Source organism: Bubalus bubalis, chromosome 10, assembly GCF_019923935.1.
Source record: "Bubalus bubalis isolate 160015118507 breed Murrah chromosome 10, NDDB_SH_1, whole genome shotgun sequence".
Classification (NCBI taxonomy): Eukaryota; Metazoa; Chordata; class Mammalia; order Artiodactyla; family Bovidae; genus Bubalus; species Bubalus bubalis.
The window spans coordinates 83,053,730-83,125,818 of NC_059166.1; the positions used below are offsets into that span (position 1 = coordinate 83,053,730).

The 72,089-nt window shown below is 37.9% G+C and overlaps 1 long non-coding RNA gene across 1 annotated transcript; it reads right to left on the reverse strand.

Annotated features, from left to right (window-relative positions):
• Positions 1–38,817: 38,817 nt before the first annotated feature.
• Positions 38,818–54,734, reverse strand: LOC123327783. The gene is made up of 4 exons (XR_006542480.1): positions 54,673–54,734; positions 44,490–44,636; positions 41,609–41,763; positions 38,818–40,210 (listed from the first exon to the last, which is right to left on the reverse strand). It is a non-coding gene; the product is annotated as an uncharacterized LOC123327783 (long non-coding RNA).
• Positions 54,735–72,089: the final 17,355 nt, after the last annotated feature.

Here is a 72,089-nt window from a genome sequence, read left to right on the forward strand (position 1 = left end):
AAATTAAAAAAATAAGATACCTCTGATTATATTTTTCATAGAGAAGAGAATTAAAAAATTAGCACCTGCCATCATATGATGGATTTCTATGATCACTCCCTCTTTGCATTACTTATTTCTATGGTCTTTATACCTACTGTTCTAAAGGTGGTCATCAGATGAGGGGTAGTGTCTTGGTTATAAATGTATTATTATATTCTATTATAATATTATATTATAATATTATAAATGTATTAAAATAAGAATGAATGAATAAAGATATTTTTCCCAAATGTAGTTACACAAAACTTTAGAGAAAATGCCCCTTCTTTCCTCTTTTTTTCTTATAAAATATATGACTTTTTACTTAAAAAAAAAAACATTAATTGATTGCATTTCTTCCCTCCTTTAAGTAGAACACAGGCAAAGAGAGATTATTAAAAGCAAGAATAAAACCTAAGTACAATGGTTCCCTACTTGCATCTTAAACTTCAAATGATACCAATTTTTGTTAATTAATCTTTAACACTCACCTGTGTTGTTTCCAGGAGCTGCTATAATGTACTTGACCGTTGAGAACCTGGAAAGGTTGTCTACCATTCACAACCAAGCTTGCTGGGCACAATGGAGTCACTATTTCAGAGGTAAGAGAATGATTTCATCCCTACCATAGCCTCACTGGATGCCTAGACTGTGGTTCCTTGATGACACACTTTTATAATTTTCTAACTGTATTTGAAGCAGTTTCAGTGGTGACATATAATCACAACTTATTAATTCTTTGGGGCATGATGGGCAAGTCCTTCATTACATCCTAAAATGTAGATTAGAAAACCTAGAGCATTGTTTCTGGACAAAGAAGGAATTCAGGAACCTGGTGTACATTGCATGACTCCACTTTTGTTGCAACCTGTATTTTATTTTCCATGCAGGGATATGCCTTACTTAAGAATAAAGGTCATAGATGAATAATCCTGCTTGTTCACTATGATAAGAAAGGAATGTCCCATGTCAAAGTTCAGTAGTCTCTGCTCTGATGAAGGCCCTTTGAAGATTTCCCATACCAGCAAGAACATCCTTGCCTTGGGGAGCTAATGCTCACTAACTTTGACGTCCCTGGGTAAGACTTCACCAACATGTGCACTGACACTTCGTTTCATTGCCTAGTGCTTCCCATTAAGAAGAATTTATCTTGCTGTCCTTGGCCTTATTAGTCTGTCATCTGTTGAGAAAAATTAGTATTCCAGTTAGGTTCAGGACAAAAAGCAGGTCTTGGAAGTTAGCCGGATTCACATTCTAGTACTGTTACCTACTAGACACATGTCTGGGCCAGTCACTAAACACCTCTAAGCCTTCATTTCCTAATCTTTAAAACAAGGATAGTGCTGGTCTGTAGTACCATGAGAGTGAATTAAGACCCAGAGTTTCTCAAGTGTGTGTTTGCATAAGAATCACTTGATAGATTTTTAACAAGTTCAAGGTTGACCCCTAAAATTGCTGGTTCAGGGATCAGACTCTGAGCAGTAAAAGATTGTAAGTGATGACTGAATATACAAATAGATGATGGCCAACCATATATAAAAAATAGAACTGAGACTTGCAACCTCCCCAAGAAACCTATCTTTTATCTTTAATAAGCAACCCAGGAAGCCAGCCAACAATAAGTCAGACCTGTAGGAAGTCAGGCTGCTATCTCTAGTAATAATCCAGGAAGCCAAGCAATATCTTCTGTAGCAATCAGACTAAAATCAGGACTTGATTGGTAACTGACAACTTCCTTAATTTTTGTCTAGACTTCCAATTTGGGACCTACTAGACAAAGCCAAATATGCATTCCTAACCAGTCACACAGGATGCTCCATTTCTAGTGAGCCTGCCTCCAGCATCCCTGGGCCAAGAACCTCCAATCAGGATATGCCCAAAGCCTTCCCTGATTTCCACTATAAAGCTTTCCCACCCCTCTGCTTGTTTTTTAAAAATTTTTATTTATTTTCTTGGCTGTGTCAGATCTTAGTTGCAGCACGCAGGATCTTCATTTTGTCATATGAGATCTTTCCTCCCAGCGTGTTGGACTCTCTAGTTGCAGCATGCTGGCTTAGTTGCTCCGTGGCATGTGGGATCTTAGCTCCCTGATCAGGAGTCAAACCTACATCTCCTATACTTCAAAGTGGATTCTTAACAACTGGACCACCAGGGAAGTCCCTCTTCTGCCTGCTTTTGAGTCTCTGCCAAAATACAAGCAATGGTGACTTACTCCTTGCTATAGCAACCTGTACCTAGAAAACCCATGCTTCTTCCACTTTGGTTGGCTTTTCTTCATTGCTACATACGTGGCTTACGAAAAGTGTTGATTATTTTGCAGTTTTAGAACTCTAGAAGACAGTAGAGCTAGAAGTTTCTCTCCTCACCTTGGAAAAGGTCTCCATCATTCAGCTTTCCACTTCCAGTCCCCTAGAAAAGTGGTTTAGTGGCTTCATTTAAGTACAGTACAGTCTCTCAGTAATGTCTGGACTCTTTGTGACCCCACGGACTGGAGCACACCAGGCCTCCCTGTCCATTGCCAACTCTCAGAGTTTCCTCAAACTCATGTCCATTGAGTCGGTGATGCCGTCCAACTATCTCACCCTCTTGTGGACCCTTGTTCTCCTGCCCTCAATCTTTACCATCATCAGGGTCTTTCAAATGATTCAGTTCTTCACATCTGGTGGCCAAAATATTGGAGTTTCAGCTTCAGCATCAGTCCTTCCAATGAATATTCAGGATGATTTCCTTTAGGATGGACTGGTTTGATCTCCTTGCAGTCCAAGGGACTCTCAAGAGTCTTCTCCAACACCACAGTTCAAAAGCATCAATTCCTCAGTGCTCAGCTTTCTTTATAGTCCAACTCTCACATCCATACATGATTACTGGAAAAACCATACCTTTTATGAGATGGACCTTTGTTGGCAAAGTAATGTCTCTGCTTTTTAATATGCTGTCTAGGTTGGTCATAACTTTTCTTCCAAGGAGTAAGCGTCTTTTAATTTCATGGCTGTAGTCACCATCTGCAGTGATTTTGGAGCCCCCAAAATAAAGTCTGTCACTGTTTCCACTGTTTCCCCACCTATTTGCCATGAAGTGATGGGACCAGATGTCATGATCTGAATGTTGAGATTTAAGCCAACTTTTTCACTCTTCTCTGAATCACTTTCATCAAGAGGCTCTTTAGTTCTTCTTCACTTTCTGCTATAAGGGTGATATCATCTGCATATCTGAGGTTATTGATCTTTCTCCTGGCAATCTTGATTCCAGCTTGTGCTTCATCCAGTCCAGCATTTCTCATGATGTACTCTGCATAGAAGTTAAATAAGCAGGATGACAATACACAGCCTTGAAGTACTCCTTTCTTGATTTGGAGCCAGTCTGTTGTTTCATGTACACTTCTAACTGCTGCTTCCTAACCTGCATGCAGATTTCTCAGGAGGCAGGGCAGGTGGTCTGGTATTCCCATCTCTTTCAAAATTTTCCAGAATTTGTTGTGGTGCACACGGTAAAAGGCTTTGGCATAGTCAATAAAGCAGAAATAGATGTTTTTCTGGAACTCTTGCTTTTTCAATGATCCAATGGATGTTCACAATTTGATCTCTGGTTCCTCTGCCTATTCTAAATCCAGCTTGAACATCTGGAAGTTCACAGTTTATGTACTGTTGAAGCCTGGCTTGGAGAATTTTGAGCATTACTTTACTAGCATGTGAGATGAGTGCAATTGTGTGGTAGTTTGAGAATTCTTTGGCATTGCCTTTCTTTGGGATTAAAATGAAAACTGACCTTTTCCAGTCCTGTGGCCACTGCTGAGTTTTCCAAATTTGCTGGCAGATTGAGTGCTTCACTTTCACAGCATCATTTTTTAGAATTTGAAATAGCTCAACTGGAATTCCATCCCCTCCACTAGCTTTGTTTGTAGTGATGCTTCCTAAGGCCCCCTTAACTTTGCATTCCAGGATGTCTGGCTCTAGGTTGGTGATCACATCATTGTGATTATCTGGGTCATGAAGATCTTTTTTGTACAGTTCTTCTGTGTATTCTTGCCACCTCTTCTTAATATTTTCTTCTTCTGTTAGGTCCATAATATTTCTGTCCTTTATTGAGCCCATCTTTGCATAAAATGTTTCCTTAGTATCTCTAATTTTGTTGAAGAGATCTCTAGACTTTCCTGTTCTATTGTTTTCCTCTATTTCTTTGCACTGATTGCTGAGGAAAGCTTTCTTATCTCTCCTTTCTATTCTTTGGAACTCTCATTCAAATGGGTATATCTTTCCTTTTCTCCTTTGCCTTTTGCTTCTCTTCTTTTCTCAGGTATTTGTAAGGCATCCTTAGATGAGATGGTCTTGATCCCTGTCTCCTCTACAATGTCATGAACCTCCATCCATAGTTCATCCAGCACTCTGTCTATCAGATCTAATCCCTTGTATCTATTTGTCACTTCAGGTCATACCTGAATGGTCTAGTGGTTTTCCCTATTTTCTTCAATTTAAGTCTAAATTTGGCAATAAAGAGTTCATGATCTGAGCCACAGTCAGCTCCTGGTCTTGTTTTTGCTGACTCTATAGAGCTTCTCCATCTTTGGCTGCAAAGAATATAATCAGTCTGATTTCCATATTGACCATCTGGTTATGTTTTTGTGTACAGTCTTCTCTTGTGTTGATGGAAGAGGGTGTTTGCTATGACCGTGTGTTCTCTTGGCAAAACTCTATTAGCCTTTGCTCTGCTTCATTCTGTACTCCAAGGCCAAATTTGCCTGTTACTTCAGGTGTTTCTTGACTTCCTACTTTTGCATTCCAGTCCCCTATAATGAAAAGGACATCTTTTTTGGGTGTTAGTTCTAGAAGGTCTTGTAGGTTCACACATATGCTGCCTAGTTTTTCTTTCGTTGGTAATATCCTGTCTGAAATTCAAAGGAATTTGTCTGTTTGTCTTGTTTGTTTGTTTGCTTCATCCCCTTGTTTCACTTAATCATAAAGTCCAGATAATTGCCAGTTAACTTCCTTTCCCTTCCTTCTAATGTCTGTGGTGCTTGGTTGATGATATTGTCCATCCAAGGAAGCCCATCACTCTCATCTCTTTACTCTCCTGCCCTATACGTCCTGGCCTCAAGGTGGTAAAATGGTAATATTTAGGTTTTAACTGAAAGAAAAGCACAGAGAGAAGCCTCCTTAAGCTGACATCATGTACTCTGACCCAGGTTTGAAGGACAGCTATTTTTGAATTTGGATCACTTCTCAAAAAAAAAAAAAAAAAAAAAAGCTCAGGTGGCACTTTATCCTACCACTTTCCCTGTATTTATGTCTTCCTTGGGGAACTCATTTGGAAGAGAGGTGGCTAGGACAAGGATGGATTTGGATATTCTTGGCTTTCCCAGCCTAGAATCCCCCCAATTGTCTTCCAATCTCATATCCTTTTTCCTACAGATCATTTCTTCACATAAACATGATTAGCCTGGAGGTATCTTAACAGAAGGGATAGACAGAGCCTCCAAGGAGGAAGAGAAGGAAAAGAGGACTCAGATTTCTAATAGTCCAAGCCCAAATGCAAATTCCATAACCTGGATTGACACTTGAAAATATATTTGGCACAAGAAAAAGAACAATATACAAATGACTGTGCAAAAGGAATTTGTCAAACATAAATATGGCTGGAAATGGTTGCCAGGCATTGGAATTGTTAGAAGTGTTTATTTTAAACACTTTTACAAGAAAAAGGAGAAAATATATTTTAGAATGTATGTCTTGACCAAGCATTTCCCCCACATCCTTGAATAACTTGAGCTATTCTTACCTCAACAACAGCTTTTTACATGCTTCATTATCTGATATAGTCAAAAATATATGATAACTCAGTGCATTTATTTTGTGAAGGCTTTTCAAATCACCCCACTTTTTCATAGGTTGTCCTCTGAAATAGAAAAGGGTCCAAGACATTCTTCAAGAGTATCATCCCATTTTTTTAATAGTACAACAAAATTAAAAAGGTTCTACTAGAAGCTGCACTTGAGAAGAGGATTGGCATTGCTGTATAACTTTTGCAAAATACTGTTGCTTAGGTTTCTCTGCAGCAGATCCTGGATCAGTAGTTCTGGATTAGGACCTTTGAATCCATATTACACTTTCTGTAAGTGATTCTGTTGCCTGCCCGGCTTGGCTGAGGAGCTGCAATTAGATAGATACCGGTTGGCACGATTAAAGTACTTCTGGATTAGAAAAGCCTGCAGTCCTTTGTAAAGCAGAAACATTTAATTCAATTCCACAATACTTATGGGACCCTACTCTGTGTCAGACCCTTTCACTGTGTGCTGCAGACACCAACATGAACACACATATTTCTTGTCCTCAATTAGCTCAGAGTCTGGAGATAGAAGGATAGGGAGTGAGAGAGAGGAATAGAGAGAGAGAAGGTGAGAGAGAGAAAAAGTGGGAAGGAGACAATGAGAAGGAGCAAAAAAAGGAGAGAAAGAGTAAACCAAATCTCTGTGCAATGTGCCAAGAAAAATGCCAGTACATCACATTGGCTTAACAGAGGAACAGGAGAGAAGAAAAAAATACAGGAGAGAAGATAACCTTGCATCTGCCTTGGGAGGGTCACAAGAAATATGAGAGCATGGTTCCCAACCCCTGTGTTAAGCAATGTGCAGGGACCAGTGTCGCTGTGGTTGCGGGGCTCTGACTGACATTTAGGAAGCATGGAGTGCTCCTATGCAAAGTGTCCACAATGCTCCTGTGAGAAATTCTGTGTGAATTGATGAAATGGAAGAGAAGTTAAGATCTTTAGCAATCCCAGGGACAAGGGAATGTGACACCAGAATGTTGCCTTGGATCCCGATTGTGGTACCTTTTTAACAAGAACAATAATGGAAAATCCAAGTTATATGGAGGGGTTTAGATGACAAATCTTTACTTATCGGATAATTGTATACATATCACTGTTTCAATTGGGGAGTTTGGAATGGGTACTATTGGCAGCGAAAATAGTAAAATTTAATCATACTGTGTTTATTGGGAAGCAGTGTAGAAGGATACCTTGCCTGTATGTCCTCAAAAACTAAACATTGACTGATTTCTGTATTGCTGTAGCATTTACTATTTCATGAACAAGATAGAATTCTCTTGAGCATGTCTTTAAAGTGTATTGATTTTCATTTTTCTCTCAAATCAGCAGCATTTCTGAAATATGCTTTCTCTGCTCAGTTATGTATGATACTGCTGTTTGTCTTTTGATGGTCAACCCTATTTCCAGGATCTTTGAACAAAAGAATTAAGTGGTAGCTTTCCTACTAAACTAGAAATCATTATGGTAGGGCCAGAACCTTTGCAACCATCTAGATGGTGATTATGTATATTCCTTTAGAAATAGACCTCAGAGAGCCTTGAAAAGCACTATCTAAACATTTACTAAGAATAATTCATAGGACATAGAGCAAATCCTTTGAAAATTGCATCTGGCCACCTTCTTGAATGGGCTTGCCCAGTGGCTCATGGTAAAGAATCTACCTGCCAATGCAAAAGACACGAATTTGATCCCTGGGTTGGGATGAATCCCCTGAAAAAGGAAATGGCAACCCACTCCACTGCCTGGGAAATCCCATGGACAGAGGAGTCTGAGGGGCTACACTCCATGGGGTTGCAAAAGAGTCAGATGCAACTTAGTGACTAAACAACAACTTTCTGAAAATCACTCCTTATGTTTCTCTTGAAAAGATTACTTTCATTTCTGTTTCTCTATATTCAAGAAATCTTGTCATTTATAGTTGTCTTGGTATATTTACCTGAATGAAACTCTGAAAGTTTTATTTTTCTTTAAAGTTTTAAGTACACAGTCCCAAATAGAACTAAATCAGTGATATTAAATATTTTTCAGCCAGTGACATTTTCCTGTATGACATTAGTATTATGCCTACTGCATTAGAAAAATTTCCTTGTGGTACTATACAAACAGCAAGCCTATTTTCTGATAAAGAAACTATAAGGACACCTTCAAGACTTTTTAGCTAAAGTCAAATATCACAGATAGAATTAAGAGCTCCAAGGTCCTGATTCTGAGCTAGTGACCCACACCTCCAGGAAGTGGGCCTCTTCTTCAACATCCCACTAAGATTCTCTACAGGGACATAGCCTAATACCAAATATTTGTGTTTCACCAACAGCCACAACATATTACTTTGAGTCTTGCCTAACTCTGTTAGGATGTCTCTAGCAGTGTTTTTTTTTGTTTTTTTTTTTTTAAATGACTTTATATTTATTTATTTTTAATTGATGATGATTGCTTTACAATATTGGTTTTATTTCTCTCATATATCAGCATGAATTAATCATAAGTGTACATATGTCCACTCCCTCTTAAATCTCCCTCTCACTCTTACCTTTTCCCACTCCTCTAGGTTATCACAGAGCCCTAGTTTGAGTACCCTGAGTCATAGAGCAAATTTCTATTGGCTAAATATTAACATCACTGAAGATGCTGACCACATCCATGAAATTGAAAGATGCTTGCTCCTTGAAGAAAATCCTTGACAAACCTAGACAGTATATTAAAAAGTAGAGACATCACTTTGCTGACAAAGGTCCATATAGTCAAAGCTATGGTTTTTCCAGTAGTCATGTAGGGATGTGAAAGTTAGGCTATAAAGAAAGACGAATGCTGAAGAATTAATGCTTTTGAACTGTGATGTTGGAGAAGATACTTGAGAGTCCCTTAGACTGCAAGGAGATCCAACCAGTCCATCCTAAAGAAAATCAATCCTGAATATTCACTTGAAGGACTGATGCTGAAGCTGAAGCTCCAATACTTTGGCCACCTGATACAAAGAGCCGACACATTGGAAAAGACCTTGATGCTGGGAAGGATTGAAGGCAGGAGGAGAAGGGGACAACAGAGGATGAGATGGTTGGATGGCATCACCAACTCTATGGACATGAGTTTGAGCAATTTCCAAGAGATGGTGAAGGATAGGGAAACTTGGCATGCTGCAGTCCATGGGGTCACAAATAGTCAGACACAACTGAACAACTGAACAATAACAACAAATCTTTTTATATATGTTAGTGCATATGCTTCCATGCTGCGCTTTCCCTTCATCTCGCTCTCTCCCTCCTCTGCCCCACCCTTGTCCATAAGTCTGTTCTCTATTCTGCATCTCCATTCTAGCAGTGTTTTTGATAGTGGGCCTAACCCTTGACCTTTTGTCCTCAGTGGATATAAGGCTGTGTATGCAGATTCACTAAAATGATATTCTGAATAAAATCAGTTTGTTTGAAATTATTCACCATCTAAATCTTGACCCTGGATGATCAAATTTTTAAAACCAAACCTCTCTTCTTTTAGTTATTTCACATCTATGACAAACTTTGGAATATACCAATACCTTACTTTGTCGTGCCAATTGCTTACTGTGTCAAAGTTCTTTTTTCATTCCAAGGGTGAGGCGAAGGACATGCATTGAATCGTGGTCTGGCCAATTAGATCTGTACAAACAAAAACATCAGTGGCTGGGAGGAGACATTAATGACCACTTATCCATCCTTTATATCATAGCTGAGGAAAGAAACATCCAGAGGCCAGCTGGTCTGATTCATCCATTATTGAACCAAGTATTTTGATGGAATCCAGTTTAGAACTCAGAGACTCTGACTTCTCATTCATTGTTCTTTCCTCTAAGTTATAGTTAATACTGTTCCAATGTGGAGGATACTACCTCCAATCTGACTTTTGGGTGGCTAGTGGCTAACAAGAATTAACTTGAGAGTGGGCATGGTCATGGAGAGATCATTTTCATTCATGAGACATAACATGGTATAACACCCAGGACGTGACTTTAAAGGAAGAACAGAAATATGACCGTTCTGCATCAGCATTCTGTCCTTTTTTTGGGCACATTTTGGAATAGAGATCAGATACTAAGATTTAAATTCTGAATTAACATACACACTTAGGGCCAGGATAACTACTGTGTCAAAACCTGTGGCGGATTCATTCTGATATTTGGCAAAACTAATACAATTTTGTAAAGTTTAAAAATAAAATAAAATAAAACAAAAAAAAATAGACATGTGATGTTGGGTAAACCATTAATTTTTTTCTAATTCTCATGTTTTGACTATAAAATAGAGTCAATAATATCATAGCTATGTGAGATTTTCAAGGTACATGAAATAAATATTTCATCTTAAATATTATATTAGTAAATCCACTGCTATTAATAGTGAGCTTTTTCTCCCTGAAGTTTTTCATGGTTATTAGTATTAAGAATGGGAAACAAACTAAGATTCTTAGACATAATTTTAGTTTATGTCTAATAATCTTAGTTTAATATGCAACACTTCTTTTTGATATACACATTAAAGAGATGCATAAATTGTATACATAAGAATTAACTAGTCCTCAAATATAATTTTCTTTTGACCAGCAATTTGTACTCATCATTTAAATATTTTTTTGGAATTATGTTCACATTAGTTAATGATACATTTGATATCAAAGCAATAAATCAATATGTAAATGGGAAGAAAAGCACACTTTACACTGTATTAATTTATAATGTAACTTCATACAGAATTCATGGGATCTTTTCACAGTTTAGTTCAGTTCAGTTGCTCAGTCATGTCCAGCTCTTTGTGACCCCATGGGCTGTAGCACACCAGGCTTTCCTGTCCATCACCAACTCTCAAAACTTACTCAAACTCATGTCCATTGAGTTAGTAATGCCATCCAACCATCTCATGCTCTGTCGGCTCCTTCTCCTCCTGCCTTCAATCTTTACCAGCATCATTTTCAAATGAGTCAGTTCTTTGCATCAAGTGGCCAAAGTATTGGAGTTTCAGCCTCAGTATCAGTCCTTCCAATGAATATTCAGGTCTGATCTCCTTTAGGATGGATTGGTTGGATCTCCTTGCAGTCCAAGGGACTCTCAGGAATCTTCTCCAACACCACAGTTCAAAAGCATCAATTTTTTGGCACTCAGCTTTCTTTATAGTCCAACTCTCACATCCATACATGACCACTGGAAAAACCATAGTTTTGAGTAGACAGATATTTGTTGGCAAAGTAATGTCTCTGCCTTTTAATATGCTGTCTAGGTTGATCATAGCTTTCTTTCCAAGGAGTAAGAGTCTTTTAATTTCATGGCTGCAGTCACCATCTGCAGTGATTTTGGCGCCCAAGAAAATAAAGTCTCTCACTGTTTCCATTGTTTCCCATCTACTGGCCATGAAGTGATGGGACTGGATCTCATGATGCTAGTTTTCTGAATGTTGAGTTTTAAGCCAACTTTTTGACTCTCCTCTTTCACTTTCATAAACAGGCTCTTTAGTTCTTTGTTTTCTGCCATAAGGGCGGTGTCATCTGCATATCTGAGGTTATTGTTATATCTCCCAGCAATCTTGATTCCAGCTTGTGCTTCATCCTGCCTGGCATCTCACATGATGTATTCTGCATATAAGTTAAATAAGCATTATAATCTGCATATAAGTTAAATGGTATGGACCTAATAGAAGCAGAAGATCTTAAGAAGAGGTGGCAAGAATACACAGAAGAACTATACAAAAAAGATCTTCATGACCAAGATAATCCCGATGATGTGATCACCAACCTAGAGCCAGACATGGAATATGAAGTCAAGTGGGCCTTAGGAAACATCACTACGAATAAAGCTAGTGGAGGTGATGGAATTCCAGTGGAGCTATTTCAAATCCTAAAAGATGATGCTACACTCAATATGCCAGCAAATTTGGAAAACTCAGCAGTGGCCACATGACTGGAAAAGGTCGGTTTTCATCCCAATCCCAAAGAAAGACAATGCCAAAGAATGTTCAAACTACCTCACAATTGCACTCATCTCACATGCTAGTAAAGTAATGCTCAAAATTCTCCAACCAGGCTTCAACAGTACATGAACCATGAACTTCCAGATGTTCAAACTGGATTAGAAAAGGCAGAGGAACCAAAGATCTAATTGCCAGCATCCTTTGGATCATCGAAAAAGCAGGAGAATTCCAGAAAACCATCTATTTCTGCTTTATTGACTATGCCAAAGCCTTTGACTGTGTGGATTACAACAAACTGTAGAAAAGTCTGAAAGAGATGGAAATACCACACCACCTGACCTGCCTCCTGAGAAATTTGTATGCAGGTCAAGAAGCAACAGTTAGAATTGTACATGGAACAACAGACTGGTTCCAAATCGGGAAAGGGGTACATCAAGGCTACATATTGTCACCCTGCTTATTTCACTAGTTATCATCAGTCAAAAAAGATTGTCAAAATTCATGTGTGTTATGAATCTTGTAATAATGTAGAGGTACCAAAATCTTTTCCTTAGTTCAAAGAATAAGTAACTGCTAGAAGTTGCTTTCATTTATAAAACAAACTTTTGTGGAGTTACTTTTAATATGACAGTTATTTAACACAGTTATAAAGTTATGACAGTTATAAAGCACAGTTATTTTAAAATAATAATGTGTGGATTATTTAACTATGTAAGAATTGTTAAATGAAATAAGTAGAATTATGTTTTATCCTAATGGTAACTATATATAATTACTTTTTCCATTCACCTTTCAAAACATCATGAGAACCATAATGAAGTATTAGCTCAAAGACTGAACCCATCATACCTGTGCATGTCCCAGGCTAACAGTTGTCTGATTTCTTCCCATACCTCTCTCTCTTTTATGTATGATGTTTTTCATGAATACCTCCAAACGAAAGATTTTTTAATTTGAGCCTCTCAGTTAAACCTTTATCAAAATGAATTGAAAATAAGCCTTTTAAAATAGTGCCAAAGAAGTGACAACCCAAAAAAAGATTCTATCAGAAAGACCATTCCGAGCCATTTTCTCTCTCTTTGAACTGTTGATTTTAGTCTCGGCCACATCTATGCTGTGTGGCATAGACTTAAACACTGGCTGCTAGGTTAGCAGACAGAACGTACTATCCAATGCATGAATCATATGTAATACAATTGGAACAGTTTTCTTTGAAGAGTTGAAACATACTGCCTTGGATGAATTATGCCGGCTTAATTTCCTTTCACTTAAACTGTTGCAACTAAAAAAAAATATATTTATTGAATGCCTATTTTCTGCCAAGTACTGAATTCTTATATATATGTCAAGTTGCTTATGAGACAATTAAATCTAAGAGATGCATATAGAATTTAGTAGGTCCAGAATCAATCTGATTATTTCCTACTACCGTGCTGCTTTTTTCTGCTTCCTATATTAATAAATGGACAGCCATAAACCTAGAGCCCCAAGTCAGGCTCTAGGTATCACTGAAATTCCTCCCTCTCCCTACTTTCCTACCTAGAATCGATCACCAAATCCAGTTGAGTTTGTCTTTGAAATGCTCCTGGACATATCCCAACTTCTCAACACGACTCCTGTTGTGTTGGTTCCAAATCATTTCTTTCTGTCCTGGACAATCCTTTCTTCCTGTCCTAGACTATTTCAATAATCCACCATCCATTCTTCCTTCCTCCTTGTGTCTCCAAATTCCTTTTCTCCCAAAGCACTGACATGGAGCAGCTTTCTAAAGTACAGATCTGAACACATTATAACCATGCTTAATATCATTTGCTGGATCTCCAGTGCCTTTATAACTAGACCCAGGTCCAAATCCCATAGAATTATTGCTCTTGCCTCCAGCTCTCATCCCCTTTCTTTGCTTATGCCTGGTGCTCCAGTCAGCTTTGCCATCCTCCTCTAATCTGCCATGTTCTTTCAGGTCTCTGGGCCTTGGATTCTCCCATCCTGGAATTTCTTTTTTTTCATGTCCAACCAAAAGCAATCTATTTCTCAATACCCAGTTTAAGGATTACTTTCTGAATGAAGCCATTCTTTTTTGTAATGATTAAATTTAATGTATTTATGCATTCATTTATTTAAAAATTTTTTTATTCTATATGAGTATTATTGATTTCTGGAGAAGAAAATGGCAACCCACTCCAGTATTCTTGCCTGGAAAATTTCATGGACAGGGAAGCCAGATGTGCTAGAGCCCATGGGGTGACAAAAGAGTCAGGCACAGCTTAGTGACTCAACATGAACAATAATAGGTAAATTACAAATGTTGTGTAAATTTCAGGTATATAGTGAAATGATTCAATTATGCATATGTCTATATTAACTTTTTTCAGAATCTTTTCACATATATGTTGTTATAGAATATTGAGTAGTTTCCTATAGTATATAGTAGTTGCTTATTATCTATTTTATATATAGTAGTCTGTATATGTCAATCCCAGCCTCCTAATTTATCCCTCACTATCACATTTCCCCTTTGCTAACCATAAGTTTGTTTTCAAGGGAGATTCCCTGGTGGCTCAGATGGTAAAGTAACTGCCTGCAATGCAGGAAGATCCACTGGAGAAGGGAATGGCAGTCCACTCCAGTATTCCAGCCTGGAGAATTCCATAGACAGAGAAGTCTGGTGGGCAGAGTCAGACATGACTGAATGACTATCAAGTTTGTTTCCAAAATCTGTGAATCTGTTTTGTAAATAAGTTTATTTGTATTTATTTATTTATTTATTTTAGATTTGGCTCAGACGTTAAAGCACCTGCCTGCAGTGCGGGAGACCTGGGTTCGATCCCTGGGTCGGGAAGATCCCCTGGAGAAGGAAATGGCAACCCACTCCAGTATTCTTGCCTGGAGAATCCCATGGATGGAGGAGCTTGGTGGGCTACAGTCCACGGGGTCGCAAAGAGTCGGACATGACTGAGTGACTTCACTTCACTTCACTTCACTTCACTTCTACGTATAAATGACCACATCTTTCTTTATCCATTCATCTGCTGATGGACATTTTAGTTGCTTCCATGTTGTGGCTGTTGTAAATAGTGTCAATGAAGCCATTCTTGATGCTTCTATTTAGCTTGATTTTTTTCCTCTTCCCCCAACCCCTTGACATTCTGTGCACTCTATTGTCAGAGCTCTTCCCATAAAGGCAAATACTTATTTAATTTCTCTACTACAGACAGTAGTCGTGTATGGATGTGAGAGTTGGACTATAAAGAAAGCTGAGTGCCGAAGAATTGATGCTTTTGAACTGTGGTGTTGGAGAAGACTCTTGAGAGTCCCTTGGACTTCAAGGAGATCCAACCAGTCCATCCTAAAGGAAATCAGTCCTGGGTGTTCATTGGAGGGACTGATGTTGAAGCTGAACCTCCAATATTTTGGCCACCTGATGTGAAGAGCTGACTCATTTGAAAAGACCGTGATACTGGGAAAGATTGAGGGCAAGAGGAGAAGGGGATGGCAGAGGATGAGATGGTTGGATGGCATCACCGACTCAATGGACATGGGTTTGGGTAAACTCCAGGAGTTGGTGATGGACAGGGAGGCCTGGCATGCTGCAATTCATGGGGTCTCAAAGAGTTGGACATGACTAAGCAGCTGAACTGAACTGAATTGAACCAGACAGTACCTGTGGCAAGAACCACCTCATTGGTATCTCTCTTCAACTGCTCCTCCTTCTAATGTTTCTTTCACATTGTTTCCAGGTTACCTAAAAAGCTTCAATATTCCTTCTTTGCTTGCATTATCAAGTCCAGCTGCTTGGCATGGTATGCAAGGTCCTTCACTCTCCATTCCCAGTTCAGTTTCCTCCCCCATGCTGTGTTTTCTACACCCTTATACACAACAAGCACCTACATGCGCTGTGGTGGTTCATACCGTGAAAGTGCTGCACTCAATATGCCAGCAAATTTGGAAAACTCAGCAGTGGCCACAGCACTGGAAAAGGTCAGTTTTCATTCCAATCCCAAAGAAAGGCAATGCCAAAAAATGCTCAAACTATCACACAATTGCACTCATCTCACATGCTAGTAAAGTAATGCTCAAAATTCTCCAAGACAGGCTTCAGCAATATGTGAACTGTGAACTTCCAGATGTTCAAGCTGGTTTTAGAAAAGGCAGAGGAACCAGAGATCAAATTGCCAACATCCACTGGATCATCGAAAAAGCAAGAGTGTTCCAGAAAAACATCTATTTCTGCTTTATTGACTATGCCAAAGCATTTGACTGTGTGAATCTCAATAAACTGTGGAAAATTCTGAAAGAGATGGGAATACCAGACCACTTGACCTGCCTCTTGAGAAACCTATATACAGGTCAGGAAGCAACAGTTAGAACTGGACATGGAACAACAGACTGGTTCCAAATAGAAAAAGGAGTATGTCAAGGTTGTATATTTTCACCCTGGTTATTTAACTTATATGCAGAGTACATCATGAGAAATGCTGGACTGGAAGAAACACAAGCTGGAATCCAGATTGCCGGGAGAAATATCAATAACCTCAGATATGCAGATGACACCACCATTATGGCAGAAAGTGAAGAACTAAAAAGCCTCTTGATGAAAGTGAAAGAAGAGAGTGAAGAAGTTGGCTTAAAGCTCAACATTCAGAAAACGAAGATCATGGCATACAGTCCCATCACTTCATGGGAGATAGATGGGGAAACAGTGGAAACAGTGTCAGACTTTATTTTGGGGGGGGGCCTCCAAAATCAGTGCAGATGGTGACTGAAGCCATGAAATTAAAAGATGCTTACTCCTTGGAAGGAAAGTTATGACCAACCTAGATAGCATATTGAAAAGCAGAGATATTACTTTGCCAACAAAGTTCTGTCTAGTCAAGGCTATGGTTTTTCCAGTGGTCATGTATGGATGTGAAAGTTGGACTGTAAAGAAAGCTGAGAGCCAAAGAATTGATGCTTTTGAACTGTGGTGTTGGAGAAGACTCTTGAGAGTCCCTTGGACCGCAAGGAGATCCAACCAGTCCATTCTAAAGGAGATCAGTCCTGGGTGTTCTTTGGAAGGACTGATGTTGAAGTTGAAACTCCCATACTTTGGTCTCCTCATGCGAAGAGTTGACTCATTGGAAAAGACTCTGATACTGGGAGGAATTGGGGGCAGGAGGAGAAGGGGACGACAGAGGATGAGATGGCTGGATGGCATCACTGACTCAATGGACATGGGTTTGGGTGAACTCCGGGAGTCGGTGATGGACAGGGAGGCCTGGTGTGCTGCAGTTCATGGGTCACAAAGAATCGGACATGACTGAGCGACTGAACTGAACTGAACTGAACTGTGATTCTTTTCCTTCCCTCATTCCCTGTCCTCCTTTGTTGCTTTTGTCTTCTTCACATCTAATATCTTCTATTTCATTTCATATTTTTCCTGCTTAAAATAAGTTCCACAGAGCAAGAATCTTATTTTTTTTTCCTACCTAGATTTTTGAGATTTCCTAGAGTTTAGACCAGTTTTGGACATGGAATTCTCCAGACCAGAATACTGGAGTGGGTAACCTATCCCTTCTCCAGTGGATCTTACCTACCCAGGAATCGAATTGGGATCTCCTTTATTGCACGCAAGTTCTTTACCAGCTGAGCTACCAGGGAAGCCCTTTTTGGGAATATAACAGGACTCAATTATATACATTGAATAAACACACAAATTCACATTATAAATTACTTGAATGGAGAGATCATGTTTGACTCAAGTTCATGATTCCATCTGGGACTGATTCCTGACATATAATCATTAAACCCATTTAAAAGTTTTAAATGAACAAATGAATATATTTGCCAACCCTTAGATATAATGTAGAAGAAGCTACTTAAACATGCAGCAGCTTATTTTTTGGATTTCTTCCATCTAAAAAAGTTCTTTATTTTTTTTTTAATTTTATTTTTAAACTTTACATAACTGTATTAGTTTTGCCAAATATAAATGGCTTCTCAATCTAAGGGGAAAAAATGGTCAACTGTTATTATTGGCTAGTAATGGAAAAGTTCCTCGTTTATCTGAAAGAATATTGGGACTCAATCCACTGTACAAGTCAGATGGATTTTTGTTGTTATTCTTTTGCATTTTACCCTTTAACACTTCATTCTCTTACACTTTTGAAAGACAATGTTACTTTTCAACTCTGGTTTTAAGGTAAAAAACTGGGGAGTTAAAGGAAATTCTGATGCTGGTTTACAGAACCAGAAATTCTCTTTAAATTAGTTGGGATGTAGCCAAATCATTGGTTGTTTTTAATAAGTCCCAGAGAAATGGGAATGAGGAACCAGGATCAGGATCTGGATCACAGTTAAAAATAGTTGTATCTTAAACTAAGTGATCAGATCTCAATGACTGTCACTCATCATCTGGCTCTTACCACTAATGAAAAAGTAGAAACTGTATTTCACACAAACTCAACAGAAAAAAAGCAAGTTCAGTTCAGTTCAGTCACTCAGTCATGTCCGACTCTTTGTGACCCCATGGACTGCAGCATGCCAGGTTTCCCTGTCCATCATCAGCTCCCAGAGTTTGCTCAAACTCGTGTCCATTGAGTCGGTGATGCCTCGAAAAAAAGGTGATGCCTTGAAAAAAGGAAAAATGTATATTTACTTGTTTTTGATAATGCAAAACACCTAGATTTTTTCTGATGTAAATGATAGATTGCTTTACTTCATACTTTTCAAAGTTCTTTCCATGAACTATCATTTCATGTGTAACACACCTCTTCCCCCCTCCCCCCCCCCGCCTTAGCTATCAAATATAAGTGTGAATAAAGGAGAAAAATGGACATCCAAATGGACAAAGTTATTATTTTCATTTTTTCTTTATAAAACAAAATCTTGTCGAAGGGTTACCTCTCTTTGGGGATCCATTTACTATGTATGTAGAACAAGTATAGGGTGTATAGAATTAATTTTACACAAATACTTCCATTTCTATTTCTTTACACAGGCACTCACACACACACAAATTATATATGTAGCATTTCTATAATCAGTGCTCTGTACCTAACTTAGATGCGTGCTTCATCTATAGTTTATAGTAGCTGGGGCTCAAATACCGGCGCGTTCTTTTTCTTTTTGGTGTTGAGTAATTGAAAAGGCTTAGAAGGACAATTGGATTTATTTCCACAGTTACACTGTCTGTATTTTCAGTAACACCTGGGCCTTTGCTTCCTTGTTGAAAATGAAAAGCTCCCAATGCCAGACTGTGTGGGATGAGTTGTAGAAAAAGTGACTCTTTTTACTCATCACTCAGTGAATAATGACACCAGGGATGTGAATATTAGTGGCACCCGAAAGAATAATGACCCTTCCTCATGCCTCCCTCACTGCCCAGGGAAACTCTGTGCCCACAGCTTCTGGGGAACTTCCAGTTTCATAGCACAACCTGAAATTAGGGTACATCCAGGTTGTAAAAAAAACTGAAATCCTACACGGCTACACTCCATTCAGGGAAAAATAAGTCTGGGATGCTTAAGAATTCCTATAATTTGCATTTAATTCACTCTCTCTGTTTATTGTCTTTAGGTCCTTTCAGTTCTGGCGTTTCTGAGATGCATTTTTGATGCCTTAAGGTAGACAGAAGTAGAAGGCCTTTCTTGCTCTTCTCACCTCCACCTGAGTCCATAACTCTCAAAAGATAAATAAATCCATGTGTCAATCATGAGTTTGCCTAATTGTTGAATGAAACTATTTATTTTCTCTATCAAGCTCTTAAATTCTATTAGGAACCATTGCTATATATACCAAGATGGAGAAATAGAAGCTAATTTAATAGAAAAGCATAAATACATATTTAGGGTACTTATTGATATCTCAAAACAGAATAAGCTCAGTTAATTTTTGCCTTAATGCTATGAATTAGAGAGCTAAGATAGTCTAAATCCCATCCATATACCCTAGCATCTTTGCTCAGATGCTCATATTTAACCTTTGTCTTACCTTTCTTTGCTAAAAAAAAAAAAAAGAGCTTTGCTTCTTTTTAAATGGAGACTTAAAGAAAATAAGTGAACAAATAACTCATTTCTATAATTTTCTTGTATCTTTGTTGTTTTATTTAAATGAGAAAACTACTTTTCATCTTTCTACTGCCTTTTACTTTAAAAAAAGACACTGAAGTGTTTGATTTAAATGTTTAAAGTTAACCACTTTCAAGGAGATATATTTGAAGTCTTGAAAGAAAATAATTTATTTTCTCTCTTGATGTATTTGAGTCATTTCAATCCCTTCTTCCAAGTCTCAGATACAATTGAGATGTCTTTAATTGTTTAAGTGAAAGGAAACTTCTTAAGGGACAAAAATGACTTAGGTGGACATCTTGAACTGCTTTGAAAAAAAGTACTGGGTTCTAGAATCAGACAGACCTGGCTGAGTCACCTTTGAAGGGACCTTGTTATTCCTGTACCTCATTTCTATTGTTCCTTAAGAATGAATGATCTTCTCACAAGGCTATCATGAAATTAAATATAACTAGAGAACATATAGAGTATGTACAAAGTGCTGCTGCTGCTAAGTCACTTCAGTCGTGTCCAACTCTATGCGACCCTATAGACAGCAGCCCACCAGGCTCCTCCATCCCTGAGATTCTTCAGGCAAGAACACTGGAGTGGGTTGCCATTTCCTTCTCCAATGCATTAAAGTGGAAAGTGAAAAGTGAAAGTGAAGTCACTCAGTCGTGTCCGACTCTTCGTGACCCCATGGGCTGCAGCCCACCAGGCTCTTCCATCCATGGAATTTTCCAGACAAGAGTACTGGAGTGGGTTGCCATTGCCTTCTCCATGTACAAAGTAGGTCCTCATTGAAAACAAGAATTTAATTTTTCATTTATTTTACTCCTTTTCAATGAAAATGCTGAAATCATTTTCATTTAATATGTTGCTGATGCCTATAGTTCTAAGAGACAGAGGTTATGTTAATAAATAACATGCTCAAAAAAATATGACTTGATTCTTTAGTATCGTTGGTCAGTAACTGCTTCAATAGAATAGATATTCAGTGATCTGAAATTGTCACTACAGCCAAAGAACCCAAATAATGCCATGAAATCAAAATTTCAGGTCAAGGGCTTCATTCTCTTCAAGCAAAACCCATAGATTCTTGGCCCTGAATATCTTCAGAAGAAACCACTCTATATCCAGTTAAATGACCAGTATCAGTTCTTTTAAATCAGCTTATGGAATTTAACTGAAGAAATTCATTTTTCATTGGTGGGGCTGAGTGGTACTGTAAACAAAGAAGAACCCCAAAGAGAAAACTTGTGTTAGATTGAGTGTCTGGGTTAAGGAGGAAGGTGCCTCCTAGACCTACTTTGAGGGGAACCAATCCAGATATATTATCTGTCTCAAAACAGTGTCTCACCGCTGTCAGCGTCTGGAGCTGCTCAAGAAACATGGAAGATTTGTCATAAAAGCTGAAATAGAAGGTGTAGTCTCTGGCTCAGAATGTACCCTGGCATGCAATGACCATCTCAGCATCTGGTTAGTAAATTACCTCAGCAGAAAACACTCTCTTTTGTTGACAAATGGTCTAGCTACTTTCTTAGTGAGACTGGAGCATGAGAAACTTCTGGAAACATAGTTTGTGTTCACTCCCTAAATATGGAAATTTGGTGAAAAGCCCTCTAATCCAGGTGGAATTATGCACCAAGTATTATTATAAACAAAGTCAATGGTTCTCCTCATGTCTTTTTTTTTTTTTAAAGCAGGACTAAGCTTGAAAAGCTAAGTTTTAAAAATTATTTTCTTGGGTTTTATTAACATCAAAATCAATAAGAAGCAAATCATGTAATGCAGTCTTACTAAAATAAATTTAAATGATTATATCTCTAAGTTGAACCACTGAGTATTTCAAGATATATTTATCAATGATACTATTTTCAGTTCAGTTCAGTTGCTCAGTCATGTCCAACTCTTTGCAACCCCTTGGACTGCAGCACACCAGACTTCCCTATCCATCACCAACTCTCAAAGCTTGCTCAAACTCATGCCCATTGAGTCGGTGATGCCATCCAACCATCTCATCCTCTGTCATCCCCTTCTCCTCCTGCCTTCAATCTTTCCCAGCGTCAGGGTCTTTTCTAATGAGTCAGTTGTTTACATCAGGTGGCTCAAGTATTGGAGTTTCAGCTTCAGAAAGAGCCCTTCCAATGAATATTCAGGACTGATTTCCTTTACAACTGACTGACTTGATCTTCCTGCAGCCCAAGGAATCTCAAGAGTCTTCTCCAGCACCACAGTTCTAAAGCATCAGTTCTTCAGTACTCAGCTGTCTTTATAGTCCAACTCTGACATTCATACATGACTACTGGAAAAACCATAACTTTGACTAGATGGACCTTTGTTGGCAAAGTAATGTCTCTGCTTTTTAATATGCTGTCTAGGTTGGTCATAACTTTTCTTTCAAGGAGCAAGCATCTTTTAATTTCACGGCTTCAGTCACCATCAGCAGTGCTTTTGGAGCCCCCCAAGATAAAGTCTCTTCCTGTTTCCACCATTTCCCCATCTATTTGCCATGAAGTGATGGGACTGGATGCCATGATCTTAGTTTTCTGAATGTTGAGTTGTAAGGCAACTTTTTCCACTCTCCTCTGAATCACTTTCATCAAGAGGCTTTTTTACTTCTTTGCTTTCTGCCATAAGGGTGGTGTCATCTGCATATCTGAGGTTATTGCTATTTCTTCTGGCAATCTTGATTCCAGCTTGTGCTTCAACCAGCCTGGCATTTTGTATGATGTACTCTGCATATAAGTTAAATAAGCAGGGTGATAATACACAGCCGTGATGTACTCCTTTCCCAAATTGGAACCAGTCTGTTGTTCCATGTCCTATTCTAACTGTTGCTTCTTGACCTATCAAGAAGAAATCTGCTAACAGATTTCTAAGGAGGCAGGTGAGGTGGTCTGAGATCCCCATCACTTTAAGAATTTTCCAGTTTGTTGTGATACACACAGTCAAAGGCCTTGGCGTAGTCAATAAAGCAAAAGTAGATGTTTTTCTGGAACTCTCTTGCTTTTTTGATGATCCAACCATTGTTGGCAATTTGATCTCTGGTTGCTCTGCCTTTTCTAAATCCAGTTTCAACATCTGGAAGTTCACGATTCACATACTGATGCTATCTTACCTTCGACAATTCTTTCCTAAGGTAGTAGCATGGGAAAATTAATGCCAGTACTTCATATTTGAACTATTTAAATATCAAAATATAAAGAAAATAAAGTTAAAGTTGGAAAAGCAAAAATTTCACTTAACTAAAAACTGTTGGAATTTGAAGAGAACTCAGATGTCCTCTATTCTAACCTTTTTATAATATGGACAAGGATATAACAATATGAGGTCTAAGCAAGTTTAGAAACTTTTCAAGGTTATATAAATTCCTCAAGACTTTGATTTCTTACTCTAGCTCTAGTGTTTCTTCACTTATCAAGGTTCATCGTCACATTTAGAGAATAGTAAAAGGATTGATAGAACTGGAATATAAGGGGCTTGTGGGAGATGATAAGGCTAGAATGGCAGATGTATAAAAATGTGTAGGTGCTTCAATGGTAGGCTGACTAGTTGGGACTATGTTCACTGGGTAACAAGGATCCATCAGACACATTGTGAAAACTTGATCAGAGGGTTATCAAGAAACCCACAGGACAATCTTAGATGTATGCATTTATGCTCTGCCCGTGAAGCTCAGGAGATGATTTGCCACTAATTTCACAACTTATGCTGGAGTAAATTTGTCTTTTTGCATAGTTTTTGGGTACCATGACTGTAAAGAAGACTCTTAGAGGTATAGAGGGAAACTACATTCTCCAGAACTGAAAAGCATGATATATTCAGAGAAGGGAAAAAAATTCATGTAAACCTCTTTTTTCTCTACCTAGTTCTCTTTATTAAGACTGAGGTTCCACGTTCAAAGGCAGGAAAAAATAAGGTCAAACACCTATAATTTATTACAGACTGCTATGAGAGTTGGAGACGACTGAGCGACTTCACTTTCACTTTTCACTTTTCACTTTTCACTTTCATGCATTGGAGAAGGAAATGGCAACCCACTCCAGTGTTCTTGCCTGGAGAATCCCAGGGACAGGGAGCCTAGTGGGCTGCCATCTATGGGGTCACACAGAGTCGGACACAATTGAAGCGACTTAGCAGCAGCAGCAGCATGAGAAAGGCAGTAGAATAAGGACGAACAGGGCAGTTGTGAGGCAGCAATGACAGAATGTATAGGAACACATCTAGTCTAGTTAGGGTCCCCAGCAGAAATCCCAATGATTTTGTCCGAGTATGAATTTATTTAAAGTTAGTGTAATTTATGGAAGTAGCATCAATATCAACTTTCAGTCCTTCTGGCTCTAAAAAACATTGTAATCACCAAAGAAGTTGACCCCCAAAAGGAAAGATTAGGAACTTTCTGCTTTAATAATCTTAAACCAGACAGATTATTTTATGCTCTGAAAACTGTAATGATGTGGGTATCTGAGGGTTAACCATGGGTCAAAGAAACAGAAACTTTGCAATTTCACTTCACCTAAACTAATATTCTGTTACCATTAGTCTTAAATTAAAAAAAATCAACTTGCTAAGGAAGAACATGATTGTGCAAGGAAGCATTTCATATATAAGAGAACTCTTTTTATATGACAACTGTTTTACATCTCAGAATCTTAAATATATTCCTAAGGATTATAAAAGATTAAATGGTGCTTTTGCTTCTGGTTATGATATAGGAAGTCACAAGAAATAATTGTTTTCATCCTAACAACCAAAGGAAGCTCAATAACCTTCAGAAACACATTTTATTTTAATCCTCAGTGAGCTATGGATGCAATGAAACCTTAGTAAACTAATTTTTAGAAAAATGACAGAGATCAGAAAGAGATCAGTCGCTCAGTCGTGTCTGACTCTTTGCGATCCTATGAATTGCAGCACGCCAGGCCTCCCTGTCCATCACCAACTCCTGGAGTTCACCCAGACTCACGTCCATCGAGTCAGTGATGCCATCCAGCCATCTCATCCTCTGGCGTCCCCTTCTCCTCTTGCCCCCAGTCGCTCCCAGCATCAGGGTCTTTTCCAATGAGTCAACTCTTCGCATGAGGTGGCCAAAGTACTGGAGTTTCAGCTTTAGCATCATTCCTTCCAAAGAAATCCCAGGGCTGATCTCCTTCAGAATGGACTGGTTGGATCTCCTTGCAGTCCAAGGGACTCTCAAGAGTCTTCTCCAACACCATAGTTCAAAAGCATCAAATCTTTGGTGCTCAGCCTTCTTCACAGTCCAACTCTCACATCCATACATGACCACAGGAAAAACCATAGCCTTGACTAGAGGGACCTTTGTTGGCAAAGTAATGTCTCTGCTTTTCAATATGCTATCTAGGTTGGTCATAACTTTCCTTCCAAGGAGTAAGTGTCTTTTAATTTCATGGCTGCAGTTACCATCTGTAGTAATTTTGGAGCCCAGAAAAATAAAGTCTGACACTGTTTCCACTGTTTCCCCATCTATTTCCCATGAAGTGATGGGACTGGATGCCATGATCTTCTGAATGTTGAACTTCAAGCCAACTTTTTCACTCTCCACTCTCACTTTCATCAAGAGGCTTTTTAGTTCCTCTTCACTTTCTGCCAGAAGGGTGGTATCATCTGCATATCTGAGGTTATTGATATTTCTCCCGGCAATCTGGATTCCAGCTTGTGTTTCTTCTAGTCCAGCATTTCTCATGATGTACTCTGCATATAAGTTAAATAAACAGGGTGACAATATACAGCCTTGACAAACTCCTTTTCCTGTTTGGAACCAGTCTGTTGTTCCATGTCCAGTTCTAACTGTTTCTTCCTGACCTGCATACAAATTTCTCAAGAGGCAGATCAGGTGGTCTGGTATTCCCATCTCTTTCAGAATTTTCCACAGTTTATTGTGATCCACACAGTCAAATGCTTTGGCATAGTCAATAAGCAGAAATAGATGCTTTTCTGGAACTCTCTTGCTTTTTCCATGATCCAGAAGATGTTGGCAATTTGATCTCTGGTTCCTCTGCTCTTTCTAAAACCAGCTTGAACATCAGGAAGTTCACGGTTCACATATTGCTGAAGCCTGGCTTGGAGAATTTTGAGCATTACTTTAGAAGCGTGTGAGATGAGTGCAATTGTGTGGTAGTTTGAGCATTCTTTGGCATTGCCTTTCTTTGGGATTGGAATGAAAACTGACCTTTTCCAGTGCTGTGGCCACTGCTGAGTTTTCCAAATTTGCTGGCATATTGAGTGCAGCACTTTCACAGCATCATCTTTCAGGATTTGAAATAGCTCAACTGGAATCCCATCACCTCCACTAGCTTTGTTCGTAGAAAAATGACAAGCCTGTCACAATAAAGAAGAGTTCCACAGCTGTTCTCATTTCAAGTGAAGTATCAGAGGAGGAGGGATAAGCCATAGAAAGGGTTAAGGAAAAACAGCTAAACTTTTAATGGCTGTGCAAAGGCTGGTGTGTGAGACCAGATTTCCAAGGAGCCTAAACCACAGAGCAAATTGGCAACCACCACCAAATATTTGCCAAAAATCTTCACCTAGTGCTTGAGAGTCCTATGCCAGAAAGCTGGGGACAAGGCAGGAGAGTTGAGAGAAGTACCCCCTGAGGTACACAGAGTCCCCTCTAATTCTCCAGCACCCACTGGAGGGAAAGAGGATGATGGGGAGGAAAGATGAAACTCAGGTCTTTCAGTCACTTGGGCTGCGGTAGGACAGGTAGTAAAGCTCTGCAACTCTAGCCTTTCATGGCATTTAAAATCCCTGCCTAGTGAGGCTGGGGAATGGGGGTCAGGGTGGAAAGAGATGTCCAGAGATGAAATCCAGAGAACAAAGTCTTCTTCCCAGTGAATCAGAAAGTTGGCAGCTGAGCTGTGAGACAGAGGATTATCATTCGTGGTAGAGATGGTGGCTCAGTTCTAAGGCACAAAGAGAACTCCGGAGTCTCACCAGTGCTCAGATCTAAGTGCTGAGAAGAAGTCTAAATCCTTCCTCAAAACATATGAAACCGGTGGTGAAAGTCAGCCTGGCTCAAAAGCATGTCACACGAATGCAGTCTTTCACTTTTGCATCCAAAAAAAAAATGGGAAATAAACTTTTTTTTGGAACTTAATATTACTTTAGCCTCCTCTATTCTTTTATGCAAAACATATTTCATATAATAAAAAACTGGAAGACATTAAAAACCAAGATAATGGGACCCATGCTCAATAAAGGGAAAAGGTCAATAGAAGTGGCGTAAGTGAAAGGTTGTTGTTGAATCACACGAATACACCGGGATTTTTGGCCCCCGGAGGAGAAGAATTCAATCCGGGGCCAGAGACGAGGCTTGATCGCTCAGAGCTTTTGTGTAATAAAGTTTTATTAAAGTATAAAGGAGATAGAGAAAGCTTCTGACATAGGCATCAGAAGGGGGCAGAAAGAGCACCCCCTTGTTAGTCTTCAGCTGGATGTTATATAGTCACTAGCAGTCTGTTAATGAAAGAAAGGAATGTCTTAAAATTTAGAATGGCACCAAATGGTTTATCTTGGGCCATAAAATAATTAACTTGAATCTTAAAGAAGGACAGACCACCATACAAATAGTTTCATTTACATAGATTAGGGGAACAATATCTGAGTATAACATACTGGTTTGTCAAGTAGGTTTTGGGCCAAGAGGCGGAACCGACTTGGAGACAGAGTTTGGGGTAAAGGCGTAGTACATTAGCATAGCTTAAGACAAGCATTTCCATAAGAAAAAGGCATTGGTTATCTCTAGGCTCAAGAATAGCTAACTTCAGGTGAAACCAGGTGTCATTATGGCAACACAGTATTTTAAGAGAAACCTCTCTTTAAATTTGTATAGAGAAGGAAAAAAATATTGTTAGTTTGTTTCCTCCTGCCGCTTAAGAGAGATAAAAATGTCTGACACTTGCAGGCTATTTCCTCCATTTGGAGACCCCTGGCCTTCCTGCCTGTTACCCTCTCATAAGGATGACCCAGATCTTGCTTTTATCAAATAGAGACTTTCAAATCGTCAGGACAAAACTATTAAAAGGTATGTTGAAAAAGACATCATAAAAGGCAATCTATTATACTCAAATGTTGTGAATCCCATAATAGATTTAAAGTAATTAACATATGGGACAGGATAATTTAATTGTCAGAGAAACATAGGGAAGATTGGATTCAAGAGGTATGATTTCAGTTTTGTCTTGTACAATATTTAAAAACAAAAGAAGCAGCAAAGAAAGGCATTCCAAGAAGGTGGAATAAAGAGTACAGAGATAAGCAGTCACAAAAGAGTATTGCATATCTGTAAAGCAGTGGGAATTTCCAAATAGTAGAAATTGATAATTCTAGGGATGGGGGCAGGGAAACTTCATGGACATGTGACCATGTCAATGAAACTTTCATTGACATGGAAATCTGTGTGTTCAAAGAACCCCATGCTTGGTTTAATGTTTTGCTGTGCCCAAGTTGAAATTCTTAACCTTGAACAAGGATCATTACACTTTTATTTTGCATTGAGATCTCCAGATTATGCAGCTAGTCTTGAGTAGAAGTGGCTGTCAGGAGGAGATGTTAGGATTGGATTACGAAGGGCTTTGAATACACTGTTACATGAGTTAAGGTAATCATATGCCACAGATTCTCCAGAATGGGCCCAGCTTATACTGGTGACTCACCCAATTTTTACTGGAGTCTCCTGTCACTTTAGAGTGTCTTATTTTGAACACACATTGTATGGCCACACTGTGCTGTGCCAGGAACCAAAGGGTATTTTTAAATAGGGATGTGTTTAGAGTATACACATTTTTCAAGCAAACTTTGTAGATGTCAATGTGAAAAGTAGGCTTATGTATGATGGAAACTGCTCATAAGAGCAGTTAGGAGGCTTTTGTAAGACACAAATAGCAGTGCCCTAAACCAAAGCAAGGGCTGAGGAGAAAGAAAGATGTGGAATATACCAGATTTGGCAAATTTTTGAATGTGCACTATAATGGAAAAAGAAGGATGGAGGATGACATCCAGGTTTCAAATTTGAAAGATCAATGGAAGATGATGCTCTTGTACAAGGTTTGAAGGAAAAGCAAGAGAAAGTTTGGACTGCAGTGGCATGTACGCATTGCTATATTTAAAATAGACCTACTGTGTAGTATAGGGAACTTTGCTCAATAGTCTATAATAAGCTAAGTGGGAAAAGAGTTTGAAAAATAAGATGTATATGTGAAAAAGAACAAAGAAAAAGAAACATCATTTAGAATAAGATATTTCTCCCCAAAGGACTCAGTTATTTTCTTCTGGGAATTTAAAAAGTGGCCAAGAATTCATATAAAATTATTTACTGTTTTCATTTCAAAAACATATGACTACACTGAATGAAGTCAGACAGAGAAGGTGAAATATTGTATGACATCCCTTATATATGAAATCTAAACAGAAATTATACAAATGAACTTAAGTGCAAAAGAAAGAGACTCACAGACTTAGAAAGCAAACTTATGATTTCCGGGGGTGGAAAGGATAGTTAGGGAGTTTGGGATGGACGTGTACAACAGCTATATTTAAAATGGATAACCAACAAGGACCTACGGAATTCTGTTCAATGTTGTGTGGCAGCCTGGATGGGAGGGGGATTTGAGAAAAAATGGATACATGTATATGAATCGCTGAGTCCCTTCACTGTTCACCTGAAACTATCACAACATTGTTAACTGGCTAGACCCCAGTACAAAATAAAAAGTTTAAAACAATTTTAAAAATTATATGACTAGATGCCTTGTTAAAAAAAAAAAAATTGATTGGCCAAATGAGTATACAGGTCTGGAATTCAGAATAGAGGTCAAGACCGGAGATGTGAATTTGGGAAGCACTTGAGGCCTGTCTGTTCTCTCCTTGATTTATTTGTGGTTATGGATCTTTGCCTTCTCAAACAGAAATCTGTTTATGACAGGAAATTCCCCCCTGAAGTAGGTACATGAGGGTGGAAAAAAAGCGGGAGGATCTCAAAGCCTACGCCAAGCTCCCTCTCATGTTGGTGCCAAGTGCGAGAGATTTCCAAACGTCACATCGCTGAGTGTCTGCATTAGTCTTTTTATCTTTTCCATCTTCCTATTTATTTTACTACACAGACTGTGTATGTTGTCAGTAACTGTTTTACGGCTGTTTTGGATTTTCTTTTGCCCTAAAGCATGCTTCTAGTTTTTTGGTTCCCCACCCACCCCCGCTACTTTGTTTTATAACCCACTGGTTTAATCGTAGGTTTAACATTTTTCTTTGTCTTTACTTATTTCCACTTATCTTAAAAGTTTCCTTTACTCCTTTAAAAGAAAAAGACAAATTGTAAATGCTCCTAGGAATGTCAGCTTCCAAGTTGTTGTTTTTTTTTTATTGAAATTTTTGAGATAATTGTACATGTACATGCAGTTGTAAAAACTAATACAGAGTTCTACAGTCTCACATGGTTTCACTGGAAAATTTTACCAAACATTTAAAGAAAAATTAATAGAGGGGGATTATGCCAACATGTTTAAGATGATTTGCAAAAAACAAAGCTAATATGATATTTACATTAATAATAGTAGAAGAATGAATGTTTTTCCCTAAGATTAAAAACTAGGCAAGGCTGTCTGTTCTTGTTATTTTTATTCAACACAGTACTGAAAATTCTAGTTAGTGTAATATGACAATAAAAAAAATAAAACACAAACAGTTTAACTATCTGGAAAAACCCAAGAAATCTACTCAAAAAATTGAAAACAAAACAAAACAAACAAACAAAAAAACCTCCTAGAACTCATATAAGGAATCAACAAGCGTGATTATTTGTTTGTAGAAAGCTTCTTTTTTTTTTTTTTTTTTTTTTTAATTTAAAATTATAGATCCAGAATTTACTTACAGGGCAGCAATGGAGAAACAGACATAGAGAATAGTCTTATGGACATGGGGAGATGGGAGGAGAGGATGAGATGTATGGAAAAAGTAACATGAAAACTTACAATACCATATGTAAAATAGATAGCCAAGGTGAGGGAATTTGCTGTATGGCTAAGAAAACTCAAACAGGGGCTCTGTAGCAACCTAGAGGGGTGGAATGGTGGAGGAGATGGGAGGGAAGTTCAAAAGGAAGAGGATATATTCATACCTATGGCTGATTCATGTTGAGGTTTGACAGAAAGCAACAAAATTCTGTAAAGCAATTATCCTTCAATAAAAAATAAATAAATTTAAAAAATTTTGATTATAGAGCTATTCAGATGGCCTATTTCATCTTGCTTGAGTTTTGATAGTTTGTGTCTTCAAGGAATTAGTCAATTTAAGTTGACTAATTTAATTATTTAGTCAATTTATTAGTCAATTGATTCTAAGTTTTTGAATTTATGAGTATAAAGCTGGTCAAAATATTCCTTTATTACCTTTTAAATGGCTGAATCTATAATGGTATTCTGTATTTAACTCCTTGTGTTGGTTATTTATGTCTTTTTTGTTTTTGTCAGTCTTGCTAGACGTTTATCAATCTTGTTAATTTTTCTCAAAGAACAAGCCTTTTGTTTTATTGAACGAACTTCTCTATTGTATCCTATTTTGATATTTTTAATTTTTTTTCTCTTTATCATTCCCTTCCTCTAATTTCTTTGGGTTTATTTTGCTCTTCTTTTTCCAATTTCTAAAGATAAGAATTTAGGTTATCTATTAGACATCTTTCCTCATTTCTAGTGTAAGCATTTGTGCAATACACTTCCCTCTCAACACAGCTTTGGTAATATATGACATATTTTGATGCATTATGTTTTCATTTTCATTTGATGTATCTTTAACTTCTTTGATCCAGGGGTTGTTAGCAGTGTGTTATTAAATTTCCACGTGTTTAGGAACTTTTTCTGTTGTTCATTTCTAATTAATTCCATGATGGTCAAGGAATACTCTGTATTATCTAAATTATCTTAAATTTGTTGAGCTTTTTTTTGTGGCTCAGGATATGGTCTGTCTTGATGAATGATTCATGGGCACTGAGAGTATTCTGCTGTTGAGGTGAGTGTTCTATATATGTCAATTAGAACTTATTGGTTGAATGTTTTCTTCCGATCTTTTACATTCTTGCTTTTTTCCATTAGCTCCTTTTAGTTGCTGAGAGGAGACTTTGAAGTCCCCAACTAAAACTGAAGGTTTGTCTATTTATTTTTCCAGCTCCATCAATTTTCCTACATGTATTTTGAGGGTCTGCTGTTTTGTGCATAATCATTCAAGATCATTATTTTTCTGATGGATTGTCCCTTTTATCATTATGTTATATAGCTCATTATCTCTAATAATTTCTTTGGCTCTGAAGGCTACTTTATCATGTATTAATATAGCCACTCATACTTTCTTTTAATTATATTTGAAAGATATCTTTTTGGTATACCTCTTTCACAGCATAAAAATGGGTTGTATTACTTATCCATCCTACAAATCTCAGCCTTTTGATTGATATATTTAAAATATTTATGTTTAATATAATTATTCTTAGGTTAGATTTAAGTCTTCAATTTTATGATTTGTTTCACATTTGTTTCTTTAGGTTCACATTCTTCTTTTTTTTTTTCTTTCTAAAGATTACTTGAACTTAAAGAATCTATTTTTATATTTATAGGATTTTGTAGTGCATTTTTAAATATACTTTTAAAATTATTGCTCTAGATATGACCATATACACTTACTTATAATAGTTATTGGTAACAACATCTTAACCCTTCAAGTAAAATGTGGGCATCTTAATGGTTTTGCCTGCTCATCTCACAGTATCTTGTGATGGAAGGAAGAGTCTCAGAAATGACAGTGCTCCTGGCTGCTTTTTACTGGCGAGACTCCTAATCCATCCCCCTTGCTGGTGATGTCAAGCTTGCCCAATGTTGTCAGACAGATTTGCACTTGACCTAAAAGAAAAATGGGCCTACCTAGGCTACCTTCTTTTGGTAGGTTAAGGGATGGGAAATACAGGGTCTGGGTGACCTTCTTTTGTTAGTTTGGGGTTCATTGTGCTGTTTCTGTAGCCTTGGAATCCCAGGCCAGTTTACCTTCTGTAGGGTGTTCAAGGCATTTGGGGCCTGATCACAGAAGCAGCTTTATCCAGAGTTGTTGAGGAAGCTTCAGGAAGAGATGAATTATGTGTTGGCTTCAAAGCGGGTGGTGGTCATGGGGATACACAGCACAGAGAGGTGACTGACCTTCAGCAACCCCAATGATGCACTTTGAAATCATCACCCAATCAGGCTCCTATGGTGCCCATGACCTGACTGTGTTCAGCAGGGAAACTAAGGGTGACTTTGGCTTGAGGACTCTCAGAAGGCTATTGCAAGCCTTTCTTAGATTGCTAGGCATTCAGGCGCCTCCACTCAAACTTATCTTCCTCTCTGCTTTCCTTGGATGAGCAATGAGATCTGATGAGCTTCTAGCCTTACTTGATCCCCTTCCTTATTTCTTTTCACCCTGGCACTTTCTTTAATGAGAATTTAACACCATCTTGGCATTAAATTTTATCACAATCCTGATTCTGGGAGGATTCACACAAAGGATAAATGGGATCTATGAAGTCAGCAGTTGCAATAAAAGGTGTTTCAGCTAGACATAATGCCAGCGTGCATCTGGATGCTCCATGCACAGCAGAAAAATCCAGTTGGGTTCCCCCTGCTCCCAGGAGCTAATCTGAATAGGACAACGTTCTCTACCTCTTATAAATCTCAAATCACTTACATTTTCTCCCCATGTGAAAGCCCTCCTCTTTGGAAGGTCAACTCTCTCACCATTCTGAACCGAGGCTTTGGACAAAAAAAGGCAGGTTTCCATAAAAGTTGGTTTTTATAAGGGTAGGGTCATGGGAAGATGATAACAGCATTTTCATTCTCTGGGATTTCCTACAAGTCCACAGCAGAATATGCTTCATCTCTGAAAACTTCAGACCTTCACTCTCATGGCTGGAGGTATAGAATCAGCCTTCTCTGAATTCTCTGATCTTCCTAGATAGCTCAAACAGTAAAGAATCTGCCAGCAGTGCGGGGGACCTGGGTTGGGAAAATTTCCTGGAGAAGGGCGTGGCAACCCACTCCAGCTTTCTCGCCTGGAGAATCTAATGGACAGAGGAGGTTGGTGGGCTGCAGTCCATGGAGTCTCAAAGAGTCCGACATGACTGAGTTACTAACACTTTCACTTTCCTTCATGAATTCCTTAGGCTGAACAGACCAGGTTAGTTTCATGTCTACTTCATGAATGAGACATGAATCTTTACAGCTAGTCTCCAATATTTCTTGGACAAACCTCAATTAATTTTGAACCAATTCCTCAATCTATTTATTCTCCATCCTGGATTTGAAAGAAAGGTTGGATTTATAATATAATTGACTTGGAAATGATTTCCCTCCATCAGGTTCTTCTTTGTCTTGCAGATGTCAGTGATTTTTTGTTGTTGTTGTTTTTCTGTACCATTGTGAACTAAGAGAAAATAGAATCTCTTAATTCCCAAAGACAATAAGAACAAAAGATAGGTCTACCCAAGACCTGTGCTTTTAAAAATTATTTTTGTGTGACAAGAAAATATAGGCACTATTTCTAGAAGCACCAAAATCATTTGACAGTTGGGAAAGTTTTAAAAGGAGTTGGCAAGAACAATCTTTTGTTGTGGTGGTTTTGGTTCAAAACAAAGGGCAATTCCATTGCTCTGTGTTTCTGCAGCAAAATGATTTATTTTGTTGTTAAAATTTTAAGATTTAATGAATCAATGTTTTATTGAAATACAGGTAAATGTTTTCATATACAATATCTTTTATGCAACAATATGGATGAATTTCAGAAACATAATGTTGTAAGAGAAGTTAAACATAAAAAAATAGATATTTTAAGATTTCACCTTTAACAAAGTACAAAAACAAAGTTAATCTGTGCTCTTAGTTATCCTTGAAGGGAATGGCACAGAAATAAGGGCAAGAGAAAATGCTTCATTCATTGATTTTGCTGCCGATTACACAGATATATTTAATTCATGAAACATTTGCTGCTGCTGCTGCTGCTAAGTCACTTCAGTCATGTCCGACTCTGTGCAACCCCACAGATGGCAGCCCACCAGGCTCCCCCATCGCTGGGATTCTCCAGGCAAGAACACTGGAGTGGGTTGCCATGTCCTTCTCCAGTGCATGAAAGTGAAAAGTGAAAGGGAAGTCGCTCAGTCGTGTCCAACTCTTAGTGACCCCATAGAATGTAGCCCACCAGGCTCCTCTGTCCATGGCATTTTCCAGGCAAGAGTACTGGAGTGGGGTGCCATTGCCTTCTCCGGAAACATTTATCAACCTATAAACTTATGCACACTTGTATTTAAGAACACTGTATTCTAAAAAATATTAAAGAAGAACATATTAATCTAAAATACAGAAATCACAATAAAAAAATCCAAAAAACAAAAATCCCGAGACCTTTAATTTCATGACCCAGAAACTGTCACTTCTTTTTTGGGCATTTAAAAAAAAAAAATTTAAGACCTTACAAATTTTGTAAAGTTACAAAATTAATGTAAAGATGCTGTACAAATTCAAATGAAAAAATATATTTAGTAAAAAGCAACTATTTCTACTTACCTCCTCCCTCCCCAGTATAATGAATCCCTCACTCTTCCTCATATCCCTAGATTATACATCTACTATCAGTATTCTTGCCTGGAGAATTCCATGGACAGAGGAGTCTGGCAGACTACAGTCCATGGGGATGCAACAAGTCAGATACTACTGAGCAACTAATACTTTTCATTTTATCATGTAGGCCATTTTACATCCTTCACTTCTTAACTTTTTTTAAAAAATAGGGATATAGTTGCTTTACAATATCATGTTAGTTTCTGCTGTACAAAGAAATGAATCAGCTGTATGGATCCATGTATCTCCTCCCTCTTGGACCTCCATCCCCCTCCCACACTCATCTAGGTCACCACAGAGCACCAAGCTGAACTTGTGCTTTATGGTAAGTTCTAACTAGTTATCTATATAACACATAGTAGTGTTTATATATGTGATAGTGAAGAGAAAGCCACGTCTGGCTCTTTGCAACCCCATAGACTATAAGGTCCATGGAATTCTCCAGGCCTGAATACTGGAGTAGGTAACATTTCCCTTCTCCAGGGGATCTTCCCAACCCGGGGATCAAACCTAGGTCTCCCTCATTGTAGACAGATTCTTTCCCAGCTGAGCCACAAGGAAATCCCTTCTGTATATACGTCAATCCTACCTCCCAATTCATCGTCCCCTTTTCTTCTCTGCCCCATGTTCACAAATCTGTTCTCTACATCTGTGTGTCTATTCCTGCCCTGTAAATAGATTGTTTTGTCATGAGCATGTATTATTAAATATTCTTTAAAAAATTACTTTAACTGTTGTATAAAATTTTATAAGATTTGTAAACATTCTAGTTTGAAGGATGTATTCTTTTCCTAGTTTCTTTTAACATAAAAATGGGCTCTTATTGAATGTAAATGTCTACTGTATCTCTATTCCTTTTAAATGCCTGATATTCTAATATAGAAATTAATTATTCAGTCACAGGCCAGGATAATTTTTAAGAGTTTTTGTATATATTGCCAATTCCTTTACTCTTAGAGTTACATAAACTTATAAATCTACCAAGTATATATTTTGAATGAAATGAATATTGTCATATGTATTGGACATTTGCATTTTTTCTTTCATATTTATCAGTCTTATTTTAGGATGTATTTTTCCCATTGGTTATGCTTTTATTTTCTGGAACTCTCTTGCTTTTTCAATGATCTAGCAGATGTTGGCAATTTGATCTCTGGTTCCTCTGCCTTTTCGAAAGCCAGTTTGAACATCTGGAAGTTCACGGTTCACATATTGCTGAAGCCTGGCTTGGAGAATTTTGAGCATTACTTTACTAGTGTGTGAGATGAGTGCAATTGTGTGGTAGTTTGAGCATTCTTTGGCATTGCCTTTCTTTGGGATTGGAATGAAAACTGATCTTTTCCAGTGCTGTGGCCACTGCTGAGTTTTCCAAATTTGCTGGCAGATTGAGTGCAACACTTTAACAGCATTATCTTTCAGGATTTGAAATATCTCAGCTGGAATTCCATCACCTCCTCTAGCTTTGTTTGTAGTGATGCTTTCTAAGGCCCACTTGACTTCACATTCCAGGATGTCTGGCTCTAGGTCAGTGATCACACCATTGTGATTATCTTGGTCATGAAGATCTTCTTTGTACAGTTCTTCTGTGTATTCTTGCCACCTCTTCTTAATATCTTCTGCTTCTGTTAGGTCCATACCATTTCTGTCCTTTATCGAGCCCATCTTTGCATGAAATGCTTGCTTGGTATCTCTAAGTTTCTTGAAGAGATCTCTAGTCTTTCCCATTCTGTTGTTTTCCTCTATTTCCTTCTATTTCTTTCTATTTTCTATTTCGAAAAAGCAAGAGAGTTCCAGAAAAACATCTATTTTTGCTTTATTGACTATGCCAAAGCCTTTGACTGTGTGGACCACAATAAACTGTGGACAATTCTGAAAGAGATGGGAATACCAGACCATCTGACCTGCCTCTTGAGAAACCTATATGCAGGCCAGGAAGCAACAGTTAGAACTGGACATGGAACAACAGACTGGTTCCAAATAGGAAAAGGAGTACATCAAGGCTGTATATTGTCACCCTGCTTATTTAACTTCTATGCAGAGTACATCATGAGAAATGCTGGGCTGGAAGAAGCACAAGCTGAAATCAAGATTGCCGGGAGAAATATCAATAACCTCAGATATGCAGATGACACCACCCTTATGGCAGAAAGTGAAGAGGAACTAAAAAGCCTCTTGATGAAAGTGAAAGTGGAGAGTGAAAAAGTTGGCTTAAAGCTCAACATTCAGAAAACGAAGACCATGGCATCTGGTCCCATCACTTCATGGGAAATAGATGAGGAAACAGTGGAAACAGTGTCAGACTTTATTTTTCTGGGCTCCAAAATCACTGCATATGGTGACTGCAGCCATGAAATTAAAAGACACTTACTCCTTGGAAGGAAAGTTATGACCAACCTAGATAGCATATTGAAAAGCAAAGACATTACTTTGCCAACAAAGGTTCGTCTAGTCAAGGCTATGGTTTTTCCTGTGGTCATGTATGGATGTGAGAGTTGGACTGTGAAGAAAGCTGAGCGGCGAAGAATTGATGCTTTTGAATTGTGGTGTTGGAGAAGACTCTTGAGAGTCCCTTGGACTGCAAGGAGATCCAACCAGTCCATTCTGAAGGAGATCAGCCCTGGGATTTCTTTGGAAGGAATGATGCTAAAGCTGAAACTCCAATACTTTGGCCACCTCATGCGAAGAGTTGACTCATTGGAAAAGACTCTGGGAGGGATTGGGGGCAGGAGAAGGGGACGACAGAGGATGAGATGGCTGGATGGCATCACTGACTCGATGGATGTGAGTCTGAGTGAACTCCAGGAGTTGGTGATGGACAGGGAGGCCTGGCGTGCTGCGATTTATGGGGTCACAAAGAGTCGGACACGAATGAGCGACTGAACTGAACTGATGCTTTTATTTTATTTACTAGCCATTTTTTCTAAGTGTTCTCACTTTTGCTTTTATTTGACATCTGGGTTTTTGATGAATTACTCTTTGTTATTATTTTCATTTATCTCATTCAAATTGTTATTATACTAACACAAGCTATGGTAAATACACATATACACACACACACAGCCTTTCTACTTTCAATGACTGTATTATCCCTTTCACTTCATACAAATATTTTTATATAAATTATAAAATAAGGCTCCTTTCCTATCTAATAGTAAGATGACTTTCCCAGCATCAGTTAGTGAATAATTATTTTTCTTCACAATGTTTGATCTCACCTTTATTATACATTAAAATATTTTACTTCAATTGGCTATCTTCTGTTTTACTTATTGTTAATTTTAATCTTACCATCAGTTCTTCTGCTATATTGTTTTGATTATCATGCATTATATTACATTTTGTTATCTGATAGGAACAGGAAACTTTAATGACTTTTCTTTTTCAAAAGCTTCTTAGTTATTCAAAATTTGCTCTCCCTTTCTGAATTTGAGTTGAAATTCAAGGAAGCCATTACATTAACTGGGCAGAATTGACATTTTTCACAATTAGCTAGTTTTCTGTAAATAAATATAATGAAAAAATATCTTTTTAAACTTATCAGCAAGGGTTAATACTTTATGTGTTTTTGGTGGGTCAAGAGTAGTTCTAAGTGTTTAATATTCTTGTTGCTTTTATATAAATAATAATCTTCTATTATGTTTGTTTCCCACAGGTTTTTCTTGCCATAGTTTTACACCAGTAGGTACTAATAATTTTGTTCACAAAAAGTTTATTTAGAGAGTATTTTGCTTATATAATATTTCCTCTTTTTTCCCCTCCTGTACATCTTTCAGAGCTGTGCATGTGTGTTGTGTATCCATGTTAAAAAATTATTCTGAGGTTTTGCATCACATGCCTAGAAAATTGTTTCTATATATTGAGAATGAATGACTTCCACGGCAATATATATGACACTGCTTTGCTTTCTTGTAAATACTTTCAGAAGCAATGAAAATAAATGTCAAATTCTTACAGAAAAAAGACCTATTTTTTTGGCAAGTGTAATTATGTGAAGTCTCCAAGAATCTTGACTTACTCTTAGTGATCCATCAGAAGCTTTCATAGGCTCCTTACCAAGTTTGTTATACGGAGACTTTTAAGGCCTTCCTTTAAGGAACCAGATGATTACTGATTTGGGGTTTTTCTGTGTAGCCAACACTCCTGTTTTTTGTCCGAAGAGGCCGTTTGCAGCTTCAGGGCATTTTGCTTTTGTCACACCCATTGACCTCTGTTACCAAACACAAAATCAGACTCTTTAATCATGTTTTTAATAGACTTGTACCTCATTTGTTGGACAATGAATTGGGAAGGAGGGAGTGACTATAGTTTTATAGGCTGAGAAACAGAAAACAATTTTACTCAATTATTTAGTAGAAACTGAAATGTCACAAGAGTTTCTGAGAAACCTAATTTTTACAACAGCATTCTACCATATCCAACTCCAGAAGATTTCTCAAACTCCAGGGAATGATAAAAAGTATTTTCAATCTTTATAGTTATACCACACTGTGTTTATTCTTCTTCTTTTTTATGCATTATAACCACAAGCATTGTAGATGGTTATGAAGTCTTGACTTGACTGGAGCCAAAAACTGCTAAATCATCACATGAATCTTTGCTGCCAAGGTGGGGGTCTTCTTTCTGCATTTGTATAAATCTTCTAAAATGTCAGAGTCCCATTTGAAAAAGTGTGCAGAGTTAATATTTTTCCTAAGAAACTTATTTTTTATTTGTTTGTCTTCCAGTGATTTCCAGTATTTCCAGAAATTTCATTTCTCTCAGATTTCTTGGGATGTAAGCAACAAATAAATAACAAATAATATTTATAAGTTATTTTCATAAATAATAAAATTGTATTTCATTTATAATAAAATTGTACTTCTCTAAAATCACCCCCATGTTATGACTCTCAACCGTTTAATGGCTCTGAAAAACTCAGGAATCTCCCATCATCCAATTATAACACACTTCACCAAAATCAAGAACAGTAGTTCACATCATAATTCTAAAATTGTCCTGTACTCTCTGAGTCCCATCTTACATAGAAAAACTACTAGTACTGATAAGTAAAGACTGTGGTCCCTTTTTGTGAAAATTCTTCAAATGTAACAGGAAAATCTATGCTTGTTAAATCTACCATGAGATGGGCGTGGGGGGAAGGGTCTTTAAGCTTTAGTTTACTCACAATTACAAGTACACTCATTCAACATTTAATGAATGCTTATCTTGACTACAGCCATGGAATTAAAAGACGCTTACTCCTTGGAAGGAAAGTTATGACCAACCTAGACAGCATATTAAAAAGTAGAGACATTACTTTGCCAACAAAGATCTGTCTAGTCAAGGCTATGGTTTTTCCAGTAGTCATGTATGGATGTGAGAGTTGGACTACATATAAAGCTGAGCACCAAAGAATTGATGCTTTTGAACTATGGTGTTGGAGAACACTCTTAAGAGTCCCTTGGACTGCTAGGAGATCCAACCAGTCCATCCTAAAGAAAATCAGTCTTGAATATTCATTGGAAGGACTAATGTTGAAGCTGAAACTCCAATAATTTGGCCACCTGATTCGAAGAACTGACTCATTTTAAAAGACCCTGATGGGGAGACAACAGAGGATGAGATGATTGGATGGCATCACCGACTCAATGGACATGAATTTGAGTAAACTCTGGGAGTTGGTGATGGACAGGGAAGCCTGGAGTGCTGCAGTCCATGGGATCGCAGAGTCTGGACACAACTGAGCAACTGAACTGACTGACTGATCCTGTTTAAGCCTAAACAGGCTATCCTGGATTAAAAAAAAAAAAAAAATCACTAAGACCTAGTATATAGGTTATTGTGTGCTCTTGTAGGCTGAGAAAAATAATTGACAAAAGTGGCCTTGTAAACACAAATTTGACGTCTTCCAGAGCCAAAATGTAGGTTTCTAGGCCATGCACTCAGGAGTAAGTGAAGCAGGGCTGCCATAAAAAACCATAAGGACAAAGGGGCTGTTCCAGAGACCTGTTCAGCAAAGTTGCCATCTGAGAAGTTTTTGTACAGTAGCTTCATGCATGACTAATGACCCATGAAATCATGGACCTTGACAAAGTAAACAGTTTCTTAAAGGATCTCCAAAAGAATAGACTGACTTCTTTAACTCCTGTAGCTAAAAGCAGAATTTGTAGTGGTATAACATTACCTGAATAAGTATGAGTTAAAACCTTCTTGGAATGTAGCTTCTATTTCTCAGGAATCTTTTGTAGACTACCCCAGGTGAAGAACATATTCATATCTGAGCCTATTTCACCTACAGAGAATTCGTTGACATGATCCAGTCGCCTAAAGTATTCCCTTCTGTAAGAGTGGTTACAAGATGAAAGAGACATCAAATTACTGGCATGACCCAGAAATTACCCCTTTGCCACTGCTACTTCCCACCCCTGAGTCTGGAAAACTCAGCAGAACAATGACTCAAGTCTGCAGCCCCTTCCTCATGAAATGGCCTAGCAACCAAAATGCTATTAGGATGTTAAGTATCATTTAATCACAGTTTTCCTTGGAGGAAAAAAATAAGTGATTGTAAGTCTATTTCTTACTACTTCCCTCTCTCTCTTTTTTCATTCCTTCTCTCCTTCCTTTCCTTTTTTTTTCATTCTTTAAGCACTCACATCTGTCTCATACAGTCAGAGATGCTGCAGTTGGGGTTGGGGGTATCTATTGGGATGCAGAGAAGGGGAGGAAAAAAAAATTTTTTCTAATGATATAAAAATATTAAAAAGATGACTAAGTTTTGGCTTTGTTCATTCCATTCCACAATATTCAACCAGGGAGACAGATATAAAGCAAAACAGGCAAAAACATCTATAGGCAGAACAAGTAATCGTCTCCTGTGAGCACATAGAATGTGCTATGATCACTAGTCAGGTAGGCAATTCAATCACCATTTTTTTTTTAAACCCTTGCCTGAATTGTGTGAAAGTGAGAATATCTGATTCTACATTTGTTATCATCCCAGTGTAGCCATCACCAGCATGTTCATTGTACTCATTTATTTAATAAGTTTTCAGTTCAGTTCAGTTCAGTCGCTCAGTCCTGTCCAACTCTTTGCGACCCCATGAATCTCAGCACACCAGGCCTCCCTGTCCATCACCAACTCCCAGAGTTTACCCACACTCATGTCCATAGAGTCGGTGATGCCATCCAACCATCTCATCCTCTGTCGTCCCCTTCTTCTCCTGCCCCCAATCCCTCCCAGCATCAGGGTCTTTTCCAATGAGTCAGCTCTTCACATGAGGTGGCCAAAGTATTGACTACAGCCCTTATGGACAAAGCCACTGCTGGGAGCTGTGGGAATACTGAGATTTTAATTAAGGACAGAGCCTTGGAATTAAAATAGGCAAAGGACAAGCAGGCAAGTAACCACCACTGAGACAAGGAAGTGCAGAATGCCAATCACAGGGGTGGTGAAATACATCATTCTGGAGTTTAGGAATGTAGCGTTGCACATAGAATATAATCTACGGTGACATCCCCAGGACCATTCTTGCCCTGACCCTTCCCTCACCCTTGTCCCTCCCAACTTTTCTCTGATCACTACCCCCAGGGCTCTTTTGCAAATTATATCTTGCTCCTTCTTGTATTTTTTGCTCCTGAACCCTAATGTTCTCACTCTCACCTAAATTGTCTTGCATAGGGAATAAACAAATTCTTGCCAATATGATACCATGCGAGAATGGATTAATCTGTAACAGCTGCGAGGTAATGTTTTTCAACAGACATTTTGAAGGTACTGTCCCAAAGGAATGGTGAGAAATTTTCCGGTAACACCACAGGCTGGTGGTAGGAATATTTTTGGATAAGTCGGTCGATGTCTTTTAAATCTTACCACATAAGCAAACCACTTTCTCTGCCATCGTGTAGGGCCATTCCTCCAAGGATATTTGCCTTTTAAAAAACTAAGAAATTTAACTGTAGAAGACTGTTATTTAATGCAAACTTAGTTGTGATCCCACCCACAAATTGCCCCCCACAGTTTCCCGTAGGCACCCACAGTCTAGCCCTGCTTATTTTATGTCTTTTAGAAAAGCCAAAAGTGACCTGTAATTACAAGCAAAAATCACTAGCGTGTGCTTGTGTTAAGTGTTTCTTTTACACTTTGAAAAGAATAATTGTATCATTAAAGCAATTCCTTTGGATGGTAAAGACTTAGATTTTTTATTTTTCAGAGAGTAGCAGCCTAGCAAAACATGGGCCCCACCCATCTCAGACTTCTCCTGGAGCAGGGACATCTAGACTTAGGTCCAGGTGTCCTACATAATTGCCATGATATTTTGTCACTCCCTCCCTATAGCCACTGTCTCCAAAAATTTCTTGAGATCACATGTTGTTTGGTTTGTAAAAATCAAGAAAATGAAACAGAATTTTGCGTTGAATATTTAGAAGAATTTCCTAATACCTTTGAGACAATCTCAGTGCTCAGTGTTGCAAAATCAAGCTGGGAGATCATTGACACAGAAGCCAGATAAGGGATCTCATTTTTCCTTAACCATGAGCATCACAATAATTTCTCCTCAATCATTGCATATATTCTTATGCAGGGTCTCTTTTCTAGATATACAACCGTCAAATGAAAAGGATATGTGAATGCTGAAGACACAAGTGATGCTTTCTTACATAAGCAACAATGTGCTGAAGAGAATATCAGTGGAATACTTTAATTTGCAAATGCAAAACCCTTATTTGGAAATACATATATGTCAGGTCAGGGCTTCCCCAGTGGCACAGTGGTAAAGAATCCACCTGCAATGCAGGAGCCACAGGAGACGTGGGTTTGATCCCTGGGTCAGGAAGATCCCCTGGAGGAGGGCATGGCAACCCATTCCAGGATTCTTGTTTGGAAAATCCCATGGACAGATGAGCCTGGTGGGCTACAGTGTATGGGGTTGCAAAAGAGTCAGACATGACTGAAGTGACTTAGCATGCGCACATACACATGTCAAGTCTTACACTCTTTATATTTTCTTTAACTCCCTTGCCCTCCACATGGACTATTGAACTTGTTTATCCATAAAGATTCCTACCTGTCAATCAGTCTGCTGAGTGAAGGACTGACTGGGATAGCTATTGTCCAGGCTGCTGGAAACAGACATGATCATGGCCGGTGTCCTGCTCTTCCCTCCCCAGCAGGGAAAGACTCAGGCTGGTTTCACAGCTTTTTGTTCACATGACTGAAAAATGAAAGGAAAACCTGAGGAGCTATTACAAAAAAAAAAAAAAAGACTTAAAAAGTTTCTGGCTTAGAACATTTCAACATCCAGTCATTAGTTTAAAAACATCTTCTTGAGTGCACTCTGGGGTTCCTCTCATTCTTCTCCACCAGTCACTGGAATGTTCTTTAAAAAGAATACCCACCTAGGCCATTAAAGTGAGAGTCAAAGCAGCACTGGGCTGTGACCTTTTTGGCAGGGTAGGCTGTCCTCACACATTACCATTACAGTGATAGAATTTTGCTTTTTCCCCTTTTTCCTGCCATGGAACAACCCCAGAGGAAACCTGAGAAAGATCCCAATTGGCTGAGTCCCGAATGAAGTATTTCAACTGGAGAAGGCTCACTTCTCCATCTTTGCTTTGTTTCTCATTTGTTAACTTCATTTTGCTCCACTATAATGAACAATGTCATGTGGTAATTAATTAGAGGTTATCCATTTTTTGCTAATTAACATCTTTGATCAACGCAATGAAAATTTAAACATTTATCAATATGATCAATAAGCTTAGAACTCCAACTATTGGGCTGAACCTTTTATCACTAAATATTTGTGCAATATATCCATGGAGATGCACAAATACGTCCATGCAATTACATGAGCTGTAGAGCAAGAGCGTGTAACAGAATTTAAAAAAAAAATAAGATTACAATTTTCAAACCAGATTAAGTTTTAAAAGGGAAAGGAATTGAGATTGGACATCATTTAAAATGAATCACTTAAAACTATATTTAAATTTATACATTATATACAGTTTTTCATATTACAATGATTTAAACTATACACATGCATGAGTACATCTTCTCTGATGATACAGGATCTAAAGTAGTAAAAGACAAATTTTGGTCAGGGTCTGCATTTACCATTACACCTTCATAAGAATGTTTTATGAGTGGAACAAGAGAAAAAGCCTATAAAAGGAAAATACTTTGGTATTCAAACTTTTTACAGCATGCATTTTTTAAACTAAAATGGGAGAAGGAGGGGAGGAAGAATATGAAAGAATGACAAGAGGCAGAAGGGGAAGGAGAAAGAACAAGAAGAAAAGATGATAAGAGGAAGAGGGGGTGGGGAAGGAGGGGGAGAGAATGGAGTGCTGTTCTAATCACAGACTGTGATGGGCTTTTGAAATCTGTCATTCATAGTATGTCTTCCTTAGCTAAGCTTGGAATCCCCACTTAAGGATTATAGAATTAAAACAAAAACATTTTAGTGACTTGATAAATGTTAAAATTCCTAAGCTACAGTTTCTTTCATCTATGAAAATAGTTCTGTGTGCCTTGGAAATCATCAAATCATTCATCAATTTATGGTTTTAGTAAATAACACTCTAAATGCCATGGAAATCATATACTTTTACCTTGGCTTTGAGTCCATATGGAATTTGTCCTGTTGTATCATTATTTACAATGATTATACATATCTTTAGGGCTGTTAGGGCACTATTAAAATCAGATTTGAAATTTTTTAAGTTTTACACTCTGTCTCTTGGTCCCAGGAAAAATAGCACTATCTTTTCTCATCTCATTTAAAATACCAGAAAGTCAGACTAGAAACCTCTGCATTCTGAAAAAGCTCTCTGTTTTTTTTGTTTTTGTTTTCTGCAGCTTTGAGTAACTGTTAAAAGTCACTTGTCAAGTCTGAGATGTAAATTCAGCTGAATATCTGCATTTGAAATAGTTAGCTTAGGTGGCATTTACTTTCAGAGCCTTTAGACCCTTTGGCAAAGAGCAAATGGGCAGTGTCAATAAATCAAAATGCTTCATAACTAAAAGTTAATAAGAGTTTTAAAAAGACGAGATGCCAATGGCTATTCAAAAGTACAGTTTTTTTTTTAATTTTATTTTATTTTTAAACTTTACATAACTGTATTAGTTTTGCCAAATATCAATATGAATCCGCCACAGGTATACATGTGTTCCCCATCCTGAACCCTCCTCCCTCCTCCCTCCCCATTCCATCCCTCTGGGTCGTCCCAGTGCACCAGCCCCAAGCATCCAGTATCGTGCATCAAACCTGGACTGGCAACTCGTTTCATACATGATATTTTACATGTTTCAATGCCATTCTCCCAAATCTTCCCACCCTCTCCCTCTCCCACAGAGTCCATAAGACTGTTCTATACATCAGTGTCTCTTTTGCTGTCTCGTACACAGGGTTATTGCTACCATCTTTCTAAATTCCATGTATATGCATTAGTATACTGTATTGGTGTTTTTCTTTCTGGCTTACTTCACTCTGTAGAATAGGCTCCAGTTTCATCCACCTCATTAGAACTGATTCAAATGTATTCTTTTTAATGGCTGAATAATACTCCATTGTGTATATGTACCACAGCTTTCTTATCCATTCATCTGCTGATGGACATCTAGGTTGCTTCCATGTCCTGGCTATTATAAACAGTGCTGCGATGAACATTGGGGTACTCGTGTCTCTTTCCCTTCTGGTTTCCTCAGTGTGTATGCCCAGCAGTGGGATTGCTGGATCATAAGGCAGGTCTATTTCCAGTTTTTTAAGGAATCTCCACACTGTTCTCCATAGTGGCTGTACTAGTTTGCATTCCCACCAACAGTGGAAGAGGGTTCCCTTTTCTCCACACCCTCTCCAGCATTTATTACTTGTAGACTTTTGGATCGCAGCCATTCTGACTGGTGTGAAATGGTACCTCATAGTGGTTTTGATTTGCATTTCTCTGATAATGAGTGATGTTGAGCATCTTTTCATGTGTTTGTTAGCCATCTGTATGTCTTCTTTGGAGAAATGTCTATTTAGTTCTTTGGCCCATTTTTTGATTGGGTCATTTATTTTTCTGGAGTTGAGCTGTAGGAGTTGCTTGTATATTCTCGAGATTAGTTGTTTGTCAGTTGCTTCATTTGCTATTATCTTCTCCCATTCTGAAGGCTGTCTTTTCACCTTGCTAATAGTTTCCTTTGATGTGCAGAAGCTTTTAAGGTTAATTAGGTCCCATTTGTTTATTTTTGCTTTTATTTCCAATATTTGGGAGGTGGGTCATAGAGGATCCTGCTGTGATGTATGTCAGAGAGTGTTTTGCCTATGTTCTCCTCTAGGAGTTTTATAGTTTCTGGTCTTACGTTGAGATCTTTAATCCATTTTGAGTTTATTTTTGTGTATGGTGTTAGAAAGTGTTCTAGTTTCATTCTTTTGCAAGTGGTTGACCAGAGTTCCCAGCACCACTTGTTAAAGAGATTGTCTTTAATCCATTGTATATTCTTGCCTCCTTTGTCAAAGATAAGGTGTCCATATGTGCATGGATTTATCTCTGGGCTTTCTATTTTGTTCCATTGATCTATATTTCTGTCTTTGTGCCAGTACCATACTGTCTTGATAACTGTGGCTTTGTAGTAGAGCCTGAAGTCAGGTAGGTTGATTCCTCCAGTTCCATTCTTCTTTCTCAAGATCGCTTTGGCTATTCGAGGTTTTTTGTATTTCCATACAAATTGTGAAATTATTTGTTCTAGCTCTGTGAAGAATGCTGTTGGTAGCTTGATAGGGATTGCATTGAATCTGTAGATTGCTTTGGGTAGTATACTCATTTTCACTATATTGATTCTTCCAATCCATGAACATGGTATATTTCTCCATCTGTTAGTGTCCTCTTTGATTTCTTTCACCAGTGTTTTATAGTTTTCTATATATAGGTCTTTAGATTCTTTAGGTAGATATATTCCTAAGTATTTTATTCTTTCCGTTGCAATGGTGAATGGAATTGTTTCCTTAATTTCTCTTTCTTTTTTCTCATTATTAATGTATAGGAATGCAAGGGATTTCTGTGTGTTGATTTTATATCCTGCAACTTTACTATAGTCATGGATTAGTTCTAGTAATTATCTGGTGGAGTCTTTAGGGTTTTCTATGTAGAGGATCATGTCATCTGCAAACAGTGAGAGCTTTACTTCTTCTTTTCCAATTTGGATTCCTTTTATTTCTTTTTCTGTTCTGATTGCTGTGGCCAAAACTTCCAAAACTATGTTGAATAGTAATGGTGAAAGTGGGCACCCTTGTCTTGTTCCTGACTTTAGAGGAAATGCTTTCAATTTTTCACCATTGAGGATAATGTTTGCTGTGGGTTTGTCATATATAGCTTTGGTTATGTTGAGGTATGTTCCTTCTATTCCTGCTTTCTGGAGAGTTTTTATCATAAATGGATGTTGAATTTTGTCAAAGGCTTTCTCTGCATCTATTGAGATAATCATATGGTTTTTATTTTTCAATTTGTTAATGTGGTGTATTACATTGATTGATTTGCGGATATTGAAGAATCCTTGCATCCCTGGGATAAAGCCCACTTGCTCATGGTGTATGATCTTTTTAATGTGTTGTTGGATTCTGATTGCTAGAATTTTGTTAAGGATTTTTGCATCTATGTTCATCAGTGATATTGGCCTGTAGTTTTCTTTTTTTGTGGGATCTTTGTCAGGTTTTGGTATTAGGGTGATGGTGGCCTCATAGAATGAGTTTGGAAGTTTACCATCCTCTGCAATTTTCTGGAAGAGTTTGAGCAGGATAGGTGTTAGCTCTTCTCTAAATTTTTGGTAGAATTCAGCTGTGAAGCCGTCTGGACCTGGGCTTTTGTTTGCTGGAAGATTTCTGATTACAGTTTCAATTTCCGTGCTTGTGATGGGTCTGTTAAGATTTTCTATTTCTTCCTGGTCGAGTTTTGGAAAGTTGTACTTTTCTAAGAATTTGTCCATTTCTTCCTCGTTGTCCATTTTATTGGCATATAATTGTTGATAGTAGTCTCTTATGATCCTTTGTATTTCTGTGTTGTCTGTTGTGATCTCTCCATTTTCATTTTTAATTTTATTGATTTGATTTTTCTCCCTTTGTTTCTTGATGAGTCTGGCTAATGGTTTGTCAATTTTATTTATCCTTTCAAAGAACCAGCTTTTGGTTTTGTTGATTTTTGCTATGGTCTCTTTTGTTTCTTTTGCATTTATTTCTGCTCTAATTTTAAGATTTCTTTCCTTCTACTAACCCTGGGGTTCTTCATTTCTTCCTTTTCTAGTTGCTTTAGGTGTAGAGTTAGGTTATTTATTTGACTTTTTTCTTGTTTCTTGAGGTGTGCCTGTATTGCTATGAACTTTCCCCTTAGGACTGCTTTTACCGTGTCCCACAGGTTTTGGGTTGTTGTGTTTTCATTTTCATTCGTTTCTATGCAAATTTTGATTTCTTTTTTGATTTCTTCTGTGATTTGTTGGTTATTCAGCAGCGTGTTGTTCAGCCTCCATATGTTGGATTTTTTAATAGTTTTTCTCCTGTAATTGAGATCTAATCTTACTGCATTGTGGTCAGAAAAGATGCTTGGAATGATTTCTATTTTTTTGAATTTACCAAGGCTAGCTTTATGGCCCAGGATGTGATCTATCCTGGAGAAGGTTCCATGTGAGCTTGAGAAGAAGGTGAAATTCATTGTTTTGGGATGAAATGTCCTATAGATATCAATTAGGTCTAACTGGTCTATTGTATCATTTAAAGTTTGTGTTTCCTTGTTAATTTTCTGTTTAGTTGATCTATCCATAGGTGTGAGTGGGGTATTAAAGTCTCCCACTATTATTGTGTTATTGTTAATTTCTTCTTTCATACTTGTTAGCATTTGTCTTACATACTGCGGTGCTCCCGTGTTGGGTGCATATATATTTATAATTGTTATATCTTCTTCTTGGATTGATCCTTTGATCATTATGTAGTGACCATCTTTGTCTCTTTTCACAGTCTTTGTTTTAAAGTCTATTTTATCGGATATGAGTATTGCTACTCCTGCTTTCTTTTGGTCCCTATTTGCATGGAAAATCTTTTTCCAGCCCTTCACTTTCAGTCTGTATGTGTCCCCTGTTTTGAGGTGGGTCTCTTGTAGACAACATATGTAGGGGTCTTGTTTTTGTATCCATTCAGCCAGTCTTTATCTTTTGGTTGGGGCATTCAACCCATTTATGTTTAAGGTAATTACTGATAAGTATGACCCCATTGCCATTTACTTTATTGTTTTGGGTTCGAATTTATACACAATTTTTGTGTTTCCTGTCTAGAGAATATCCTTTAGTATTTGTTGGAGAGCTGGTTTGGTGGTGCAGAATTCTCTCAGCTTTTGCTTGTCTGAAAAGCTTTTGATTTCTCCTTCATACTTGAATGAGATCCTTGCTGGGTACAATAATCTGGGCTGTAGGTTATTTTCTTTCATCATTTTAAGTATGTCTTGCCATTCCCTCCTGGCTTGAAGAGTTTCTATTTGAAGATCAGCTGTTATCCTTATGGGTATTCCCTTGTGTGTTATTTGTTGTTTTTCCCTTGCTGCTTTTAATATTTGTTCTTTGTGTTTGATCTTTGTTAATTTGATTACTATGTGTCTTGGGGTGTTTCGCCTTGGGTTTATCCTGTTTGGGACTCTCTAGGTTTCTTGGACTTGGGTGATTATTTCCTTCCCCATTTTAGGGAAGTTTTCAACTATTATCTCCTCAAGTATTTTCTCATGGTCTTTCTTTTTGTCTTCTTCTGGGACCCCTATGATTCAAATGTTGTAGCGTTTAATATTGTCCTGGAGGTCTCTGAGATTGTCCTCATTTCTTTTAATTCATTTTTCTTTTATCCTCTCTGATTCATTTATTTCTACCATTCTATCTTCTAATTCACTAATCCTATCTTCTGCCTCTGTTATTCTACTATTTGTTGCCTCCAGAGTGTTTTTAATTTCACTTATTGCATTATTCATTATATATTGACTCTTTTTTATTTCTTCTAAGTCCTTGTTAAACCCTTCTTGCATCTTCTCAATCCTTGCCTCCAGGCTATTTATCTGTGATTCCATTTTAATTTCAAGATTTTGGATCAATTTCACTATCATTATTTGGAATTCTTTATCAGGTAGATTCCCTATCTCTTCCTCTTTTGTTTGGTTTGATGGGCATTTATCCTGTTCCTTTATCTGCTGGGCATTCCTCTGTCTCTTCATCTTGTTTAAATTGCTGAGTTTGGGGTGTCCTTTCTGTATTCTGGCAGTTTGTGGAGTTCTCTTTATTGTGGCTTTTCCTCGCTGTGTGTGGGTTTGTACAGGTGGCTTGTCAAGGTTTCCTGGTTAGGGAAGCTTGTGTCGATGTTCTGGTGGATGGAGCTGTATTTCTTCTCTCTGGAGTGTAATGAAATGTCCAGTAATGAGTTATGAGATGTCTATGGTTTTGGGGTGACTTTGGGCAGCCTGTATCTTGAAGCTCAGGGCTGTGTTCCTTTGTTGCTGGAGAATTTGCTTGTTATGTCTTTCCCTGGAACTTGTTGGCCCTTGTGTGGTGCTTGGTTTCAGTGTCGGTATGGAGGCGTTTGATGAGCTCCTGTCAATTAATGTTCCTTGGAGTCAGGAGTTCCCTGGATTCAGGGTTTGGACTTAAGCCTCCTACTTCCAGTTATCAGTCTTAATTTTACAGTAGTTTCAAAACTTCTCCTTCTATACAGCACCACTGATAAAACATCTACGTTAAAGATGAAAAGTTTCTCTACTGTGAGGGTCACTCAGAGAGGTTCACAGCGTTACATGGAGAAGAGAAGAGGGAGGAGGGAGTTAGAGGTGACCCAAATGAGATGAGGTGGAATCAATAGTGGAGACAGTGGACTAGCCAGTAGTCACTTCCTTATGTGCACTCCACAACTGGACCGCTCAGAGATGTTCATGGAGTTATACAGAGAAGAGAAGAAGGAGGCAGGAGACAGAGGTGGCCAGAAGGATAAAAGGGGGAAATGAAAAGGAGGGAGACAGATCCAGCCAGTAATCTGTTCCTTAAGTGTTCTCCACTGTCTGGAACACACAGAAATTCACAGAGTTGGGTAGAGTAGAGAGGGGTTAGGGAGGAGATACAGGTGACCTGGTGGAGAAAATGGAGAGTCCAAAGGGAGAGAGAGCAGTCAAGCCAGTAATCTCGTACCCTAGTGAAAAATGGGTCCTGAAGATTGGGTTCTTAAAGGTACAAAATTGGTAACAAATACATAAAAGCAAAAATTAAAAATCTAGAGTAGAGTTTGGAATTTCAAAAATGCGATGTTAATGAAAAGAAGAAGGAAAAGAAAGAGAGAAAAAACGAACAAAGAAAAACAAACAAGGTCGTGAAAATTATAAAGAAACTACAGGTACAAAATTGATAACTAATACCAAAAAGCAAAAATTAAAAATCTAGAGTAGAGTTTGGAATTTCAAAAATACAACGTTAAAAAAAAAAAAAAAGAAGAAGAAAAATAAAGAGAGAAAACAGACAAACCAACAAAAACAATGTCGCAAAAATTATAAAGAAAATACAGGTACAAAATTGATATCAAATACCAAAAAGCATAAATTAAAAATCTTGAGTAGAGTTTGGAATTGCAGATATACGATGTTATATAAAAGAAGAAGAGAAAGAAACAGAGGGAAAAAAAAGTCACAGAAATTATGAAAAAAACTATAGGTACAAAATTGATAACATATACCAAAAGGCTAAAATTAAAAATCTAGAGTAGAGTTTGGAATTTCAAAAATACAATGTTAAAGAAAAGAAGAAAAAGAAAAAAGAAAGAAAAAAAAAAAACACACGGTCAAAAAATTATAAAATATATATATGAAGTTTGCTGAAGAAGAAAAAAAAAGGTTGTTTTTTTTTTTTTTTGCAAAGTAATAGTTATAAAAGTGAAAATTTAAGGACAATAGAGGACTTAAATTTTTTTTTTAATTAAAAAAAAAAAGAAAGAAAGATTGATCATAAAAATAGTAAAAATATATCTAGGTCTTTCTCTGGTTTTGTTGTGAGTATTGTGGGTTCAGTTCATTTTGGCAGTTCCTTAGTCCGACTTATATTTCTCAAGATCTATAGGCCCCTTCCTATGTAATCCGTAGTAACCACAGGGTTTTAATCTATGGCCTGTAGCTTCCAAGGCGTTTGCCTCTGTTATAGCTTCTTCTGTTTGCTGGTCTCTTCAGTGTCTGGTTCCCGCCCTGACACAAAGGGGATGGTTGAGGACACTATTTTTTTTTTTTTTTTTTAATTTAGGCTCACTTGTTCAGCCGCGCTGTGGGGAGGGAGGAAGGGATGCTGCAAACAGATAACACTGGCGTGCGCTCGCAGTGCCTCAGCCACACTGGGTCTGTCCCCGCTCACGGCGCGTGTAGCCTCCCTGCCCACACTGCTCGGGCTCTAGGTTGTTCCGCTGGGAACAATCAGAGGCCGGCCCTGGGCTGAGCTCCCAGGTCCAAGCCGCTCAGGTTCAGGCACTCGGGTAGTCCTCAGAGGCGCAGACTCGGTTGGGCCTGTGTTTTGTGTTCTTCCCAGATCCAAGCAGCTCAGGTGATGAGGTGTTTGGCGGGCGCCAATGCTGCGACTTATCGCCTCCCCGCCACTCGGTTATCTGGGTGTAAAACCGGCGCACCTTCTCAGGCAGCTGTTGACCATCCAGACCCCCAAGAAGTTTTAGTTAGCAAAGAAGCCTGCTTACAGTTTTATAGATAGTGTCTCTCTGGGGCTGCGATTGCCCCCTTCCGGCTCTGGCTGCCTGTCACCAGAGGGGGAAGGTCTGCAGCCGGCTATCTCTGTTCAGTCCTTTGTTCTGTGCGCGGGCCTGGCGGTGTCTTAGGTTAGGGCTGGCTTTTCGCGTGGTAGATATCCCACAGTCTGGTTTGTTAGCCCAAATTATTTCGCTCAGATAGCGCTCAGAACATTCGGCCCAATTCTTACTCTAAGGGACACAGCCCGCGCTGCACTTCCCTGCCCAGCCCCCGCTTGCTAATGCCGTGTGCAGGCGTCTGCGCTGCTTCTCCGCTGGGGGAGTTACCGTAGGGCTCACAATCCACGATTTTTAATTGTTTATTTTTTTTTTCCCCTCCCTTTTATGTTGCCCTCTGTGCTTCCAAAGCTCGGCACAGATTCGGCAGTGAGAAGGTTTCCTGGTGTTTGGAAACTTCTCTCTTTTTAGGAACTCCGTCCCTCCCTCTTTTGTCTCTTTTTTTGTCTTTTATATTTTTTCCTACCTCCTTTCGAAGAGTTGGGCTGCTTTTCTGGGTGCCTGATGTCCTCTGCCGGCATTCAGAAGTTGTTTTGTGGAATTTACTCGATGTTTAAATGCTCTTTTGATGAATTTGTGGGGGAGAAAGTGTTCTCCCCGTCCTACTCCTCCACCATCTTGGCTCCTCCCCAAAAGTACAGTTTAAAAAACAGTAGTGTTATATTATAGCCTGACTCCCCTTTTGAAGCTGTAAATATCCTAGTACATTCAGAGATGAAAATTCTTGCAGTATTCATTTTCAAACTTAACGTTACAAAAAGTGTTTATTCATGGTCAGATACAAAATTTACATGAGCATAAAGTACAGTAGTCAATTATTTATATTAAATAGGTTTTCTGGTTAGTGGCAAACTCTTAGGTACAAAGGCATTATCTTTCCTTTGTATCCATTCATTAATTTGTATCTTATAAATTTCCACTGTGCTATGATTTAGAAGAGCTTCCCTGGTGGCTCAGTGGTAAAGAATCCACCTGCAATGCAGGAGACCAGGGTTGGATCTCTAGGTCAGGAAGATCCCCTAGGGAAGGAAATGGCAACCCCCTTCAGCATTCTTGCTTCAAGAACCCCATGGAGCCTGGTGTGCTACAATCCATGCTGTTAGAAAAGAGTTGGACATGGCTTAGTGATTGAACAACAACACAAATGATTTAGAAAATAAAATTTGAGTTTATCATGTATATTGACAGCTGACAAAAAAATTATTCAAACACTGATAATTTAACTTAATTTTTCTCTAATAATATATTTGCACTGGATCTCATTATTATTGATTAAAAGGTACTGAGTTAACAAAAATATTTAGTTTGGTTAATTAAGCTGAAGTAACATGGAATAAAAGTTCATATACATAAAAAAACAGAGATGTGATGTGGAAAGTGGTTCATTAATAGCATTTTGAAATTGGAAGGGACCTCTGTGGTCATTTAATCCAACCTCTTTCTCAAGATAGAAAGCTCCACCAAAGGAGGCTGACATTTATTCATCCTGTGCTTGCTTATTTTCAAGGATGGAGATCTCATTCTTTCACAGGGCAATACATTTATATTATTGCAATTAAGTGTTGTCTTTCTTCTTGCACCTCCTACCCATTGGTCTTTTATTTTCCCTTTGAAACATTAGAGAAAATAAGTCCATTCCTTCCTGCACATGACTCATGCACCTCCCCCCACCTCATAATATTTAAAAATGATTTTATGTTCTCTATTAAATCATAATGTCTTGAGTTTTTCGACCATTCTTTTATGGCATGTTACTGAGACCACATTCCAAACTATGCCACTTAAGTTATTCTGAATTGTCTCTATTTGGTACCATTCAATGACATCTAGAAATGGATTCAGTTTCCTAGATGCGGTCTGACTAGTGCTGAATACAATGCTGGAAGAAATCTTAGTTAATTTGAACAATATTTCTTCTCTTAATGCAGCACAGAAATATGTAATTAGCATGTTGGAGAAGGGCTTGGTGGTGGTGGCTGTTGTTTGATGACATCATCTTTGGGTTTTCTTGCTGTAATCTGTGGTCAACTAAAGCACTTCAATCTCCTTTTCTAGTCAACTGCTGTCAAGACAGTCTGTCATTGTTTTCTGGGCCTTCATTTTTGTTGTTGTTGCTTTTAATCTCCAACCAGGAATTGAGTGTTGAATTAAGTGTTAAAAAGGTGAACTTTTGGTTCTACTAAGGCTTATTTTGAATCAGTTTTATTCTCTTGTGTGTTTGCTATCATCCTCATTCTTGGAGTTCTGCAAGTTTGATAAATAAGGCTTTCTTGTCACAAAATTCACAGATGAAAACCTCAATGTGACAGAATCAGGAAAAGCTATGGAATTCTACAGGTGTTTAGAAATCTTGTAGCTACTGTGAAGGGTCCTTCTCTAGTCACTAATTTGCGCACTTTGAGTATGACCATTTGAGTCCAAGTTATTACTTTATTGGGCTTCCCTGGTGGCTCAGATGATAAAAAATCTGCCTGTGATGAAGGAGACCCGAGTTTGATCCCTGGGTCAGGAAGATCCCCTGGAGAAGGGAATAGCAGCCCACTCCAGTATTGCCTGATGAATCCCATAGACAGAGGAACATGGCAGGCTATAGTCTGTGGAACTGAAAAGAGTTAGACATGACTGAGCAACTAACACTATTACTTTATGAGGAACTTCCTCAAATGGTTTAAAAATCAAGCTTCAAGGTGAAAGGTAATGGAGAGAAGGGTAGCAAACACAAGTCCCAGAGTACCAGGGTTCAAACCTTGGTTCTGCCAATTACCAGCTCTGTGAGCTTGTCTTTCTCACCTTCTCTGATTCACTTATCTCTAAAGTAGAGATGATCCTGGATGGGAGAGGAGTTTAGGTGAGAATGTATGTGTGTTTATGTATGGCTGAGTCCCTTTGCTGTCCCTCTGAAACTATCAGATTGTTAATCAGCTACACTCTTAATATAAAACAAAAGATAAAAAAAAACAAAATGAAGAATTTGAAAAAAAATTAGAGATAATGGTGATGATCTGATTATAGTAATGATGATGATGAAAGAACCTGTACATAAGATTTTTGTGAAGTTAAATGAATTAATATATCTAAAGTACTAAGGAAAATACCTGACATAGAATGAACACAATATAGTGACCAAAATTAAGTCTACATTTCATAGCATTCTTCTGACATATCAGGTTTTGAGAACCAATATTTTTTGACCATCAATCTAATGTTTTTAATAGTAAACCATGAGGTTTATAATTTATTCTAAAAGTATACCTAGAACAAAACTTCAGCTTGAAGTTAATCATTCTAAAATCTGACTTTTTCTGTTTTTTAAGTTTTAAAATATTATAAAGTACATAAACATGATATAAAAAGTGCACCCTATTTTCTTCTTTGAAAGCCTTCAAAGAAAAATTTAAATTAAAATGACATCAAGTTTATATACATATATATTAAGACTATAGTAGAAAAAACATGATTATATATTAAAGGAAATTTCCCTAACCTCAATTATATTTAAAAGAAGACTTCTTTTTGAATACTATATTTGGTATTAAAAATGACATATATATACACAATAAGTGTTTTTTTGTCATTAGTTCAAATGTTTTCCCATATGTACAGGATTTTGGTATCTTTCAAGAGTCTAAATAGAAAAGAAATGTTTGGAGATGTTTGCTTTTAGAAGGAAAATTTAAAACTTTTTTGTCAAAACTTATAGGAAGGCTTCTTGAAACATAAATGAAAATCTTCTCCAGAATTTGTTAAATTTTCTATTCATATTAAACTTGTTTTACATATTTACTAAGACCACATGTGTAGGTATCTTCTTGTTTACTTTAGATAATTCTGTGTATCTGTGTTTTTATATTATTGTCAAAATCTCCAAAACTGGAAGCCTCATTTGAGTAAGTTGAAGTTTTCTGAAGACATTTAATGTAACAGTCAAGGCATAATCTAATTTTAAAATTTATACCAATTTTTGAAGACTATGAAAATGTAAAAGATCTCAATATTTTTAATATTTTGTTCATTTTAAAAGGAAAATATTTTGTATATATACTAGGTAAAATAATATAAGTTAGTTTTACTTGTTCTTTTTACTTTTTCCTAATGTGGTTAACTAATAAACTTACATCATTCCCATGACGGTGCCCTTGGGATCACTGATCTAAAAGCTTCTCATTTTTCTCTAACACCCTCCAGCCGGAAGGCCACCATAATCTGAAATACTATGATATTTTCCTAGTTGGTTTTCAATATTTCTACCTTCCATTTAACCTCCACTTATTAGCCAAAGTAATATTTCTAATGCAAAATCCACGCTGAATGGATTCTTCACTGTTCTTCACTATTTCCCCAAATTAATTCTAATGCCTGGAGGCAACCTTAAAGGCTCACTCTCTAAACTCATTGCTAACCAATCCTCTTCAAAAAATGCATCCTGGCCAAGCTTTTATACTCTCTCTCCCTGATAGGACTCATGTTGCTGTTGTGCAATGCTGATCTAGAAGCATCTCATTTCTCTCTACCACCCTCCAGCCCCACAGCCACAATAATCTGAAACACTATAACATTTTTCCTGTATATATGCCACTGCCTTTGTGGTTTCCTCATTGCTAACGTTTACTCACCATCTAGGATTAGCTCAGATACCATCTTCTCTGTAAAGTCATGTTTTATATCCCACGCTTTGGTTAGGCCCCCTTTCATGTCTCCCAAACAACTCAAAGGCACCTGATCTATTTTTCACATACTACAATTGTCTATTTGTTTGTGTTTATTATACCATGAGATCTTGAGTGTAAAAAATGTAGATGGGAGACCCATGGGGAAGACATTACATATGGTTTTAAGTTCTTTTAAGGAAGGTTATTATCTCCTTAATTCATGTTAGTTCACTATAATATAATCAAGTGGAAAGTATCTTTTGCTAAAAACTACTACCTGAATGAGCCTTATGATGAAAACAGGCATTCAAAAGCTTGTACCCTGATAATCTGTGAACATTCCCAGTACTTCCAGGTAATTTTGTCAGTAAGAATAATGCACTGTTCTTATTGATAACTGCCTTGATTAACTGTGTTGTTCAGTTGCTAAGTTGTGTTCTACTTTGCAATCTCATGAACTGCAAGACCTAACTGTCATCTTTCCTGGAGTCAAAAATCAATATTTTTCATGTGGTGTAAACTCCATCTACCAGGACAGAGGTCTGCAGAGGGGAGACCCAGTTGGGCAAATGCTGCTTCTTCCTTGGAGTCTCACAAGGAAGCTCCCATTTGTACCCTTCGCCTCTCTTCCATTGGCCTTTGGAACCCAGAAGAAAGCACCAGAACAGTGCTTGCCTCCCTTTCTCCTCCCTTCCCCCAGTCTAAGTACTCCAGACACCCAAGATGATATGAATCTTCAAACCCCCAAATCCAAGATGGTTGTATGTGTAATCATACTATCATAGTATGTATAATCATCATAATTTTGTTTATTCTTTTCTTATGAGGAATTAATAGGAGCCTGATGATATATGCTCTTCTGCTAACCTCTTTGACTGTTAAATGATTTACCTTTGTTGGTTACCTTTGTGATAGCTTCATCTCAAAAGTTGATGTTGAAAAGAGAAAGTCAAATATCATCTTCTTAAACATTATTAATGAAGAAGGGCTACAGAAAACACTCATCTGTCAGATCATCAGAGACTCTTACTTCAACCAATCCTAAGCACTTAATATCTGAAAGGTTGCTTTGTGAGTCAACGTTGTATGATGAATAGCTCTAGAGATAAACCTTATAAACAAATATTTATTGGGCAGGAAGTAATGAGTTGTGTAAGAAAATGTGCACATTCAATGTGTGGACAGAGAATGTCATTACAGTAAATGAAGAAAGTTGTGGCCATCAAGCCATAAGCCTCCACAGCCACCCCTAATTGTATACCCTGAGGGGATTCAAAATGGAGAAAAACAGGATACTGACCCTAGATAGTTAAGATGCATATCCAAGGAATAATTTCATTAAGCCCAGACTCTTTATCATCCTATACATACTAAAGCACTAAATTTTTTAACTTGAGATATCCATTTTTTCTTTAATTAGAAGTATTTTTTTTCATATTTGATTGTTTATTTACTTATTTGCAAAAACTCCTGTATAGCCTGGCTCCTCCCTTACTTCTTCAGAACAGTCCCTCAGAACTAGCTTAAGTCTTCAGTATTTACACTGAATAAGCCATAATTCTCACCTTTTAGGTTGTGTAATTTTTTTTTTTCAGTAAACACACTATATAGGATTTTTATAAAATGGAGACATTCTTTCCACTTAAAAGCATAAAACAAAGATCCAAAGGGTTGGCATAGTTTGAACTGTACCTTGAATAATTTTGAAAAAAAAGCTTTTGATCGACTTTATATGAACAAGGATCTTTAGTTTCATCAGCATCTTAGATTTTATTTAATTTGAGAACAGAAGAAGAATTTACTGCATGGAAGTTAAGTTGCTCAAAGAATCTCTAGGAGGGCTTGAGAATCTTGCTCCAAGGTGATGCAATCAGGTATGACCTAAAATCATGCTTTGAAAAAGACTTTATGTTCATGTATAGTGCTGTCTTGAGAATCCTTGGACTGCAAGAAGATTCAACCAGTCAATGCTAAAGGAAATCACTTCTGAATATTCATTGGAAGGATTGATGCTGAAGCAGAAACGCCAGTAATTTGGCCACCTGATGTGAACAACTGACTCATTGGAAAAGACCCTGATGCTGGGAAAGATTGAAGGTGGGAGAAGGGGATGACAGAAGTTGAGATGGTTTGATGGCATTACTGACTCGATGGACATGAGTTTCAGTAAGCTCCGGGAGTTGGTGATGGACAGGGAAGCCTGGCGTGCTGCAGTCCATGGGGTCACAAAGAGTCGGACACGACTGAGCGACTGAACTGAACTGATAGTGCTGTCATTGCAATCTTTTGCAATGACAAAAGATGGTCATTGTGGACTTTTTCTTGCTGTTGCTGCTGCTAAGTCGCTTCAGTCGTGTCCGACTCTGTGCGACCCCATAGACGGCAGCCCACCAGGCTCCGCCGTCCCTGGGATTCTCCAGGCAAGAACACTGGAGTGGGTTGCCATTTCCTTCTCCAGTGCATGAAAGAGAAAAGTGAAATTGAAGTCGTTCAGTCATGTCCGACTCTTAGCGACCCCATGGACTGTGGCCCACCAGGGTCCTCCGTTCATGGGATTTTCCAGGCAAGAGTACTGGAGTGGGGTGCCATCACCTTCTCTGTTTCTTGCTGTACCCAGTGAAAAACCTCTAACACGAGAGAAAATTCTTCCTAAGTTCTCTTTTTTTTTTGCTTCAGTTATCACAGATTAAAAGGACAGAGATCATTGCAAGTGGCCATATTCATTCTGCAAAGGAAAAGAAGAACAAGTATATGATACCTTTCTCTTTTGCGCTGAGAGGGAGACTGGGCAGCTTGAAAAGATTCCTAGGAAGTTCAAATTCCAGATGATCCAAAAAGTGACCAATGTGAAGCAAAGATGGATGGAGTATGGATGAGTATTCCCTAAAAAATGAAAGGCTCTGAAAGAACGTATGCAGATAAAGATGTATACAGTGTCATGACAGAAATGAGCATCATGTGCTTTTTTTGGAATCCAAGAGTCTATGGAAATGCTGGTAGGAATGGGCTTCAGCTCAGTTTAGTCGCTCAGTCCTGTCCGACTCTTTGCGACCCCATGGACTGCAGCACGCCAGGCCTCCTTGTCCATCACCAACTCTCGGAGCTTGCTCAAACTCATGTCCATCGAGTCAGTGATGCCATCCAACTATATGATCCTCTGTTATCCCCTTCTCCTCCTGCCTTCAATCTTTCCCAATATAAGGGTCTTTTCCAATGAGTCAGTTCTTTACATCAGGTGGCCAAAGTATTGGAGTTTACAGCTTCAGCCTCAGTCCTTCCAATGAATATTCAGGACTGATTTCGTATAGGATGGACTGTTTTGATCTCCTTGCAGTCCAAGGGACTCTCAAGAGTCTTCTCCAACACCACAGTTCAAAAGCATCAATTCTTCAGCACTCAGCTTTCTTTATAGTCCAATTCTCACATCCATCCAGACTACTGGAAAACTGTAGCTTTGGCTAGATGGATCTTTTTTTTTTTACCAAAGTAATGTCTCTGTTTTTTAATATGCTGTCTAGATTGGTTATAGCTTTTCTTCCAAGGATCAGGCGTCTTTTAATTTCATTGCTGCAGTCACCATCTCCAGAGATTTTGGAGTTCAAAAAAGAAACCCTGTCAATGTTTCCATTGTTTCCCTATTTATTTTCCATGAAGTGATAGGACCAGATGCCATGATCTTAGTTTTCTGAATGTTGAGTTTAAAGGCAACTTTTCACTTTCCTCTTTCACTTTCATCAAGAGGCTCTTTAGTTCCTTTTTGCTTTCTGCCATAAGGGTGGTGTCATCTGCATATCTGAGGTTATTGATATTTCTCCTAGCAGTCTTGATTCCAGCTTGTGCTTCATCCAGCCCAGTGTTTCTCATGATGTACCTTGCATATAAGTTAAGTAAGCAGGGTGACAATATACAGCCTTGATGTACTCCCTTTCCCAATTTGGAACCAGTCTGTTGTTCCATGTCCAGTTCTAACTGTTGCTTCTTGACCTGCATACAGATTTTGCAGGAGGCAGGTAAGGTGGTCTGGCATTCCCATCTCTTTAAACATTTCCCAGTTTGTTGTGATCCACACAGTCAAAGGCTTTGGTGTAGTCAGTAAAGTAGAAGTAGATGTTTTTCTGGAACTCTGTTGCTTTTTCTATGATCCAATGGATATTGGCAATTGAATGGAATAGCCATAGAGCAGCAAAAAAAGTCTAGGATTTGGACTAAATCAGATTATGTTCCTGTGCTTGCTCAGTCACTTCAGTCATGTCTGACTCTTTGTGACTCTATGGACTGAAACCCACCAGCCTCCTCTGTCCATGGGTTTCTTTAGGCAAGAATGCTGGAGTGGGTTGCCATGCCCTCCTCCAGGGGATCTTCCCCACCCAGGGTTCTAACCAGCATGTTCTGTATTTCCTGCATTGAAGGTGAAATCTTTACTTTTGAGCCACCAAGAAAGCCCATAGACCTTGTTACATATGAAGCAAAGGAATCTCGTGTTTTGTTGTTGTTTGTTTGTTTGTTTTTAGTATTGGTAATGGGGTGGCTCAGAGGCTTAGAGCAGGGTCTTGAGGCACACAAATCCTACTGCACTGTCTTTGAAAAAAAGATACTGTTGACTCTTGGCTCTTTTTAATGCTAATTTCTACAGTTAGAATTTGCTTTGTGAAATGCTTTATTCTCTGAATTTCTAACAAGAAGACTTGGAGATATCATCTCTTCCAATATGACTTCAATTTTGAATAATACATGGGAAAGCATGATGTAAATCAAAAGTTTTCATATCTCATGTCTCAAGTGATGTTAAAATCCTCTTAGTAAATGACATGTCAAAGAATTTGACTGGTCTGAATTTAAACAGATGCCTCAGAAAAGAAGTAGGGCCTAAAAGGACATTTCATAAACTGCTATAAATTACAGTTTTTATGCTTTCACTCTTGGAAAGTAGATTGGCCTTTTTGTTTTCTGTTTTTTTTCTTTTCTTCCTTTATTTTCTACCATTAAATTACATTTGAATATGACTATTGTACACTTTTGCTAAATTCTAGTCTATTTTCTATTAAAAATCTATTCTTTTTAAATTTATCTGTGTAATTTTATTTTCAAAAAATATTTAGGGTGAGGTCTTTAATGAAAAGCATATCTTAGATCAATAAAAAAGAAATGGAAAGAGACCAATCAGAATGAGGACAAAAAGAAAAATAATGCAAGGTAGTTTCTGTGATTGAGCTTCAGGTGCACTCAACTTCTTTGAATTTAAGGCAAAAAGAGTAAGAGACATTACCACAAAGATTAAGAGCTTCACAATTTTCAAGAAACAGTTTTCAAGTACTAAATTCTAATAAAAATGTCAATTGTGTGACTTCGTATGAGGCATATTGATTGATGCAAAGGGCAATCTCATTAAAGTAAGAATAAATGAGGGAAAATATGCTATAGAATGTCCACTCTAGGCAAGACTTTAGCTTTTTTCTTCCTTTTTCAGTTTTAAGTCTTACTCATTACTTCTTATTCATAGCTATAAATCTATATGATTTATCATAAAGGACTATTCTGGTTAATAAGAAAATCCTGGTGTCATTAATATAAAGGAAAGATTTTTTTCAAAGTTTTTATTTGTCTATGTATTTATAGCTGTGATTTGTCTCCATTACTGCACATGGACTTTCTCTAGTTGTGGCAAGTAAGGGCTGCTCTCTAGTTTCAGCGTGAAGGCTTCTCATTTTGGTGCCTTCTCTTGTTGTGGAGTGTGGGATTTGGATGAATAGTTTTCAGTAGCTGTGACACACAGGCTTAGTTGCCCCTTACCAAATCAGCAGTCAAACCTTTGTCCCTTGCATTGGCAGGCAGATTCTTAACCACTGGACCACCAGGGAAGTCCTATGTGATAGATTTTTATTTCTACTGATCATCGCAGAAGGAAAATGCTTTTAATAATGGACAAGTATACTTTTTACAGAGTAGGTCAGAATCATTTTTTTTAAGTTATTTCCTATCCTTTCAACTAGATGATGTTCTCTTTTATTCCTAATTATACAACACACAAGGTAGGCACTTGTTACATGTTTTTTAAATAAATGACTATTTTTATTGCTTTTTAAAGAGAAAGGCCATTTTTAGGGTACACACCACCTATCAAATGTCTGTAGTAAATATTTAATTTCAAATGAAAGCTCATAGCATTAAATCCAGACATTAGACCTATAATAAACCCCAAATGTAATTATGCTGGTCTTGAGTCAGTTTTCTGCTCCTCTGGGTATTTTATTTAAGTGACTTATTTCACAATTTTCAGTGCAGAGCAGTTTATTATTTATAAAGTACTTAATTAATGAAACAAAAATGGCTACTTATTTTTAGGGATTTATTGTTTTATGATCATGACCAAATAAATTAAACTCTGGTGGCATTGTAGAAAGAATTAATACTGTCAACAAAAGTTCTTTATTTGCATATTTTAATTAAAGCAAGCCACACTATTAAATATAAACAATTTTAAATGAGTACAAACAAATATAATGACACATTCTATGTTGCTCAGGATATATATATATATATATATGTGTGTGTGTGTGTATGTGTGTGTGTGTGTATATATATATATATATATATATATAAAATCACATTGAAATTGAAAACTAGTCATGAAATGAAGCTTAATGTGCTTCATTTACTAGCTCAGACAGTACTAATGACCATTCTACACACAATGGTTTCTCAGTGACTGTGCATTTATCAGAGCCAGAGGCCATTTGGTGACATGTAATTTACATACATAATTAATTCAGACCACCCAGTAAAATAGAATCATTGTAATCTTTAACTTCTGCTTATTCTGTGTTCAGTGTATTCATGTGGAAATGACACCTGAGAGAGGTCACCAGCAAACTGACCTTTCAGGTTTGTTCTCGTCATCCTAAATATCTAAATATCCTTTCGTTATGCTAAAAAATTGTCTCTTTAGAGTTGTTTATATATGTGTAAGTTTTATACATACACATATATACATATATATATATATATATATATATATATTTGTTGTTGCTTAGTTGTTTTGTCCAACTTTTTTGCTACCCCATGGACGGTAGCCCCCAAAGTTCCTCTGTCCATGGGACTTTCCAGGCAAGAATACTAGAATGGGTTGCCATTTCCTTCTCCAGGGAATCTTCCTGACCCAGGGATCCAACCCACATTTCTTGCATTGGTAGACAGATTCTTTAGCATTGAGCCACCTGGGAAGCCCATATATATAAATATATATATATATATATATATTTAGAATCCTAAGTTTCCATAGTATATATATATATATTTAGAATCCTAAAAGCAGGATAGAATAGAATTAGAAATTTTAACAGATGACAGACAAGATCCTCTATAGCCTCAGTAGGTACATTCCAGGAGTTGCCACCATTCAAAGGGTTAATCTTACTGTGAGCTGGATGCTTTGGCAGTCAAGATTCAGGAGAGGGGACCTGAGTGCTTTCTAAACAGGGCTTCTTTTATGAGTCCAAGAAACCCTACTGGCCGTTTAATAGTGGAAACAGGACCAAAACAGATGGATGAAAAATTAAACCAGGATGATTTCAATGTCAGGATGGGTTCTGAGGGAATATCATAAAGGGATGTGATCTTAAAAAAACTCAGAAATGATGTTCCTATAGGGGTTGATAGGCCAGATGAACAGATTAGGACTCTGAATAAGAGACTCTCAGAACCTGTCTTTTTTGTTTAGAAAGTAGCCTGACTCTGGGGAGTGTTTTGTGTGTGTGTGTGTGTGTGTGTGTGTGTTTTCAGTCCTGTATGACTCTTTACGACCCGATGGTCTGTAGCCCACCATACTCCTCTGTCCTTGAGGTTTTCCAGACAAGAATACTGGAGTAAGTTGCCATTTCTTACTTGAGGGGACCTTCCTGACCCAAGGATTGAACCTGCATCTCCTGCTTTGGCAGTTGGATTCTTTACCACTGTGCCACTGTGGAAGCCCTAACCTCCAGGGGCCTTGGTCAAAGAGACCCAGGCCAGACACCTGGGAGGGTGACAGTTTATGAGTGAAGAATGCCATTTAAAAATAATCTGCTCTTTGAATCATCTTGTGGAGATGGTTGCTTCATTAGCAGTGGGGATCATGCTGTTTTTAGCATCCAAACTTCCTCTACTTTTATCTGAATGTCAGCTCAATACCAGCATCTATGATAGAGATGGCAGGCCCCATCTTTCTCAAATAGAAAATAAATGAGTTTTGAGAAATGGAATATTTCCTGCCAAATGAAGGATGTTGTAATCATCAGCAATTGCAGCTACTACCAATGATAAGCAGGTGAGCCCTGAGGGAACTCAGAAAGGAAATAATACTTGCCATCTAGGAATCATTAGACTGCAGCCACTCCCTATAGTGATCCCTGAGGAAACTCAGGATGTGAAGCCAAAAATTTCAGGTTCCAGAGAGCTGATGTGCCTATCAAAGGAATGTTTTCAGTGAGCTCAGATTCTTACATTTTCCACATATAGAAAAGCACTAAAGTACTTAACTTGAGACATCTGGTTTTCCTTTAATTTACAATAATCTTTTGACATTCAGACTACTTGCCTTTTGTTACACAACTTCTATAAAACCAGGCTCCCTCCTCACCTCCTTAGAGTAGTTCTCTCAGGATTACTTGAGATGCTGCTTCCCAGGCTTGAAGTGCTAAAAATTACAGACAAATAAAACAGCTCTCAACCTTTAGATTGTGAATATTTTTTAAGTTGACAGTTTCAACTTTGTTTCAGTTGAACATTTTGATAGAGTACAATGTTTTGATAGCATCAGAGATTTGAAATTTTTAGGTACAAAACTTTCCTCACTGAAGTTGCTATTAGTGAAATATTTGGATCCCCAAATCTCTTTGGTGGTATAGGTTAAGAACCAATGCAGTAGACATAAGAGAAGTGGATTTGATCCTGGGTCAGGAAGATCCTCTGGAGAAAGAAATGGCAACCCATTCCAGTATTCTTACCAGGAGAATCCCATGGACAGAGGAGACTGGTGGGCTACAGTCCACAGGGTCACAAAGAGTCAGACACTACCGAGGTGACTTAGTGCACACACACAGAGAGATCTCTCTAGACATGGTGTACCTGCCCCACCCTGATTTCTTTCATCGTCTCATCTACTATGTCATGTATGCTTTCTCTACAAAGTTCCTTCACAGGCATAACCCCCATTGATATGCTGATTAGAGCAACCACGATGCAGTTCTGCTAAAACCTAGAAAGTGCATGGGGGGAGCACTGTAGTTAGTTGGGAAATGGCAGCATGGCTGTTGCCTACATCTACACTGTGCTGTGATATGCTCTGCAACCTTCTGCCACCATTGAGCTTGGGACAGCAACCACATGCTCTTATTCTGGCTCCAAAAGGAAGACTGTTTTATGGGCTTTCTAGAACTTAAAAGCATATTGAAAAGCAGAGACATTACTATGGATGTGAGAATTGGACTGTGAAGAAGGCTGAGCACCGAAGAATTGATGCTTTTGAACTGTGGTGTTGGAAAAGACTCTTGAGAGTCCCTTGGACTGCAAGGAGACCCAACCAGTCCATTCTGAAGGAGATCAACCCTGGGATTTCTTTGGAAGAAATGATGCTAAAGCTGAAACTCCAGTACTTTGGCCACCTCATGCCAAGAGTTGACTCACTGGAAAAGACTCTGATGCTGGGAGAGATTGGGGGGCAGGAGGAGAAGGGGACGCCAGAGGATGAGATGGCTGGATGGCATCACTGACTCAATGGACATGAGTCTGAGTGAACTCCGGGAGTTGGTGATGGACAGGGAGGCCTGGCATGCTGCGATTCATGGGGTCGCAAAGAGTCAGACACGACTGAGCGACTGAACTGAGAACTTAAAAATTTTACATGAAGAGTTTACTTCCTTTAAAAAGATTCCCATTTTACAGAAGAACAATGTGTAATTTTAGTAACTTTCTGATGATTGCACAGTGTAGAAGTGAAAGAGATATGATTTACAACTAGCAATCTGAATGAAGTGTGTTTGTATTTGAGGGGCTTCTCTGAATCAATGTTTTGTTGTTTTTATTATATTATAGTCTTGCTTTATTATTGAAAAAGACTACCCACAGAAATACTTTATGACCTTATCTTTAAAAGGTAGAAACAATCATTAACAGTTCAAAGTATCCTGCACATTTTATTACTAAATTTGAAACACTGGATTTTCAAGTTAACATTCAAATCATAGATTCAGAGAAACCACAAAAGTTAAAATAAACTCATGAGAAATACTACCTTAATATTCATCAGTTCCACGACTAAGCCCAAGTAGAAGGTAAGAAAAAAGGATCATACCTTTGTGGGTTGGCTCTCTGGACAACAAATTGTCCTTTCTCTCTAGTTTTCATTTTCACATGAAGCGGCACTCAGATATGTGCTAGAAATCTGGGATACTCAAAAAGACATGTTATTACTGTATTGCTGCTTTTCCATTATGCCTTTATGCTTTCTGAGTGCTTGGGTAGTGGATGCCTATATTCATAGTAGTATTTGTGTGTGATGTCCATTCAATATCCTTGGATTGATGGAGAAGCTCTGTGAGGGCTCCTTGGTACTGCTATGTGTCCTGACATAGGGTCAAGAACCAAAATGGATGCAGGAAATTCTGTCAGCTGCAGAGTCAGTCACCTGGAACCCAACACTGCAGGAGGTGCTCTGGAGAAAGAAAAAGAGAGACTTTGGGTGTGAGAGTGTCAACCTTGCTCCCTATTTGCTTTATGAATATGAAGAAATGCAACAAAGGCTCATCCCTAGGCAAGACAGAGGCTCAGTGAACTCAGAGTCACTAGGTTGACTGAGATAGCAGCAGCATATCTGAGACAGATAAGCAGCAGCATATCTGAAACAACAAGAACTCTGATTCTACCACCAAAGTTGATTCTTGCATGTTCTCCTCTAATGGAATTTCCATGCTGCTTAGAAGGTCCACTGTAAGTAAAAGATTCCCCATGTGGTCTTTTCCTAAAAGCAGTGGTTGGAGATTACTGGAATAGTGTGAGGGATGGCAAAAAAGTTGAAATTCATCTTCAATAAAAAAAGAAAAAAAAATGATAGATGCTTAATATTTCATGCTTTCTGCTGCTAAGTCGCTTCAGTCGTGTCCTACTGTGCGACCCCATGGACAGCAGCCCACCAGGCTCTGCCGTCCCTGGGATTCTCCAGGCAAGAACACTGGAGTGGGTTGCCATTTCATGCCTTACAGGATATTAAAAAACCTAAGCCAGACATTATGACAATAAGATAGTAAAAATCTTAATAAACTTTGTAGACTGCCTATATTTATTCATTTTGCATTTATTCACCGTTTATCTCTCTATAATAATTCACATTTAAGCTCCTAAAACATGAAAAGAAAGTGATCTCTTGGGAGAACAAAAAGAAAGAAGGGAACCAGAGATAAAATATTTTACCATTTCAAGTTAGGCTTCGAAATGAGAGAACTTTTATGATTGAGTCAATTGCATGTAGGAGAAAAGAGGAGAATGAGTCATCTCAGTCTGTGGAACAGAAAAAAAGAAAGAAAAGGAACCAAGAAATAAAAAGCCTCATGTGAGATTACCAGACTGTGCCCCTGGAAAATTACTTATCATATTCAAGCCTGATTTTCCTCTTTTTTTAATTCATATTTTTATTGAAGGATAATTGCTTTACAGAATTGTTTTGTTTTCCGTCAAATCTCAACATGAATCAGACATAGGTATACATATATCCCCTCTGTTTTGAACCTCCCTCCCATCTCCCTCCCCATCCCATCCCTCTAGGTTGATACAGAGCCCCTGTTTGAGTTTCTTGAGCCATACAGCAAATTCCCTTTGGCTATTTATTTTACATATGGTAATGTAAGTTTCCGTGTTACTCTTTCCAAATGTCTCACCCTCTTCTCCCCTCTCTCCACCTCCATAAGTCTGTTCTCTATGTCTGTTTCTCCATTGCTGCCCTGTAAATAAATTCTTCAGGACCATTTTTCTAGATTCCGTATATGTACATTAGAATATGATAGTTATTTTTCTCTTTCTGACTTAATGCAGTCTGTATAATAGTTTCTAGGTTCATCCACCTCATCAAAACTCAAATGTGTTCCTTTTATGGCTGAGTAATATTCCATTGTGTATATGTACTACAACTTCTTTATCCATTGATCTGTCAATGGGCATCTAAGTTGCTTCCATGTTCTAGCTATTGTAAATATTGCTGCAATGAACAATGGGATAAATGTGTCTTTTTCAGTTTTGGTTTCCTCAGTGTATATGCCTAGGAGTGGGATTGCTAGGTTATATGGTGGTTTTATTCCTGTTTTTTAAGGAACCACCATACTGTCTTCCATCATGGCTGTATCAATTTATATTCCCACCAACAGTGCAAGAGCATTCCTTTTTTTCCATACCCTTTCCCAGCATGTATTGTTTGTAGACTTTTTGATGATGGTCATTCTGACCAGTGTGAGGTGATATCACATTGTGGTTTTGATTCACATTGCTCTAATAACGAATGATGTTGAGCCTCTTTTCTTGTGTTTGTTAGCCATCGGTATGTCTTCTTTGGAGAAATGTCTGTTCAGGTCTTTCCCCCACTTTTTGATTGGATTGTTTGTTTTTCTGCCATTGAATTGTATGAGCTGCTTAAATATTTTTGAAATTAATCCTTTGTCAGTTGTTTCATTTGGTGTTATTTTTTCCCATTCTGAGGGTTGTCTTTTCACCTTGCTTATAGTTGAACTGATAGTTTCCTTTGCTGTGCAAAAGTTTTTAAGTTTAATCAGATCCCACTTGTTTACTCTTGTTTTTATTTCCATTACTCTAGGAGGTGGGTCATAGAGGATCTTGCTTTGATTTATGAGATCAAGTATTCTACCCATGTTTTCCTCTAAGAGTTTTATAGTTTCTGGTCTTACATTTAGGTCTTTAATCCATTTTGAGTTTATCTTTGTGTATGGTGTTAGGAAGTATTCTAATTTAATTCTTTTACATGTAGCTGTCCAGTTTTCCCAGCATCATTTATTGAAGAGTCTGTCTTTGTCCCATTGTATATTTTTGCCTCCTTTGTAAAAAATAAGGTACCCATAGTTGCATGGATTTATTTCTGGATTTCCTATCTTGTTCCATTTATCTATATTTCTGTTTTTGTGCCAGTACCATACTGTCTTGATGACTGTAGCTTTGTAGTATAATATGAAGTCAGGAAGGTTAATTCCTCTAGCTGCAT